This window comes from Carcharhinus amblyrhynchos, chromosome 1 (genome assembly GCF_965287045.1).
Source record: "Carcharhinus amblyrhynchos chromosome 1, sCarAmb.v2.hapA, whole genome shotgun sequence".
Classification (NCBI taxonomy): Eukaryota; Metazoa; Chordata; class Chondrichthyes; order Carcharhiniformes; family Carcharhinidae; genus Carcharhinus; species Carcharhinus amblyrhynchos.
The window spans coordinates 104417784-104489872 of NC_137324.1; the positions used below are offsets into that span (position 1 = coordinate 104417784).

Here is a 72089-nt window from a genome sequence, read left to right on the forward strand (position 1 = left end):
ATACTTCCACTGCCGCCCAGGCTTCCAAAAATGCAATGAAGTTCACCTCGTAATTCCATCGAAAGGTGTAATTTAACAACAACGTGCCAGATACCAAGTTTTTAACTTTTGACTGAAACAGTGGGGTTGCTCTCACACTGCAGGGAGACGGCAGAGTGGGGAGGACGGGGGGCATTGCCAAGTATTCAAACTTACAGCATAAAGCAGAAAAATATCCAACAAAAATAATCCTATTCACTTTAACAAGTCTACTGTAAAGATTCAGCAATCTGGTCAACCGTCAAGAGAAGCAGAGCCACAGTTTTAGCGCTTACATTTGTAAGTTATAAAAAGTTCAATACTTTTAATCATTGTGGGGTTGGTTAGCTCAGGTGGCTGGAGTGTTGCAGAATGATGGCAATGGCAGGTTCAATCCCCATACGAGCTGTAGTAGTTCATGGAACCCTGCCTTTCCATCTTGTATAACTTAGAAATGTGTATATAACACTAATTGTCTCTCTCTAACAGAGATGTCTATGGTCTTTATGGATTATGGCTAATCACCTTACTTCTAACCATTGGCACAGTGATTAGCACTGTTGCCTCACAGTGCCAGGGACCCAGGTTCGATTCCCGCTTGGGTCATTATCTATGTGGAGTTTGCACATTCTCGTCAAGTCTGCATGGTTTTCCTTTGGGTGCTCTGATTTCCTTCCACACTCCAAAGATGTGCAGGCTCAGTGAATTGGCCATCATAAATCACCCCTTAGTGTCAGGAGGACTAGCTAGGATAAATGCATGGGGTTGTGGGGATAGGGCCTGGGTGGAATTGTGTTGGTACAGGCTCGATGAGCTAAATGTCCTCCTTCTGCACTGTAGGATTCCATGATTCTATGATTATCAGTATTACTTGGTTGCTCCAAATTTCTTATTTCTTAGTTAGTTTCTTTTACTTCTTCTTCTTGCCTTTCTTTCGTCTTATCATTTGTCTGATTTAAAACTCCGTGGATTTAACTTAGATAAACAAATTTTTTTTTGAATAAGCATAGGAAGAAATATCTGAGACATTTTGATTAACGCTGAGTGTAAACCAATCTGTAATTACAGTACTGCTCTTTACTTAGCAAATATTTAAAAAGGCCAATGTCTTACTAGCATTTTTCAAATAGTCCTGTCCTTGAGTTATGTGAATTAATTTGAGCCAAACTTGGCTGCTATGCTAAATTACAGCTCATTTACTCAGCAGCGATCCAATAATCCGAAATAGTTGGACAGAAGGTGACTTTACACCGCGTGGAATGCAATAACATGTAAAACTAAATTTCACACAAGCTCTGTCATTTGAATGAGAACCAATTACTTCTACGTTTTAAAACCTGAGTTTGGAGTTGTTGCGGTAAAATGACTCTGAAACCTGTAGTCCACTATAAAAAAAAAATTAAATGTACAATGCCTTACAGATGCTCTTAAAGGAATATCACCTATTGGTTAGTTTATGGCTTTATTTATGTAATATCTGTGCATATGGAATTCTTCTATGGAGTCCTCAGTGTCTTTCATCTTGTTCAATAGACTTGCAGGGAATTTGTACAGTGGGGTGATAAGTATATTTCTTTCAGGAACACCTACAATGGCAGGAACTGTGGCTTGTCAAATGTCTTTTTATGTCTCCTGTAGTAGAAGGATCTAGCATATTAAGAGTTAATCTGCCCCTGACTATAGTACCATCTACCAGTAATGTAAGAAGGCACCTGACCTAGAGCTCAGGACAGCAGTGTACTGCAAGGTAGCAACATGCAATGACATGTCATGTAGTCCTCACCATATCTGTGCCCTCTGCTGTAAATATGTACATAGTTCAGTAATGTCAGTCAAGACTTCTTGGAAACTTGTACAAGGCTGCTTAATGGTATCTAAACATTACACAGCATAGGTAATGACAACCCAACCAAACATCTCCCATGAGTATTTGTGGAACTATTTCAACCATTTTCTCAAGCTGCCACGCTACCAACAAAGTTTGGTGCACACATATCCCCAGGTCCCTCTGTTCCTGCAACTCTATTAGAATTATATCTTTTAGGTTACATGATCTCTCATTCTTTCTACCAAAATATATCTGTATTAATTTATCTGCCACATGCTTTTGAATAAGGGTGCAACACTGGTGACTCTCCAATGTTCTGGTACCAAGCACTTGTATGCAAGGAGTTTTGGAAGATTACGACGAGTGCATCCATAACATCTAGTCTGACTTCCTTCAATGGTCCTTGGATGTATCTCAATCAGTCCCAGTCACCTATCAACTTTTAATTGCAAACAACCTTTCTAATCACTCCTCTTTGTCAATTTTTAGCCCATCCAAAGTCACATCTACCTTGTCTTAGACTACAATATTGGCAGCATCCTTGTGTTATGGCCAGGTCAACAAGGGTTAAATAATTCCCTTCTTTTCCCTCTCCTCATTTAACCAAAACAAGTTCTTTTTTCTTTGAAGAGAACATATTTTGCCAATTCAGTGAGTACTTAACTGGTTATATGCTGTGATCACAAAATAACCAACAGGACAGTTTCCTTCTGGTACATTGTTAGTTGCATAAATGTTCAAAATGTGTGTACAAAAAAATACTTAATCCTTCCTCGCTATTCCAACAATGTGTGAAAGCAATCTCAGAAGGATAATTATGCAAGTTTTAGTTTAAGCTTCACCCTTAAGGCAGACCTGTGGGCTAAGTTCCAGTTCTGCTTGGATCCATCCACATTGCAGACCTAAGCCCATGTATTTAAGTGCAGTGAACCACAATGAATCTGAAGAAGAAAATCGCTTATGTAATTTCAGCGCAAGATACTGTAACGGTCAAATACTTGTAGAAATTTTGGAAGTTTAGTTTTTTAAAGAAAACCATAAAGCCAGTTATGTATACTTTGAATGTACTTTACTTTGAGTTGACTAAAAGGATACATATACCTCTACAGGATTACTCCTCCTCTATCTTATATCAGGCTGGAAAGCCCAAGTGTTTCCTGTAGTATCTCCTAATTGAACAACTGACACTAGAGGCTCAGTAATTCCCTGGAAGAAAGCAGAGTGGAGGAGGATTGAAAAACATTAAAAATTGGAGGAGTCAGCTATATGGTCCCTCCAGCCTGCCTCATTGTTTAAGATCATGGCTGGTCCTCCATACTAACTCCACTTGCCCATCTATGGGTAGCCCAATGGCACAGTGGTTAGTACTGCTGCCTCACAGCACCAGGGAACCGGGTTCAATTCTGGCCTTGAGTGACTGCCTGTATGGAGTTTGCACATTCTCCCATTGTCCGCGTGCATTTCCTCTGGCTGCTCCTGTTTCCTCCCACAGTCTAAAGATGTGTAGGTTAGGTGGATTAGGTGTCCCTTTGTGACAGGGAGATTAGCAGGGTAAATAAGTGGGGATACGGGGATAGGGCTTGGGTGGGATTGTTGTCAGTGCAGACTGGATGGGCCAAATGGCCTCCTTCTGCACTGTAGGAATTCTATAAAAATGGAGGCATGTAACTTCTTTAAAATATTTTGGTGATGGACCCGACACTGCGAGCAGACTGATCACACCCGACTGATCAACCTCTGCATAACTGGAAGGGGGAGGATTGGAGGCTGGTTGGGAATGGCTGTACTCCCGGAATCAGGCTCAAGGCTCTTCTCTATATTACCTTCAGCATTTGAATATCCCCTTTGTTTTCCAGTGATCAGAACCAAGTGCAGTTACACCGATAGGGGAAGGTTGTTGAGTTTCTTGTTCCGAATTCACCATTCAATTTGATCATTGATGACTGTTGCTTCATCTCCATTTGTCCTTCATTGCTCTATAGCTTTATTCTTATGTGGCTGTAACAAATGTAAATTATCCCTCCTTATCCTTCTTTACCGACCTGCAGCGTTTAACAAAGAACAAAGAACAATACAGCACAGGAAACAGGTCCTTCGGCCCTCCAAGCCTGCGCCGCTCATGCTTCCAAGTAGACCATTCGTTTGTACCCCTCCATTCCCAGTCTGTTCATGTGGCTATCCAGATAAGTCTTAAACGATCCCTGCATGTCTGCCTCTACCACCTTGCTTGGCAGTGCATTCCAGGCCCCCACCACCCTCTGTGTAAAATACATCCCTCTGACATCTGTGTTAAACCTTGCCCCCCTCACCTTGAACCTGTGCCCCCTTGTGTTCGTCACCTCCGACCTGGGAAAAAGTTTCCCACTGTTCACCCTATCTATGCCCTTCATAATTTTATATGCCTCTATTAGGTCGCCCCTCATCCTCTGTCTTTCCAGGGAGAACAAACCCAGTTTACCCAATCTCTCCTCATAGCTAAGACCCTCCATATCAGGCAACATCCTGGTAAACCTTTTCTGTACTCTCTCTAAAGCCTCTACGTCCTTCTGGTAGTGTGGCGACCAGAACTGGACGCAGTATTCCAAATGTGGCCTAACCAACGTTCTATGTAGCTGCAACATTATATGCCAACTTTTATACTCTATGCCCCGTCCTATAAAGGCAAGCATGCCATATGCCTTCTTCACCACCTTCTCCACCTGTGCTGCCACCTTTAAGGATCTGTGGACCTGCACGCCCAGGTCCTTCTGTGTGTCTATACTCCTGATAGTTCTGCCATTTATTGTATAGCTCCCCACTACATTAGTCCTACCAAAATGCATCACTTTGCATTTATCTGGATTAACTTCCATCTGCCATTTCTCTGCCCAATTTTCCAGCCTATCGATATCCTGCTGTATTCTCCGACAATGTTCATTGCTATCCGCAAGTCCAGCCATCTTGTGTCCTCCGCAAACTTACTGATCACACTAGTTACACCTTCTTCCAAATCATTTATATATATCACAAACAACAGAGGTCCCTGTACAGAGCCCTGCAGAACACCACTAGTCACAGACCTCCAGCCAGAAAAAGACCCTTCCACTGTTACCTTCTGTCTTCTACAGCCAAGCCAGTTCTCCACCCATCTAGCTAGCTCTCCTTTTATCCTGTGAGATTTAACCTTTTGCACCAACCTGCCATGAGGGACTTTGTCAAACACTTTACTAAAATTTGACACAGTTGATCACATTATCCTCTTCCAATGCCTCTCCACTGTTATTTGGCCGGATGGGACTGCACATACTTGTTTCTATTCTTACCTATCGAATCATAGCATGAGAATTACCATCAATGACTTCTTTTCCAGGGTCCCACACAGTTTCATATGGCATCCCCCAAGAATTTATTCATAGCCCACTTCTATTTCTCATCCATATGCTGCTTCTCAGCAACATCATCTAAATATACATCAATTTCTACATGTAAGATGATGACGTGCAGCTTAACATCACCAGCACCTCTCTCAACTTCTCCTCTGTCACTAAATTATCAGACTGATTGTTTGGATAAGCATATACTCCTTCCAGTTAAATATTGGAAACATTTGAAGCCATTATAGTCAGCCCTATCACAAACTCCTTTCCCTAGCCACTAACTCTATCCCACTCATTGACAACATGTTTGAGACTGAACAAACTCAGTTGGGGCAATTTTCCCAAAGAATTCTAAGTGTGGAATTCAGGTAAAAACTCGAGTAAATCCCACTGTTTTTTCAGCAGGAATTTCAAAATGAATCTCCCACACTCTGTGCACTGCAGAGTGCCTCAGCGTGAATCACACTGAATATCAGTGGGTGGGGCCTACTCTTGTTGAAGAGACTGGCAACATAGAGCTGAGCGGGCACTGTGCATGCGCCGATCTGTCAGCACCAAGATTGGCGTGTGCACAGTGGCCTCGCACTGCCAGCCTCTCGATCGCTGGCCAGCCCTGTGATCCTGCATTGTCAGTCATGCAATACCCCCCCCGCCCCCCATGGCCCGATGGCTGGCCCGCTGAAATGCCTGGGTCAGCCTCAACCCCTGCCCCCAGCCCGATCTTCTGACACTGCACACTTCCCATTTGCCCCCCCCTCCACACCCCACACCAGAAGTGCCAACCCCCCCTCCACCTCCAGCAGCCCCGATCCCCTCAGCTGGCTGACCCCTTCTCTGCACCCCTAGATCAATGGCCTTCCTCCCTCTGTCACTCAGCTCAAATGCTCTCGTATGTAGGGAAGTTTGGAAAATCATAGCCAGTGCATTTTGTTAAGAACATAAATGCTGAATTGTTCCAAACCCAGAGGGGAATTAGAAACACTTGCCCTCAACTGTATTTTTGTAATTTGGTATAATGTGAGAAAAGGTTTGGAATGCAGAGAATAATGCCCCAGGTATTTTGTGACGATTTGAAATAAACTAAATGTTTATTAGCAGTAAAATAAACAACAGTAACGTAAACTAGAAGTACACTTAAATAAGACCATGGTATCACGAATTTAAAAAAGTTTCAAACAACCTTCCTTTAGCTACGTTCAAAGCTAACTCTCTCCATATGGTTCCACATAACCTTATAGATCTTAAAATATGCTGGCTTCGAAAACATTCCTAATCTGCAGGTCTTCTGATTTTCTTTGCCACATAAGTTTTTTTAAAATCTAATATTATCTTTAACTTCCTTACTCAGCCAGAGATATACTATGTTTTTGATTTTTAAAGGGATGCATTCTTGGTGAACATATTGAATTGACATAAGGAGGCATGGTGGTTAGCCTCACAGCACCAGAGACCCATGTTCGATTCCCAGCTTGGGTGACTGTCTGTGTGTTCTCCCCATGTCTGTGTGGTTCTGCTCCGGGTGCTCCACTTTCCTCCCACAGTCCAAAAGACATGCTGGTTAGATGCATTGGTCATGTTAAATTCTCCCTCAGTGTGCCTGAACAGGTGCTGAAGTGTAACTTCATTGCAGTTGTATAACTTGGCACTAAGAAGACATGGGGCTAATAAGAGCCACGGGTTGGTGGATTGATATGGACTTGGCCTGGAGGGGGTAAAGGAAGTGTGAAGTGGAGTTAGGGCTGTTTTTTGTTTCTTTTCCAAAGCTGTGACAACGTTCCACAGCAGTGAAATGGCCTTTCTGCCAAGCCAACCTCCACAACCCACAACTCCTGAGCTGCTTCTGCACCGGCTCCAGGGTCACTGCCACAACTCCCATTACACACTGCCACCCCCAGAATGTAAATCTGAAGCTTCAGGGCACTTTTATCTGGCGTGGGTTTGTGGGGACTAGAACTGTCTCATCTCTTTGCTCCTGATCCTGCAGCACAAATTCAGGCCAAACAGTCTGCAAAGGGATATAGATAGAATCATAGAATCCCTACAGTGTAGAAGGAGGCCATTCAGCCCATCGAGACTGCATCGGCCCTATTCCCGTAACCCACCTGCTAATCCCCCTGACCCTGGGATCAATTTAGCATGGCCAATCAACCTAACCTGCACATCCTTGGGCTGTGGGAGGAAACTGGAGCAGCCAATAGAAACCCATGTAGACACAGGAAGAACATGCAAACTCCATATAGATAGTGACCCAGGGTTGGAATTGAACCCGGGTCCCTGGTGCTGCAAGGCAGCAGTGATAACCATTGTGCCTCCATGCCATCCAAGACAGTGAGTGAGTGGTTAAGTGAGTCGGCAAAAATTTGACAGATTGAGCATAATGTGGGAAAATGTGTGCTTGTTCACTTTGGCTGGAAGAATAAAAGAGCAGAACACTATTTAAATGGAGAGAGACTGCAGAAATCTGTGGAACAGAGAGATCTGGGTGTCCTGGCACATTAATCACAAATAGCTCCCATGTAGGTACAGCAAGTGATTGCAAAGACAAATGGAATGTTAGGCCTAACTGCAAAGGAAATGGAGTATGAATTGGGGAAGTGTTACTATAGCTAGATCTTAGTGAAAATACATCAGGAGTACTGTGTGCATGTGTGCATCCTTACTTAAGGAGGGATATAATTGCATTGCAAGCAGTATATAGAAGATGTACTTGACCGATTTCTGAGGTGAAGTAATTGTATTATGAAGGTTGAGTAGTTCACACCAACACTCATTAGAGTTGCGAAGAATGAGAGGTGATCATATTGAAACATATAAGGTTCGGAGGAGATGTGACAAGATGGATGCTGGGAAAATGTTTCCCCTTGTGGGGAAGTCCAGAAATAGAAGGCATAATTTAAAAATAAAAAGTTTCCCATTTAGGATGGTGATGTATATTGTTGAGAAGTGACTTCTTTTCAAAGTTTTACATCTTGCACTCAACAGGACAGTCACAAGAGTATCGATGTCAGGGAAAACAACAACTTTGTACTGTATGAGAAGGGAGTGCTGATTGGTTGGCAGGGGGAATGTAATTGGTAAATCGAATGACATATTCCTGCTCCTTTATCTTATAATCGTATGACTATCAACACACCATTGTCAACGTGTTAGAAGATAAGAAATAGGAGCAGGAGTAGGCTATTTGGCCCTTAGTATCTGCTCAACCAGTCATTAAGAACATGGCTGTTTCACAATATCCCCATTTCCTTAATTCCTTTCCACTCCAAAAAACTAAGTCTTGAATATACTCAATTGAACATTTATAGCTCTCTTAGAAAGAGAATTCCAAAGGGAATTTCCTCTTTGTCTATATCTTCACTTACCATTCTGCTACCTTCCTTTCCTGTTGTTCCTCACCTCTGATGTGTATCTCTCGGCACTTAGCATAGCCGTTTCTCCCCATCCTTTCTCTTTTGCCCACCTTTCTTGAAATCCAAAGAAGAAAATTAGCTCTTTGTTTCTTAGAGTGCATCTATCAGCCTAATCACAAATTTGTAGATACAGCTCTACATGTTCTGAGGTCTGGGTTCCTGAGGATGTCAGGTGATAGAGGACAGATTTCAGGCTGGGATCAGCTGAAAATAGGCAAAAGATCTTGTACCGAGAGCAGGGAGAGGCTACAGACTGGTCAAAGCAGAGAATGGGCTGATACTGACAGACAAGATACCAAAGTCCACCCTGGAGTTAGGGAGCAGGTAGATGACTGCGGAGTCCATTTAGGACTGGATCTGTCACAATGTGCAGTACATTTAGGAGATCGCATAGGTTACTCTGTAGCAAAAGGTCAAAGGAACTACCAAACAGAACTGAAGGAGAGGGAGCGAGCCATGAACAGTCACAGTTTGGACTGTCAGTGGACTGAGTAAACAACAGGAGCGGAGGAAAAGTGGCAATCCATGGAGTGAAGTCAGAGATGATGAGTGGATACTGAAGAAAGAAGATGAATCAATAGTCCAGGCAGGTACGATTTTGTCATTTAAAAAGCATTTAGACAGTTAAATAGCCAAGATGGGTATAGAGCAATGTGGGCCAAATGCGGACTAGCTTAGTGGTCAAAAAAGGGATAGCATGGACATATTGGGCCTAAGGGCCTGTTTCCATGCTGTAAATCTCTATGACTCTATTTTCTGAGGGGCAGCAATAGCTGTTGGATTGCTGCTCCACTCAAACATTCCCCTGTCTTGATGCTGCTCCAGATGTCTTCCAGGATATTCCAAGCCCACCTTTCACAGGAATGTAGAGCGTAGTGCCATGAGGGTTCTCTGTTGCAGCACAGTAAAGTTGGGGGGGAAGACAGAACACACCCCCTTTCTATAGCACTCGCCATCGCATGCAAAGTTTAAAGGTTGAGTGTGAATGTTAGTGTTTCGATGAATGGTGTCATTGGATGAATAGGTAGCATGGTAGGGTGGGTGGTTGACTGAGGTATGTGGGTAGGCTGGGTAGTGTGGATAGGTGGGTGAGGCAGTAGTTGGTTCTGAGGATAACCAGTTTGTGTTTAGGGTGTTAGTCAGATGGTCAGGGTTAGTAAGGTGGTCATAAGGGTGGTCAGGTCTGGTCAGGTGGATAGTTAGGTGGTCAGGGGGTTAGTCAGTTCATCAGTGTATTAGTTCAATTTGGGTCAAGGGGTTGTCATATGGTCAGGGCATATGATGCAGTTACCAGGAATAGGTTTTAATCAGTCTAACATTGCCTGGCTAATTGTTCAAGTGTGTACTGTGGAACTGTCCAAAATCGCTGACTAACTCAGATTCTAATGTGGAGCAAAGGAATTGCTGCTGTGGAGGACCAAACTTTCCAGGCAGTTCCCACATAGGGCAGCACCTCAGGACTTCCAAAGGCCCCAATGCGTATATCAATCACATGACCAGTCCTCAACAGTCCGAAGACAGGGGGATCGGGGCAATATTTTGGTCTGTAGATCCTGAAGAGCAAAAATATATTAAAATGTTTTAATTAGATAGAAATACAAATACAAATTCAAAACCCACTTGGAAAAAAAATCACCAACAGATGATTGAGCATTGAGGCCTAAAATGCCAGCACTGGTGATATAGCAGGAAAGTAGCAGACAGAGGTGCTACACAGCATCACCAATGGTGGGAAGCCTGTAACTACATTGTAAATAAAAGCATTGTGGTTTGGGACATTACAGGCAGTTGCCTAGTGCTTGTCTAGTGCCAGGACAAGGGCTAACTTAATGTAGTTGAAAAGGATTGGGAAGGGGGAAGATCCAGCTGTTGTTGTCTATATCATGACTCAGGGAAGAAATGGAAGGAGGTTGTACTGAGGGAGTTTTATGAGTTAAGTACTAAATTGAAATGCAATTAAACCACTGTGCCACTGGCACGGTGGCACAATAGTTAGCACTGCTGCCTCAGCACCAGGGACCAGGTTCAATTCTGGCCTTGGAGGCCACTGTCTGTGTGGAGTTTGCACATTCTCCCCTTGTCTGCATGGGTTTCCTCCGGGTGCTCCGGTTTCCTCCCACAGTCCAAAAGATGCGCTGATTAGGTTGATTGGCCATGCTAAATTGACCCTAGTGTCAAGGGAATTAGCAAGGTAAGTGTTGCGGGACCAGGGCCTGGGTGGGATTGTGGTTGGTGCAGACTCAATGGGCTGTAGGACCTTCTTCTGCACTGTACAGATTCTATCTCAATGGCAGTAATATCAGAAATATTGTCTGAGCCACAGGCTAATTAGCAGTGGAACTACATATCAGAAAGATAAATACGTGAGCTAAAGGACTGGCATGAGGATGAAGAGTTCCATTTTACGGGAGTTTGATAGCTGCAGTTGGGTAGGTGGGAGCTGTACCATTGGGACCAGCTGCATGTGCACTGGGTTGGAACCAAGGTGTGAGCAAAAGGGACCAACAGATTGATAAAAACGACTTTAAGCTAAGAAATTGGACAGAGTTTGGTTGGAAGCAATGGTTAAAATTATAATTTATAGATTTGGAAAAGGGGATAAAACAAGTTTCGGTCACAAACAATAATACAGAAGTTCCAGGTGAAGGGACTACTAAAATAATGAAGATAGTTATGGTAGGAGTGACAAATAAGTTACATATTAGGTTAAATGATGTCAGAAAGACAGCATCAGGGCAGAAGGTTCAATGTGAGTCTCTGACCCAAAAAATAATTTTATATATACTAACACATGGAATATAGGCAGCACGATGGCACAATGGTTAGCACTGCTGCCTCACAGCACCAAGGACACAGGTTCAATTCTGGCCTTGGGTGACTGTGTGGAGTTTGCACATTCTCTCTGTTCTGCATGGGTTTCCTCTGGGTGCTCTGGTTTCTTCCCACAGTCTAAAGATGTGCAGGTTAGATTGATTGGTCATGCTAAATTGTCCCTTAGATGTGTAGGTTAGGGGAATTAGCTGGGTGAATATGTGGGTTACAGGCACTGGGCCTGGGTAGGACACACTGTCAGAGAGTCGGCTAGATAGGCTAAATGACCTCCTTCTGCATTGTAGGGAGTGAATGACTCTACGATAAGAAATAAACTAAGTAACTAAAAGGCTCAAATGCAGTTAGAAAGCATGTCATGGTGGCCATTGCAAAGACAAGGCTGCAAAGTTATCATGACTGGGTGTTAAATATTCCATATTATAAGGGCTTAAGAAAAAAATAAGGAAACTGGAAAATGAAAAGGGTAGCCTTAGTGGGGAAAGGTGTCATTACAACATTAGTGAAGGACACAAGCAATAGAAAGCAAGCAGCAGAAGCTCCATAAATAGAATTGAGGAATCAGGGGGAATAAAACTGTAATGTAATTATCTACAGGTCTCCTGATAGCAGCAACAAGATGGTAGCATGTATTAATTTAAAGATTATAGAGAAGTGCAGCAAAAGCAAGGCTGCTTTAATGGAAGTTGTTAATTTTCATAAAGATTCAGAAGAGCAGATTGGCTCTACTCAGAAAGGTAGTGAATTGGTCGACTGGATTCAAGGTCATTTTCATGAACAATGTATTCTAGAAAGGGGGCTGATTAGCTCAGTTGGCTTAATGAGTAGTACATGGTTCAGAATAATGCCAACAGCAATAGTTCGATTCCCATTCTGGCTGAGGTAGATTTTGGACTTGCCTTCTGTCCCTACTCAGGAGTGTGGAATGGCAAACCACCACTGAGGAAAGTTGCCAGGAAAATGGCCCAGGATGAAGACTCCACAGACAATGATCCAATAACCTGCCTTTGAACAGAGTACATGACATGTTCTAGAACTGATAAGGGAATAGACCATTCCAGATTAATAATGAGTAGCAAGCCAGACTTCATTAAGGGGATAGGGTGGGGAAAAGGGCCTGGGTCAGGCCCTCTGTCATGGAGAGTTCGTCAATGCTGAGTCGGTTAAATAGCCTCCTTCTGCACTTTAGACATTAAACAAAAATTAGCAGTAAGGAAACATTTATCCAACAATAACCAAATGTTTTGTGAAAGCATATGATTAATATTAGAAATATTAATTTAAGTGAATGGATGAACTTTTTACAGATGAATTTTAAGCAGGTAATTATAGGGCCATCTGCTTTAATCAGTTTACTATTTATATGTTGAAAGACTAGGAACAATGACGGTCCAAAGTGATTTAGGAGCCCATTTATGTACATCACAATATGGGTTATTCAAGTAAACAAAAGTTAATGAGATGGTAGCTTCTCTAACCGGAGAGATAGAACATAAAGGAGGAAGTTTTTCTACAGTTATACAAAGCCCCGGAGTACTGTTTATAATGTGGCCACCACACCTTAGAAAGGATATATTAATCTCGAAAGGAAAGTAATGCCAATTAGCAAAATGTTACCAGGGATCCAGGATCTAGGTGATGAGGCAAAATTACAATAAACTAGATTTATACTCTCTGGAACATGGAAAGTTAAGGGGTGATTTGATTTAAATGTTCAGGATTTTAAAGAAATTGATAAGGTAGATAGAGGAAAAACTTATTCAGCTGACGTGAGAGTCTAGAACAAAGGGACATGATCTTAAAGTCAAAGTGAAGTCATTCAGGAGAGAAGTTAGGAAATACTTCTTCATGGGAAGACTGGTAACAGTGTGAAACTCTCTCCCACAATATCAGCCAATGCCAGTTTAATAATTTTAAATCTGAGATAAAAAAGTTAGGGAAAATCTATGTGGAGCCAAAGAGATGGATGAAAGTAAGGTACAAATCAGTCATGATCTTACTGAAGAGTAGAACAGGCTTGATGGCTTACTTCTATTCTTGTATTCCAATTTCGGTGAGTGTTCAGATTAACATTGGAAATTTTGCTACAATGACACCTACTGGTATTACAAGGAACATCTGGGAAACCATCGCCAATACTTAGCATGAAAAACCCTACAGGAATGTTTACGTTACATTTATCAACAGAGTACACAATATATGCATCAATATCAGTATGTTATAGTTTATATACATGTTATCAGAATATAAACGTTTTGAAATGTGGCCTGTGTGCCTTCTCTTGAAATATAATTTTGAAAACCAGCCAGACAGATTTAGTTAGAGACTGAGAGAAGTATTCAATCACTTGGCTAGGTTAAAACATTGCTACTGTATCCTGGGAAATTGTGCACACACTGCATATGCTCAAGACGACAGGAGCCGCCTTCAGCTCACAAGCAAAAATATCAAATCCAAGCTGTGGCTTTGGGGAGAGGCAGAAGCCTCCAGATAGAAACTTTAACGAAAGTAGTACACACAAAAAACTAATAAGTTAAATAATGTTGTAAAGAAGTATTTTTGTTTAAAACTGAATATTAAAAATGACAGTTGAAAACTTTAAATAATTCAATTGATTCGACAAATTACGATGGCAAAATGTTTACATTGTGTCCCAATCATAAAATATTTGTACACAAAATTCTGTTGTGGTTATATTTTAAATCTTAACATGAAGCGTGACAAAGTATCACTTTTGGGCAGGAAATGTATGCGCTGGACAAGATTGTTAACATTAGAGGTACAATTTAGTTCTCCGTATTAATCAAGAACAAACTTTAATTCCTATAGCTCTCCGACCTTTCTCAGAACACCCTGAAGTATTAAAATAGAACACCATCTTGGTTACTGGTCTGCCCTCAAACGATTGTACCTGAGCGCCGCACTACTTTAAGGTTGGGATGTGTTAGCTTAACGCTGGTATATTCAGACTTCCCAAAGTGAGAAAAATGAGGTAAGAGATGTCTATCATTTTATATAAAGCTTGAGGGGAGGAAATGTTTCAAAGCACTTCGCAGAGGGGTGGTTTAAAAAAAATGAAATCGGTCATGGATATAGAAACTTTTAGCCCCAAATCATCATTGATGCAGTTTTATTCAAAATGTGTGGGTAAAGTACGAGTTGGGAGTACATGTAGAGGCAGACGCAGTGTAGCTAAAAAATCTGAATTAAAAGGGGGGGGGGGTGCAACACACCACATAGTTATTACATCTCATAAAAATTCAGAGTGAGCAGTGGCAGGACCGGAGTGCACATTTGGCAGAGAAAGTCATAATAATTTGATACGTTTCCATTTTATGCTGATTTGGATGGGAACTAATTCTGCCCCCTGGTCATGGTAATGCTGATGACACGGGGACAACCTAGTATCTCCTTCAATGCAAAGAAACATAACATTCCTGACAAGTCAGTGTCCTTAGGATTACTTAAAAAAAGGCTTGTTAGAGATCATGTGCAAATGTGATTTTTCTTCTTGATGACACTGTTTTTATGAGATACCTCACCTTGTCAGTCTGAGATTTAGCAGTTCCTGTGTGAGATTTGCTGCAAGTGTCTCTAGTGGTGATTTTCCTCCTCGCTCTATTTCAAGTCCCCCTCCCACCTTTGCTCACGTGATATTTAAAAAAAAATCCTAATCTTAACCTGCTGCTGCTTCTAGGCGTTCAGAGGTTGCTAAGTGGAAGTCTGGCCGCGGAGATGGAAGGTTGTCTGTCGCTGCTGCTCTTGGTTCTCCAATTTCAGCTCGCTGTTGGGCAGCGCTCGGATGTGAGTGAGCCGCTGGGGGAGAGGCAGTCCAGTGGCGGCAGCGGCGGAGGCAGCAGCAGCAGCAGCAGCAGCAGCGGCGGCGCTGCTGCACAGGGGAAGGTGCGAGGGTACACGCAGCGTGCAGGTGAGCTCCTGGACAGGCGCAGCTGGAGGAGGAGGGTGGGCGAGGGGCTGGGGGTGGGGAGGGGGGAGACTAGAGTGTGACAGAAAACTGAGGACGTTGGAGAAAGTGGGTAAGGGTGCGGGAGAGAGGACTTGAGAGCTGAGTTGGATAAATCTGCTCCACCACTTTTCTGTTTAACACTCCAGTGTTCCTGCAGGTTGAGGAAAAGCCGAGGTGACTTCTTGTCCCGTATCGCCTTCTGTCCTTTCCACTTCTGCCCGCCCTTCGTTTTCCAATCTGGCTTTTAGTATCGCGTCGTCCTAATTAGTGTGCGCCTCCTTTAACTTAAATAAACTCTCTGCCTTCAATTCCATTTTAAAATGAAATGTATGAACAGAGACTTGTTGCATACAATGGCGTGGTAATCACATTCCCGTACCCGCATGATGAGCGTTATCTGATCTGAGGTTGAATCGACCTGATCAGTATCACTCGTTTATGGCGTAAAATAGTTCTGTATCTTCAATTCCTATGTTTACATGTTTCTGTATGCGCTACTTATGATGTTGCTGATGTCCAAGTCCTAATGCTTCCTGTTCGTGTGACCCAATAAAATGACATTATAGATATCTAGGATTTTGTAGCACAGTGTGTGTGTGTGTGTGTGTCTCTCTCTCCCTCCTCTTCCACCATATTGTGGAATAAATTCAAATCTTTCTTTGTGAGAGATAATGTAAAATTCTCTGATTAAAAGATAACATAGTAATAACATTGCTACAGTTCAGGTCATTGTATAGTTGAGAGCTTTTCACTGTACCATAATGCCAATCCTACCCTTTGAGAATTGTCCTTGGGTTATGTTTGCTGCTCAAGTATAGTGAGATACTATGGAAACTTATTGTCTGTTACTTTCTATTTCCAACAGTTGAAATCAATAACTGTTTGCAAAATGCTCCAGATGTGGGGTGTGATGTTTTTGAATGTTTGGAAAACAGCACATGTGAACTAGATAATCTGTACGATATCTGCAGACTTCTCCTCCAGAATGCAGGAAGTTTTAACACACAGGTAATAGCTCCTTTTCTTAAACAAAACTTTGTTCCAGTTTCAAAGTGGTGGACGTTTCCTTAAGGAGGAGGTAGCAGAGAGCATGGTTGAAGTTTCCGTTTGCATTTTCTCTTGTTGGGACAGGGTCAAATGGAATGAAATCATTCCCAATAGTTTGAATTTGGGAGTTCAGGAGGACCACTCCACCCAGCTGTTTCTTGACGTGCTTGCTCCTGTATTTGGATTAATGGAGCAAAAACAATAATGTTAATGGGTTTGATGTAATAAAATGTCCCAAGGTATTTGACATGAGTATTATAAAAGAAAGTGACACCAAGTTGCATGAGTACGTTTTTGGTCAGATGACCAAAATCCTGGTCAAAGAAATAGGTTTTAAGGAGTGTTTTAAAGGAGTAAAGATGGACAGAGCAGTGTGAGGATTCCCAGAGTTTAAGATTGAGTACATGACCACCAATCGTAGAATGATTTCAATCAATGATGCTCAAAAGGGGAGAAATAGATGAGTGCTGATATCAAGAAGGGTTGTGGAATGGGGGAGATTAAAGAATGGAGAGGTGAAGCCATGGGGAGGTTTGAGAGCAAAGATTGGAATTTTTAAATTGAGGTGTTGCTTGATCATAAGCCAATGTAGGTATAGGTCAGTGAGCACCTGGTTGGCAGATGAATGGGACTTGGTATAAGTTGTAACATGAACAGTAGAGTTTTGTAAGACCTCAAGTTTACTGAGGGTAGGATGTTTGAGACAAGTAGAAATGCATTGGAATAATGTTATGATCTGGCACCAGACCAAGTGTTTGGTACTTTCAGTTAGGAACCAAAAACATTTTATTTAAAGTAGACAAAGATTGATATTCAGGATAGTTGCTAAGTGAATAAAACAACAAGATTCCATAAATTTTGAACACGCAAAAATAAACTTTACTACACAAGGTCAGAAAGATAAAACAATTAACTACATCTCTTTTGGACACTCTAACACGCCGTGTTAATATAAGATATATGTGAATTAACAGGCAAAAGTGTCGTCAAACACACGATGCTGCACAATAAATGGGAGATGCAACCAAGATACATACCACAGATTTCTCAACAATCCACCCAGATATCAGTAATACTGAAAGCCAACCAATCTCACTGGAACTCTATCTTTCTCATGAGGGAGTCCAGTCTTCACCTTCGGCAATATGATCTTGGAGTGACTTTTGGAGAGAATTCCAACTCATAGCTTCAATAACGGCCTACTTTGCAGGATGTTAATTTTATCTCCTGAGGCTTGGTTGTCTGGATTCCCAAATATGCACTGAGCAGAGTACTTCTGCTTCATCCCGATGACACAACTTTTCATTGTCCTCTGAGATCTTCAGTGCTTCTTCTGAGCCCTATTTGATTGACAGGGCTTCCCCTGAGCCCCCATAAAGTTTGCCAACATGAGCCCTTTTTCTCGGCTCCTCTTTCTTCTTAACTGGGACCTCTCCCTGTCTCCTGCCCGGGACTCTTCTCTGCTCCCAGTCACATGATACAGGTTTTCATGGCATTTTCCCTTTTATGCAGGCACACTACGTCCGAGCCCTTTAACATCCAGAGGAGAAGCCCAGAACAGAACATGCATGGCCAGACACACAGCTACATACTGTGGATGTGATGAAACTCATAGCCTGCTGAGGATCAGAGTGTCCTTGGCCCAAGAACTTAAAATGTTGAATTGTATAAGTGTGGAAACTCTGAGGCCTGTTTGGAACTTGGAGTTCCTGACCTCTTGCTTTCGACGAGAAGGTAAGCTGGCTTTTGTAACAATAGCTAGTCTAGAGGTAACAAAGGCATAAATGGGAGTTTCAACGGTTGGTGAACTGAGATGACGTGAACTCAAATAATGTTAGAGGTGGAAATAGGTGGCGTTTGTGATGGTGTAAATTTGTGGCCAGAAGCACATTTCAGGGCTGGATATGATGCTGAGGATGCAAAGAGGCAGGCTTAGTTGTAGACCATTACCAGGGAGGAGGATGGGGTTGGTAGCATGGGAATGGAATTTGGAGGGAGGATTGAAGACAATGTTTTCGACCTTCAAAGCATATATTTGGGGGAAATTTCTGCTCATCCAGTAATGGATGTCGGGTAAGCAGTCCAATAAGGCAGTTATAGTGCTGGAGTTGAGGGAGGTTGTGGATATCATAGAGCTGGGTGACTTCAGCTTATGTTGGGAAACTAATGCTGTGCGTTTAGATGAGGGCAGCATGTTAATAAGAAATAGGAAGGGGCTGAGACTGTATCTATAGGGCACATCCGAGCTAATGCTTTGGGAGCAGGAACAGCAATGGTTTCAATGGTCATGCAAGTTTCTGAGAGAGTATCTGGGAAATTAATAATGGAAAATAATGAAATGGCAGATAACTTGAACAGATATTTTCCACCTGCCTTTACTGTACAGGGTATAAATACATTTCAAAAATAATTATAAATTGAAAGGTGAAAGGCTAGGAGGAACATTAAACGATTACAGTCAGCAGGAAAACATGATGAGAAAATTATTAGAACTGAAAGCTGAAAAGTGCCAGGGTTCTGATGGACTTTATCCTAGGGCCTTAGAATAAGTATTTGATCAGAGAGAAGTTGCATTGTTTTTAATTTTCTAAAGTTCCCTAGATTCTGGAAAGCTCCCGTCAGATTGATGTGACTCTTCAATTCAAGAGAGGAGGGAGACAGAAAGCAGGAAACTATAAGCTAGTTAACATAACATCTCTCATAAGGAAGATGCTGGAGTATGTTATTAAATAGGTTATAGCAGGTCGCTTAAATCCCAGTGCAAATAGGTAAAGTCAACACGATTTTGTGAAAGCGAAATCATGTTTAACTAATTTATTAGAGTTCTTTGAGAGCATGACAAGCAACATATATAAAAGGTAACCTGCAGACGTGTACTTAGATTTCCAGAAGGCATCTGACAAGATGCCACATCAAAGATTACTATGCAAAATAAGAGCTTGTGGTGCAGGAATTAACATATTAACATAGGTAGGGGATTGACTAGCTAATAGGAAACAGAAAGTATGTGTAAGTGGGTCATTTTCAGGTTGGCTAGATACGTAATGAGTGAAGCGCCATAGACATCAGTGCTGGGGATTCGAATATTAACTAAGCCAAAGACTTGGATGATGAGACCATATGAATGGTTGTTAAATTTACTGCAAGGATACATAGAAAAGTAAGTTATCAAGTTATCAAGTTTTCATGTCCAATTTTTATCTCTTTGCAGATTCTTTAAGTGAGTGGGCAAAAATTTAGTGGATGGATTACGTGGGAAAATGTGAACTTTTCCACATTGATAGGAAGAACAGAAAAGTAGCACAATATCTGAATGGACAGAGATTGCAGAACTCTGTGGTACTGAGGGACCTAGGTGTACAGGCTCATGAATCAGAGGAAGTTAATTCCAGGTACAACAAGTGATTAGGAAGGCAAATGGAATGTTGCCATTTATTGCAATGACAATGGAGTAGGATGTTATTATGCGTTTGTACAGGGTATTGGTAAGCCACATCTGGAGTACTATGTACATTTGTGGCCTCGGTTGAGAAATGACATAGTTGCTTCAGAAGCAGTTCAGATAAAGTTGACTCGACTAAATCCAGGATTGAGGGCATTATTCTAATAAGGAAAGACTGGACAAGTTGGGAGTGTATCCATTGGTTTTCGAAGATTGAGAGGCGATCTTATTGATATGTAAGATCCTGAGGGGACTTGACAGAATGGATGCTGAAAGGATGTTCCCTCTTATGGAAAAGATAAGAGCTAGGGAATACAAATTAAAAATAACGAGTCTCCCGTTTAAATTTATTTATTAGTATCACAAGTAGGTTACACTAATACTGCAATGAAGTTACTGTGAAAATCCCCTGGTTACCACACTGCTGCGCCTGCTCGCTACACTGAGGGGGAATTAAGAACTGCCAAGGCACCTAATCAGCAGAACTTTTGGACTGTGGGAGCACTGGGAGGAAACTCACACAGACACGGGAAGAACGTGCAGACTCCACACAGACAGTGACCCAAGCCAGGAATCGAGCCTGGGTCCCTGGTGCTGTGAGGCAGCAGTGGTGAGAGTTCTCTGAGGGTCGTCAGTCTGTGGAGCTCTCTTTATTTTTTCACCAAGAGTGACAGAAGCAGGGTCATTGAATATTTTTTAAGGTTGCAGTAGATGGATGTTTGACTAAAAAGGGAGTCAAAGGTTCTCAGGGGGGCTAGGCAAGAATGTGGAGTTGAGACTACAATTAGCTAAGCCGTGATCTTATCAAAATGGTGGAGCAAGTTTGAGGGCCCAAATGGCCTACGCCTAATTTGTATGGTCATATGTAACTAGGTCCACCTTCTTATCAATGGAAATATTTCTTTTTAATTAGGTGAAGATTTGAATATTGTAAGTTGGTCATGCATAGACTATTAGGAGTTATGTGTCTAAAACAGAAAAATGAGCACTTATTATGCATTTTAATGTTAAAGTTTCCATTAAATGTAATGAGTGCTTTTCCTGAGAAAACATTTTTTTAAATGTGATTTTTTTTCAGGTAAAACATGAGGCTACGCTAAACAGGTGATTGGCTGCAAAATTAAGTTTAACAGTTTGTTTATTAGTGTCATAAATAGGCTTACATTAACACTGCAATGAAGTTACTGTGAAAATCCCCTAGTTGCCACACTCCAGCACCATGTTGCACTGAGGGGAAAAATTAGCATGGACAATGCACCCAACCAGCACATCTTTGGGCTGTGGGAGGAAAGTGGCGCATCTGGAGAAAACCCACGGAGACAAGGGGAGAAGGCACAGACTCCGCACATAGTGACTGAAGCCGGGAATCGAACCCGGGTCCCTGGTGCTGAGTGCTATTGTTTGTGGGAAACACTTCAAATTCCCTGAAAGAGGCTACAGCAGATAACTAACTATCCCTGTTCTTTTCCAGAACTTGAATTTTTCAGATAGTATTGCAAGATAAACTTGGGGAATTTTCTCCGAGTTCATTCCACCTTTGTGACTTAGCCAGGTGGTAGATTTCCCTCTGGGGATTGAATGGTATAACTTTGAAGGATATATCTGGCTGCAGTTAGATCAATCATGATATTATTGAATGGCGGTGCAGACTCTGAAGTGCCAAGTGACAACGACCTCTTATTTCTTGTGTTCAAATACTAGAAATTGTAAATACTTGAATAATTTAAAAATAAATTGATTGAACCTATGCATTTGAGAGCTGTGCTACATCAAGGTGAACAGTTTATGCTGGGGATGGATATTTTACAATTCTGTGCGCTGTAAAGCTGGAAGTGCATGTTAATATGAAAAAGCGTAGATTCGTCAAATGAGGTTTAATTCAAGGTGCAGATATTACTTTTGTTTCTTTTTTTATTTTAAATTTTAGGTTCTTTTTTTAATTCCTGCTCATAGGGAGTTAAGATTAGAGTATACTGCCTTTTTTATTTATTCCTGCACCTTTCCAATGATTCCCTTTTAATTGAAAGGAGAAAGCATGGTCTTGTGTATTACTTCTCAGGTGTCCACTAAACATGCAGACTTGATTATTCACCAATTACTGCAGATTCTAGAAATCAAAATAAAAACAGTAGGACAGGTGGAGAGAAAAACTGAGTTAATGTTTCAGGTCGATAAGACTTGTGAGAACGTGACTTGATTTTTGAACCTTGGGACTTTGCAGCTACATGGGATAGGTTAGATAGACCAGTAGGCCTGTCTTTGCTACCACTCTTTTTCTGGTGTTTAAATCCAGCATCGTGTCAACAGTTGGATGTACTTTGTACAGTTTAATTAAGCACTTTGTAGCACCGCAGAAACTGCACCAAATTAATGCATATGAAGGTGGGTCAAAAATAGCAGGATTAATTTTTCTCCTCGTGTTATCTGTGCAAAAGGATTCTACTTTTGGAATTTGTTTCTTAAACCCTTCTCCAATAACTGACAAGCAGTGAAGTTTCCCACTGCCTTGTAAATGTTTATGATCCCTCTCTACCTTGTCCTCTTTGGATTATTGTAGCTCTGTATCTGATGTAAATCATCATGTTGCATAAACTTTGGCTATTAGCTGCCTCTTGAAGCTTGTTTATATGGATTTATCTGTGCTTCTACTGCAATGAGGAGGTCCAGCTGCAACATTTGACACAGTGCCATCACAGCCAAAGCTTGAATATTGAACTTTTCAGCTAGATGTTAATATAAACTAAAGCCATAATCCACATCTTTAATTAAACTTCAAAGAATCCAGCTACTTAGACTTAATGCAAATAGTTTGTTACATTGTGCACAGAATTGTAAATTACCTGTTCCCTACGTGAGCGGCTGTTGATGTCTCTTTAATGCATAGATTTTTTTTAAATGATTCAGTACACTTCCTTGCATTTGGAAATAGGAACAGGACTAAGCCATTTGGCCCCTCGAGCTTGTTCCATAATTAGTAATATCCTGGCTGATCTGATCTGTTTTAATTCTACTTTCCATTCTGCCCTATGTAATCTTTGACTCTCTTGTAATCAAAAATCTGTCTGACTTGACCTTGAATATACTTAATGATCCAACTTCCACTGTTCTTTGTCCTAGGCAATTGCAAAAATTAATAACGCTTGGGGAAAAAAAAAAATTCCACCTCATCTCCATCTTAAATGGGAGGCCCTTTGTTTCGAAACTGTGCTCCCTGATTCTAGATTTCCCCATGATGGGAAATATCCTCTCAGCATGTAACCTTTCAAGCCTCCTTCAGAATCTTGCATGTTTAAATGTGAACACCTCTTTCATTCTTCTAAACTCCAATGAGTATAGGTCCAACCTGCTCAGCATTTCCTCATAAGACAAACTCTTTTAACCTTTGAATCAACTTAGTGAACCATCTCTGAACTGCCTCCAATTCAAGTATATCCTTTGTTAAATAAGGAAACTAAAACTGTACACACTACTCCAGATGTAGTCTCAGCAATGCCCTGTACAGTAAGAAATATAGGAAATAGGGGCAGGTGTAACCATTCAGCCCCTTGAGCCTATTCTAGCAGTAATGGGACTCTGTTACAGGAATTTCATGCTCCATCCCCTTGTAACTGAAACCATATTCCATTTGCCTTCCTAATTACTACTTGTACCTGCATACTGACATTTGTGATTCACATACAAGGACACCCAGTTCCTGCTGTACCACAGCATTCTGCAGTCTCTCTCCATTTGAATGATATTCTGCTATCTATACTTCCCAACAAAGTGAGCAAGTTCACGTTTTCCCACATTTACTCCACCTGTCAAATCTTTACCCACCCTCTTAGCCTATCTATTTCCCTTTGCAGACTCAATTGTATCCTCCTCTGAAACTCCCACCTATCTTTGAAACATCAACAAACTTGGCTACAATATGCTCAGTCCTTTCATCCAAGTGATCGAGTATAGATTTGCAATCGAGGCTGTATAATGAGGTTAATTCTAGGTTTTTGTGTATGTCTTTACCAGGTTTTTATCACTTCTCACACTCTTAATATCTTTTTCTAAAATACTCATTCATTATAAATCTTTACATGGAGCAAAGATTGGCAGCGAGTAAACAAATATTTGAGGAGATCAATGCCATTTTTAGGTCAGGACGGTGATGGTGAAGTGAATGTTTGGACAGATGGAATGTGCCTTTGACGCGGGTAAATTAGGGCATGAAAGGAATTGTCACATTGTTTGTCTGACATCTAGTACTGGATGAACAGGAATTGCTTTGAACTAAAGATGAGAAAGAGCAAAGCAATGGTTTTCAGTTCCTGTTTGGGAGAGCAATTACATCCTTCCCCGGCTACTGTATGAAGCTGAACCAGACAGTTTGCAACCTTGGTGTTATTTTGACCCGACATGCATTATCATCCACATCCCTCTGTTGCCAAGACTGCAGACTTTTATCTCCATAGTATTGCCCAACTCCACTGTTGCCTCAGATTATATGCTGCTACGGTCACCTTTCATGCTTTTGTTTCCTCTAGACTTGACTATTGCAACGCTGTCTTGGCTGGCCTCCATCACTCGTCCTAATCAATATAAACTTGAGTTCATCCAAGATGCTCACCCTTAAACCTAATTCACCTCTGACCTTGCATTGCCTCCCAGTCTAGCAACACCTGTATTTTAAAGTTCTTATGTATTCAAATCCCTGTGTGGTTTTGCCTCACCTCAAATCTCCACTCTCCCCAAATAGTTTCAAGTATTCCACCATTGGTAGCTGGACCTTCAGTTGCCTGGCATCTAAACATAAATTCTAATCCTAAACTATTTTTACCCTATCTTTTAGACTTTCCTTAGAACCTAACTCTATGACCAAACATTCGGTCATGTGTTTTAATACCTCCTAGTGCGGTTCAGTATCAAATTTTGTTAATGCTCTGATGAAATATTTGGCTACTATAGTAATTGTGAAAAGTCATGGACTTGAAATGTTAACTCTGTTTCTCTCTCCACAGATGCTGCCGGACCTGCTGAGTATTTCCCACACTTTGTATTTATTTTTCTTTTTGGATTTCTATCATCTGCAGTATTTGCTATTCTACGTGTTAGTGTTGTGGATCTAGATGTTTGACCTTGCAGAGATTCAGCACAGACGTGGTAGGGTAAATAGTCTGCTTCTGTCCTGCAACCATTCTATGATCCTTGCAATGATGAGTGAGTGACCTGTTACTAGGAGATGACTAGCTGAGAGAACTCAAGGTTGACTATATGAAAGAAGAATTGATCCACAATACAGGGGAGCTGAGTACAACTGCAAAGTGAATTCTGTTTGTGTAATTGGAGCAGTGGAATAACCTTCAAGGAGATTTTTGCATTTCCTATCTTTTCACCTGATCTCAACCCATGGCAACATTGGCAGAGGAACTGAGCATGGGTTGCAGGAACATCTTTGGTGCCTTCTTTCAAATTCTTCCCATATGGGGAGGTGATTAGAGCTGGAGGGTCTGGTCATCTGTGGTGATTTGGCTGGAATCCACAGTTTGCTGCCAGGAGAGTCATGAGTGTGAGCTTGTCATCCTGTATTAATTCATCTCGCTACATATGAATCAGAATACACTTGCCCTTTTCTCCTCTTTCCCTCATTTAGCATGACAACTGGTCCTCAAACGTGAGATTTGCTCTTCCTAAGAAGGAATAATTATAAGTGGTCCACGTGTTTTTTTTTATGCTTGCTGTCTTTTTAAAAAAAGTTAAAAACATCTGAATTTTTTTATTTTGGCAAATTGTGTTGCTTTTTGAGAATTTTTGTTCCTTCATGTTCTGCTCAAAAGCACTTGTACACCAACAGCGTTTAAAAACCTTCGTGAACCAGTGCAATGAGACTGGGCGCGATCTTAAGGGCTGTTTATGTTTCACACCCGCTGCAGTGAAGTCGGAGAATTTGGTGCCGTTCACTGCAGCAGGTTGGGAAAACCCTGCCGGCATGAATGTCCGTAACATTCCAGCCCATGTACTTATAAACAGTCTCTTTTAAACAAGATTCAACAAAATAGCCAGTTTGTAATTATTAATACAGCTGAAAATGGGTTACATGAACTAAGCATGGCCTCTCCACTGTCGGCCAACTGGGTGGGACTTCAGTCAGCTGGTTGATTCTTGCCTACCTCATGTGGCCTGAGAATCACTTGCAATGGCTTCTCTTCCTGTTCCCACACTGTTGTCTCTGATATCTATTATGGATCAATCCCTGACCCCCCTCCCCTGTGGCATCACCTAAAGAAGTGCAGCATTGGTTTCCACAAATTCATTGACAGCCCCCAGCTCGTTTGGCCCACTTCCACATCTGCTGCTAAACCATCAGACTGCTTACCTGAAAGCCAGTGATAAAACTGCAGAAATTTCGTCCGGTTAAATGTTGGGAAACCTGTGAAGCCATGTTGATAATCCCCGCTCCAACTTTGGCTCCCTTTCTAACAGTCCCATCCCTCTTGCAAAATACTGTGGATGCTGAAGATCTGAAATAAAAGCAGAATGTGCTGGCAAAAACTCAGCAGGCCTAGCAGCATCTGTGGAGACAGAAACAGGTTCGGGTTTTGAGTCCAATGTGACTTTATTTTGCTTCTAAAGAAGAGTCATTTTGAACTTAAAACTTTAATCTGTCTTTCTCTCTCCACAGATGCTGCCAGACTGATTGAGATTAAGCCAGTCTGTTTGCAACCTTGGTGTAACATTGATCCTGAGATGAGCTTCCAACCTCGTGTTTGTCATCATTTTCACCTCCTAACACTTCCTGACTTTGCAGTCGCAGCTCTTTAGTTGAAACCTTCATTTCTGCTTTTGTTCCCTCTTGATTTATTTCAACAAATCTGGGGCTGGTGTCTCACATTCTACCATCTGTAAACTTGAAGTCATCCCAAATTCTGTTGCCTGTATCTTAAATCCCAGCAGATCTCATTCCCCTATCACCTTTATCTGTGCTCACTGACCCACATCAGTCCTTGTGAAGTAACAATGTGATTTTAAAATTCTCACTTATTTTCAATTATCTCCATGGGCTTTCCTCTCCCTGTCTCAATCTCCTCCAGCCCCACAACCCTCTACAAGGGAGACGGTGGCATAGTGGTAATGTTACTGGATTAGTAATCCAGAAGCCAGACTGAAACTCCAGAGACAAGGGTTCGAATCCACAATGGCAGCTGGAGTAATTTAAATTTGATTAATAAATCTGGAATTAAAAGTGCACCTCTGTCACGGTGACCATTAAGCCATTGTCATAAAAACCCATCTGGTTGACTAATACCCTCTCGGAAAAGGAATCTGTCATCCTTACTGTGTGATGTGGTTGACTTTTAATTCCCCTCTGAGTGGCCTAATAAGCCACTCAGTCAAAGGGCAATCGGAAATGGGCAACAAATGCTGACCTTCCCAGTGATGCCCACATGAACGAATAGTTACCTGCTTTTCAATAATCAAACTTAATATCTCCTCAGTGTCTACTTTGTTTTCTAATGCTCCTGTGAAATACCTTGGGATGTTTCATTATGTTAAAGGTGCTATTTAAATGTAAGTTACTTAGTTCACCGACTCGGATAACTGAATAACTAAAATTGAACTGATGAACTATAGAATTATTCACTTGTTATAATGATGTATAGTAGTCAGTTTCTTAAGAGATGCTTATTAATGTCCTTGTGCCAAAGCAATTTCCTCGGGGAATCAAGGGATATGGATAAAGAAGGGATAAAGGGCTATGGGGAAAAGGCAGGGAAGTGGAGTTAGAATAAGATGAAGATCAGCCATGATTATATAGCATGGCGAAACTGGGCTCGAAGGGCTGAGTTGCTTACTCTCGGTCCTATGAAAGCGGGTGGGGAAACAGAGTTGAAGCACAAAATGTTATGATTGTGTTGAACGCGGAGCAGATTTGATGGTCTATGTGGCTTCTTCTTGCCCCTATTTTTTATGTTCAAAAAAATCTGCTTAAGAAGCAAATTTGAAATGGTGGTTAATTCAATATGGGGTGTGGTCTCTTTGGGAAAGACCAGCTTTCTGCACTGTTTCTAAATAATTACAAAGGTTGCAGAAATGCAGTTTGCATTTGAAATTCCTCTCGAGCTGTTTTAGCTGTTCTTAGGTGAATTTCACTGAAGAAAGAGTACAGTCGAGCAGAAACTCTCTCTTATTTTGGCGAGACAGTGGTTAGCACTGCTGCTTTACAGTGCCAGGGACCAGGGTTCAATTCTGCTCTCCGGTGATTGAGTGAACTCCACTCATTCTCCCCGTGTCTGCACCCCGTAGTTTCCTCCGGGTGCTCTGGTTTCCACCCACAGTCCAAAGATGTGTAGGTTAGGTGGATTGGCCATGCTAAATTGACCCTAGTATCAGGGATTAGCAGGGTAAAAAGGTGGGGTTACGGGGTTAGGGCCTGGGTGGGATTGTGGTCGGTGCAAACTTGATGGGCTGAACAGCCTCCTTCTGCACTGTTGGGATTCTATGATTATGAAGCAATGAAAGATGCATTAATTTCTTTTGATGTTTATGACCTAGTGCACTTGTTTTTATCTGTTTTTTCTGTTCCCTTCCAGGGAAAGCAATTTATCAAAGATTTCCTGAGGTGTAATGCTATTGGGATTAAATCCAGATTCAGCTGTAGTATTCGAAGATGTCCTGCCATACAGGAGATCCTTTCTGAACTGCAGGAGACCTGTTACCAGAAGCATGACATCTGTGCTGTAGCAAACAATAATGTTAATGCTTTTGCTGAAATGATTGATCTACACAATATGCTATTAAATGGGTAAGTTATATTGGGTTGTCTGGCCTGTTTTTGTTGCACCTATGTGGATAAGGTAGGTAATAAAATTGTAAACATTACCAGGACACGCTGCTTTTCCTTCATGGATTATCTAAGATTATGTTGGCTTATCTTGTCATTACTTTCTCACCTGGCATTTTTCAAGTTGCTTGCATTTCGAGATTTTCTTTTTTTTAAAAAAAAAGCATTGCTTGTTGAATTTTTTTGTATCATGTTATTCAGTATTTTTCAGCCATTGGTTTTAACAGGCTTATTTTATATTTGCAAGAAATATTTTGCTAGTCTGGCAACTATCTGAAAGCATTGACAAGAGTGGAAACTGAAAAAGTGAAATCTGCACTTCCCCCTCCAACTGAGATTTTAGATATTGGTATAAAAAAAGCCGTTATCATAGAATCTCTATAGTATAGAAGGAGGCCATCCAGCCCATCGAGTCTCTACTGACCGCAATACCATCCAGATCCTATTCCTGTAACCCCACACATTTACCGTGCTAACGTCCCTGACACTAGGGCCAATTTAGCATGGCCAATCATCCTAACCTGCATATCTTTGGAGTGTGGGACGAAACCGAAGCGCCCAGAGGAAACCCACGCAGATGCGGGGAGAAAATACAATTCCACACAGAAACTCGAGGCTGGAATTGAACCTGGGTCCCTGGTGCTGTGAGGCAGCAGTACTAACTGCTGAATCAGCATGCCACCACTCATTAAAATGATTCATCTGACTTCATCTCTCCATTGTCCCCCACTTCCAACAAGTCAATTCCGTAAAGTGATTTACACAGAATACTCTCCTCATTGTCGCTGGAACAGGAGTAGGCCTTTAAAAGCTATTTTGCTTCTCAGTGTGATCATATGTGTAGGCCAGTCAATTTAATTTCAGAGGTGGGGAAACTTCTAGAAACAATAATCAATTATTAATCATATGTTCAAATGTGGGTCAATTAGAAAAGGCAGCATGGATTTCTTGAGGCAATATAGTGTTTAACTTGCTGGAGTGTTTTTGTTTGAAGAGATACAGGGAGGGTTGATAAGGGCAATGCTGTGGATGTACTTCTAAAAGGCATTTGAAATAATGTCACAAAACTGACCTGTGATTTTTTTTTTTATGGCCCGTGGATTAAAAGGGGCAATAGAAACATAGATATGTCCCGTCACTCAACCAGAGTAGTAGTAAATGGTTGGAGGACGGTTTATAGTGGAGTTCACCAGGAATAAATGTTCCTTTTTCCTGATATGCGTTAATGACCTAGACTCTGGTGCACAGGGCAAAAATTTAAAATTTGCAGATGATAAGCTTAGAAGTATTGTGAACTGTGAGGAGGATTGTATAGAACTTCTAAAGGCCATAGACAATTTGGTGGAAGGGGTGGACAAATTGCAGATGAAGTTCAATGTGGCAAAGTGTGAAGTGATTCATTTTGATAGGAGGAACCATGGGAGAGACAATATTAAGTAAAGGGTACCAATCTAAAGGATGTGCAGGAGCATCGGGACCTGGGGTATATGTGTTAACTCATTGAAGGTGGCAGAATGGGTTGAGAAAGAAGTTAATAAAATATATGCCATTCTAGGCTTTATTTATAGGGAAATAGAATACAAGAGCAAGATGCTTGTGTTGAATTTTTATCGGATATTAGTTCGTCCTCAGCTGGAATATTGTATCCCGTTCTGGGCACCATGCTTTAAGAAAGATGTGAAGGCATGCGAAATAGTGCAGTAAAAATTTGCAAGAATCATTCCAGGCTGAGGAACTTCAGTTATGAAACTAGATTGGAGAAGTTTGGACTGTTTTCCTTGTGGAAAGGAAAACTGAGGAGATTTGATTGAGGTATTTAAAAGCATGAGGGGTCTGGACTGAATACATGGGAAGAAGCTGCTCCCACTTGTGAAAGGAATGAGAGGGCACAGATTGAAAATACTTAGCAAAGAAAGCAAAATGAGGGAGAACTTTTTCAGTCACCGACTGGCTAAAGTCGGGATTGCTCTGCCCGAGAGTGTGATGGCGATGGGATCAGCTGAAGCATTCAAAAGGGAATTGGACTGGGAAAAGGAAAAATGTGCAGGACTACGGGGAGAATGAATTGCACTAAGTGAATTACTCATTTAGAGTCAATGCAGATGCAATGGACTGAATGGCCTCCTATGTTGTAACATGTTTGTCTTCTAACTCTATCTACTTTTGGTCTGTACTCATTGACTCCTTTGGATGGCAATCTGAGTTCAACTGACCAAGCACCAACTGTCATTTTCAGGAAGAGTTCCAATTTCTTCTTGTGCATGTAGTTGTGATTCTAGCTTTACTCCTGAAAGATCTGCCTCTAATTTTTACATTATGTACTCAATTCTAAAGTCCAACCCATCAAAAACAGTGTCACTCTTTTACCCGCAGTTACCTAGGAATATGTCTCTAGTTGCTGTGAAGTTCTTGGGAAGAAACAATAAGATATTACATAAGCATTCAGAATCTGAACTGTATATGCTGTTATAACATGGAATCCTTTTGATTTCTCTAAACTTCCTCTGCTGGTATATTTGTGCATGGTAGCCTTAAGTGGACAAAATACAGACATTTTCATTACGCTACAATTGTGTAATTGCTCATAATTTAACCCTTTGAGTTCAGGAATTATTCTGGTAAATCTACATGGCAACCCTTCCATGGCTAATATAGCCTTCCTAGGGTGTGGTCTAATGAGGGCTTTGTAAAGCTGTAGCATGACCTCTACCCCCTTGCAGTCTAATTCTAGATATAAAAAATAGAGTTTCACGAGCCTTTACAATTATTTTCATATACCTGTCCATGACAATTAAACTTTTAAAGGAATAGGAAACTCCTCCAAAGCATTTGCTTGCCAAGTCTGTGCAGATATCTTTTTTATTAACTTTGTTAAAATTGTGATAAAAGCCATTTGCCAATTTTTGAATGAAAATCGAAGTCCAGCTAAACTATATATGTCGATCCTGGAAGACAAAGAATGCTGCATACAAAAGATTGGATTATTACTCTGGTTCACCCTCTTATCCTGTAATGATCTGGAGGAAGTTTGACATGTTTTAATGGTGCCCTTCATGTATTGGCAACTTGAAAATGTAATTTCCATGTTGCTCATGCAAATAGAGCAATTTTAGTATAATCATTAACTTTGCAACTATAATTTTTTTCTCTAGCCACTTCTGACAAATACAAACAAATACTGAAAGAAGTGTTAAGGCCCAGGCCAGAAACTCCAAGGTGTTTTGTGAAGTAAGCCTAGACTCTAAGTTTTGCATTTGATTTTGGCAATGGTGACCATTAGCTGTTTTACTCCAGGTATGATTCAAGAGACTGATGAGGAAGCTTTTATACAACAAAGTTTACTTAAGAACACAGTTAAAATATAACAAAAAGAATTAGCTTTTCTTTTACTAATTATAAGACTTACACATGATACAGTACCATTCTTCACAGCTAGCTTTCTCTGTTGTTCCAATTTAAAAGCAATACCCCATAGGCATATACCCTTCTTCAGGATTAGTTAGCACTAAAACAAGTATGGTCACGTGATACCAGATTTTCAGCTTTTAACGCCTATAGACAGAAATCCAAACTGTAGTTTTTAAAGGAGGATGTATCCTCAAAACAGAACTAAACTTAGTGTCTAGTAAAGTCTTAATTCTTCAGACTTTAGAGATAGGAAAGGATACCTCCCTCTCTCTGCAGCTTCCAAAACATCAAAACTTAGACAGCAGGATCTCTAATTCCAGAGAGGGGAAATGAGACACTGCTCTCTTTCTCAACTCCAAACAGCATCTGAAAACAACTAAGCTGGAATCCTTTGTGAAAGCCTAGCCATCCCCAGTCATATGACCTGACCTGTCCATCATCCCAATCAAATCTACTTTGCACTAAGTATAATTTTGAGATTTCATGTATTGTCAATGGAAATATTTTACATTCTTTGGCAAGGGTGGGAATAAACTTTATCCTTTCAAAAATATTGTATTCTGCAATGTGGAAGAAAACTGGTAAGACTTGTAATTCTTACGCCAATGAGCCAGAAATCACATCAGAGAGACAACCTGTTATTACAACTTTTTTAAGCTGTCATTCATTTTCAGATGAATGGAACACCTAATGTGCTGAAACTTATTGCACTTGAAACTCATCCAAGCATTGATAATTGCCATAACCTTTCAAGCAAAAGACTACCCTCTGGGAAGATAAGAACAGAAAGTGCTCATTTCAGTTTCAAAGCAGATCTCCCCTCAATCAGTGTAAGGGAGTAGGTATTTCTTTCAAATATCAAAACCAGTTTTTTTTATATCAGCCAGAACCACTTTTATTCAAAATAGGAAAAATGACTTTACAGGTTGACAGAGCAATTTGAAACATTGTCCGTTGCATTATGGTGCGTTCTTCATTGGAAAAGCACCGTGATGCATGTGAACAAATAAAGAAAGTTGGTCAATGCAAGTGTCAACTTACTTTGAAAAGCCATATGTCAATGATGAATCATTGTATTAACAACACAGCTACATTACAAAACAGCACCTGATAGTGACAGTTGAGGAATGAACATCATTTACACTTCTTTTACAGAATCTCCTAGATTCCTCAGCAGACTTTCCATTTTCTTCACAAACTGGCACGCTTCTAATCAGTTTGTAAAATACCACAGCACCAGATAAAAACGGTGTGTGGGAGGCAATTCAACTTTCATTCACAATTTACAATGGGGAAACCAATCTCAGCAGGAGCAACTCAGCATTTGTAACCTGCTAAAGCCAGAGGGAAATTGGGCTGGCAAACGCTGAGGAAAATTAGATTTCCTCCAAAAGAAAACATGGGTGTTAAGAAGCCTTGGAAACATTTCAGAGGAGAAGCATTAGGTTGATGAATAAGCTCCATGCCAGATATACTAGGTAGGACTAGAACACAACATAACTTGCATAAAACTAGTTTAGATGCTGGAGGATAGATCTCTTTTTAGAACTGCTAGCCTCTAGAGCAAGTTAACCAACATATGTGAATGTGTACTTCCAGCCGATAGGGCGATGATCAAGAACAGGTGGTTTATTAGGATTGCTATCCAGTGGCTGGAATTTGGTCAAGTTTGGAGTTAGAGGATTTGACTAGTTTTTCTTTCCCTAAATTTGGTTGACGTATTGTTTATTCCAATTGATTTTTATGAGTTGAAGAGGCTGGGTGATATACTGAAATTACATAATACCTGTATGGGACAACCATTACCTGTTAGTTTACTGTAGAGCAGCAAACTACGGAGCAATATTTAGTGCTCATTCAACATTTCAAAAAAGACATTCTAATAATCAATGTATAAGAGTCGGGACCCCTCTACCTTTGATGAATAAAAGCTCAAATAGAAGTTGGGGAAACTTGATTTCTAAAATAAAAGAACTATCAGAATTAAGTACTATCAGAATTAAGCTGTTTGGCATTGAAGAGAAAGAAAATCAGATTTTAATCCTGAGACTTGCCTAAATTTGAAGACCAACAGCTGTTTTAGTTTTCCAGGTCAGCTGAGGGACAAATATTTGAAAGCAGTGCTGACTGCAAAAAAGGAAAAAGCTGTAATGCTCAGATTTAATATGACAATAGTTTGAGTTTTATGAGCTAATGAATTCAGCTTAACACTGAGTTTGAGCCTGAAAGATTGAAAGTTGGCAGTACTGTAGTATACTCCACTGTTAACATTTGAAAAGCTAGTGTGCATTCTACATCAATCTGAAGAAAATAAAAATCTCTTTGTCCTATGGTTAGCATTCCAGTTTTTGAAGAACGGTTTGGCATCTTATCCTTTCAATTTTAGCATATTCTTGGTAATCTGAAATTCTGTTCACTTTGAACTTTTCTTTAGAGTGAAAACTCGCCAGTGCAATTATTGAAATTGCTTAATTCTGTCCATTGTATGATTCACTTTTTTAATCAAAATGACTGTTATCAGTAGAATTAAACAGTACAACTGCACCCTGTCTGCAATGTTGCTAATGCTCCTTAAGTTATGACCTCTCTTTTTGCAGTGAATCTTGATAAATAGCTTGAATGTTGGCTGGACATGTGGCTGAAGTTCAAATGTAGAATTGTTTTAAGTAACGATCCATATGCCGTTTGTTAGGGATGTGTTGGCTCTGCTTTCGGAGCTGAATAACTATTGCCAATTCCATGAAAGGTTCTAGTTTCCAATATTAGCACTTGCCATAATATGTTGCACTCTGCCTTGTTAACACAATGCTCATAATCCACTAGTTTATCTTGGGACAGCAACGTGCAATTAATTTAGAAACCATTATTTTGTTCTCCAGATTTTTTGCCAACAACTTGATGTAATAAATTATGAACTGCAGTTGGTGATTTCTGTATCAATTATATTGATTTGTAGCCAATTTGATTTTTTTTTTTCTGTAGTAAATGGAGGGAAGAGAATCTGTTTACAACGAAAATGTCACAGTAAATGTGAAGATGATCCAGGATTGTTCCAAGTATGATGTGTAATTTTGATTTTGTCGGTTCTTTTACTGATCAATAGGGAAGAATGCTGGTGCTTGCTTTACTCCCCACTCCCCATTTCTCACCCAGTGCCATCGTTGATCTTTTGGTTCAAGCATAAACTGATTTAAAAGGATTAGTTCTTTCAATCTTGGAAAGAACAATTCTTGCAGAAGTGTGGATTTTTGTATCTCCTGCACCTACTAGCTTTAGAGTGAAATACCCAGCACCCATGGGCAGTTTGGGCTGAAATTAAAGTAATCCCAGAAGTGAGAGATCAGTATATTATGGGTTTCTTCATCCATTCACTTTGTATGTTGGACTTCAGTCTCTACAACCTTGGAAGTGGACTGAGTGTACAGAACCAAATGGACTAAAACAAAAATTGTCCTTTCACTTCAAATTAGCTCAAACTGGGCTAACTGTCAAGCTTCCTTGTGAAACTTAAATTTGTGTGATGTTGACTCCTGGATTTTGAGTAGGGGGAGTAGAAATTCTGAGGCAAAACTGTTCATAATGAGGCGGAAATGAGCAATTCAAATCAAGGCAGGCTAGCGCAGAAATAAAAATTACAGTTTTCCCAAGATTGGATAAAGTATAATGATGCACACTAGAAGGAACTTTACAAAAATTAAGTAGTCTGAACATACCATATCAGCAGTAAATGAGAGTCTATTGCAGAGGTTTTTATACTTAGCCAACTCAAATGGTGAGGGGGATATCTTGCCAATGGTATGTGGAGTATGTTGTCATTTTACCAAATTGTGGCTTTACGTTTTCTTAAAATAAGTTTGCAGTTCCTAACATGACATGATTGTGCTCCTGTCCTTAGCAACTCAATTGCAGTACAATAAATGTGTCATAGCTTAAACTACAGCACAAAAACTTGTGATGGTCTTTATAATTACATTTTCTGTGTGGATACTGCAACTAAAGCTTGCTGGATTCTTGAATGTTTGTGGTTTTCTTAGTGCGCTAGTAAAATATTTTGGCCTGCTTTATAATCTTTGGTTTGGATCATTGGCCCAGGAACAACCAATCTTTAAACTGTTATGTGTAGGAAAGACCATTTTGGCTTTAAATTTTAGTTCCTTAAGGGGGAAGAAAAAGCTAGGCTGTCTTGCTTTCAGTATGTTTAAAAGTACAGGAATGAGTTACCTAGTAATAGTTTTTAAGTCGATGGTGGCCAAAGTATACAAAACTAATAGATTAGTCCCCCATTAGATCCAATGTTCTGACAATGAACAGCACTGTAACCTTGACTTGTAGAATGGAAAGTAATTGATTTTTAATCATCTAATCTGCATAGGTGGATTTTGCTGTTGGATTAAAGCCAGTTGTATTTGGAGTTGGGGCCATTGTAAATAATCAAAAAGAAATGGGATTTAAATTGCTTTGTTGTCTGAAATTGTTATCTCACATGCCATTGCCCATAACTTGCCAGTTTAGCAAATTTGTATTTGCTTTAGTTGAATGGACAGGCATATCCCAATGCTGGGCTGCGAGTATTGGCCAATTGATATTAGCTGAACAGATTAGAAAAAGTTAGCATGTGAAGAATGCAAAGAATTATGATTGAATTTGTTTCATCCTATCTGAATGGAGTAAAGAGAAATTATGCATGCTCAAGTATGACAGTCCAGGCTGATTTTTGGGCACTCCTCCTCCTTTAGATACCATGCCCTAAGAGGACATTGGCCACCAAAGACTTCCATTGGATCAGTCCATGATTTTGCTTGCGGGAAAATATTGCTGAGGATTGCTGTTGCCTTCTGCAGTGTGGCTGACCAGGAAACTCTCCTGCTGTTAGTACCAGTCATCATTTGCAGGCTCATAATCCACCTATCTGGTAACTTTCTGAACACACCTCTGTGACCATCAAGTCCTGAAGTGGGCCTTGAAGCTAGGGCTTCTGACCAAAGATAGGGATGCTACCCACTGCACCACGTGACCTTCAACTATGCATTCCTATTGTATTTTTATCATTAAACATCTGCCTTTTTGTGGCCTTGCTGTTCCTTTCTGTGGGGCTGTTCTGCCCTAGAATAAGAGTTTACAAATGTCAGTGTATGATATTAAGCTCTGAAGAAAGTGAGAAAAGTATTAAGCTGTTGTGAGTGATTTCAGATATAACTGGGTAAATGTGGTCTGCTTTGGAAGAACAGGCGATTTTACAGCTATGGTTTCAAAAGATCTGAATCAATTTATAGTTAGTCAACAGTCCAATCGTTGTATCATGCAACTAGCAGGACAGTAGAAGACAAGCTAAATGGAACTTGCACTTTTGTCATCTGGCAATTTGTAAGTTCCTGTATTTCCAATTAGGAAAGTATGTTGATTGGTAAGATGAAATGAGGATAGAGCGGGTTCCTGTGGGGTGTAAACACACCAATCGGACAAATAGCCTATGTTTGTGACCTGGAAGGGAAATTGGAGCTGACCATGTTTCTATGACATTGCTATACTTAGACGTCATGTCAATGATGGAAGGGGTGAATATTAAGCTCAGTGGCCTCACCATTGTTCAGGATGGTGTTGAGCTGCAGTCCATCTCAGTGAGATGTGTGTGTTTCATCACATTGAACTTTGTAAATAATGGCTTAAACTACCTGTGGCAAACTATCCATGTTCTTGCAACCATGATCAGGCTGATCCAGTTCCGCTTCAATGGTCAATGGTGAATGGTGGCACCTGTCTTAAGGATATTGATGGTAGTGATTTAATGATAATAGTGCAATTGGAATTCAGGGAAGATTATTTGGCTATTTTCTCATTGTCCTTTTTATACAAGAGTTCAAATGTTATTTTTGTCAGTCCAAGCCTAGATATTATTTAGGTCCCAGTGGAGGCTGGTATGGGCACTTTATTGGCAGAGTTGTGAGTGGAGCCAATACTAGCATCAATGAGCAGCTCCACTGCTGACCTTATGGCTGAGGGAAGATGGTGAGGAAGCAAGTAAAGGTGGCTGTGCCAAAGTATCATCAGGTGAAAATCCAAGAATGATTTGGATTGCTGGTCTCTAGCAACTGCTGCCACCTGAGGATTTTTCCATTGACATCAATTTTGCTGTGGTTCCTTTCACACTGTACTGTGTATATGTGCTGCCATGATGTTGAAGGCAGATACTCCCCTGTACTCCCATTCCGAATAATGTTTGGGTGCAGACTTTCTAGAAAGCCCTATGGCGTATGTTTGAAAGTTAATGTGCAAAAGTATTTTGAATCAATCAGAATTAGGTTCCAATACAATTAAAGGCTGCTGCCACACCTTTAGAAGTGAATCAAGACATTTCTTTTTAAATGTTAAGAAGGAGGTCCATCTATTGAAATAACTAACATACAGCTATGTAATTTTCTTTGCTGATACCATTAGAACATGATTAAAAGATTTGATATACATATATTATTGGAAAAAGTTGGATAACCCAAATAAGCTGTGTTGTGATGCAGACACCATTCTAGAAGTTTCTATGTTCAGTGTTTTCCAGGACATTCTGTCATCCCTTAAAAATGGCAGCACTGGTGGAAAGGAAGACTCATTGGGTGGAATTTAATGACCTCCCCCCTGGTGAGTTTGGTTGCATTTAATAGGGTAAGAGAATGACAGGTGGGGACCAGTCTGTGGCAGGAAGGCCCAGGGTCGGCCAACCTGCCCTGCCATTGATTGAGACTCTTCCCACTACCACTGCTATTTTTCCAGGGACACAAAGCATAAAATTATAGACTGCTTATAGCACAGAAGAAGGCCGTTTGGCCCATTGAGCCTGCACATACAGCAATCCCACCCAGGCCCTCTCTCTGTAACCCCAAAAATTTGCCCTGCTGGTTCTCTCAACACTAATGGACACCATTGTTGGAGTGGGGGAGGAAACTGGAGCACCCAGAGGAAACTCATGGGTGGGGAGAAAGTAACCTGAGGCTGGATTTGAATCCAGGTCCCTGGCGCTGTGAGGCAGCTGTGCTGTCCTTAAGCACAAGACATTAACCCCTATCAGGGTTCCTTGCGGGCTTCCAAGGAGGGTGGCAGGGTTCCTTGCTCAAAGACGAGTGCCTGATTGATGTGCCTAGCAATGGGAAGGGGAGAGGGCTCATTTGAGAGCCTATCTCTTGCAGCTAACCCACCTTCTACCCCAACTCTCCTTCCCTCCTATGATCACCACCTGCCCTTGGGTCCATTGGTGGCAGCAGCAGCTGCCAGCACTGCTGAGCAACGAAGAGCTGTCAGCCTCTGGATGGTTAGAACCCCCTCCCCCTGGGGTCCTTGATCCTGAGAAAAGCCTGTCACTGCCCATTGAGTGCCTGATTAGCACTCAAATGGCCAGCCTTCCTGAGAAATGGCAACTCAGGGTTTCTGCCACTCTTCAGTGAATAAGACGCCCATCCTCTCCATTAAATACCATTGCAAATGACTGAGTGAGTATTTTGGTAGGGCCAAGTTCAAATTCCAACCACTGCGTTGTACCTTCCAGAAGATAGCTGTGTGTTTTGTGAGCTTACAATTAAATGCAGTGTAAAGAAATTAACATTTATTCTTCGAAGAGATGTAATTACATATTAATGTAAAACTGTGGATGTCCTTTGTTTAAACAGGGCATACTTGGAATTTGTAAAGATATTATTTGACTGTGATACTGCCATTGCTGATACCATAAGGAGAAGTATACAATCTCGAATTGGTTCAAAACTTGGTGTTTTGAGGAGAATGGTACAAGATGACTCCTGCAGACTAGCTGAGAAAGCAGCATTAGTCGGTGAAAATCAAACACCAGGATCTACTATGAAACCCAAGAAGGTCAGTAGAAAAGGAAGAAGCATTGGATTAGACAACATTACATCTAGAGATGAATATTGGAACCAGAAAACTGAAAAGCCTATATATAGATTTCCATAATTGTGCACAGATTTCTGTATTTAGCAGTTGAATGTGCAGTTTGGTAAATACACTAGTTTTATCAAGCTACTAGTAGTACAGCACCTTTTTATCTATTTTCCCCAAGTCGGGCATTAACTGTTACTGTTGAATGCAATAGTTCTACTACTAGTGAAAATTCAACCTCTTAAAAAGGAAGCTATAAAGTTATAATGCACGATATTTTAAAGGCAATTTCATAACTGGATGATCGGAATATTCCTGTGTAGTTAAGTAATTATTTAGTGTAAAGTATCAATCTTCCTTGGATTGGAAGAGGAATTTAAAAATGAAGTCTCAATCACTGTCAAATTCATTTGCTTACTGTAAAATATCTATCTGTAAACATCCAATGGCTTTGATTGTTCAGTACTAATCAACTTGTGTATATAGAGTTGGAAAAGATGTAAATAGTTGTACAATGATTTTTTTGCTCATGCACCTTTTTACTAATTAAACCTACTTAATTATATCTGTTTTTTTTCCCTTGTTGCAGGCCAGGTTTATGTTGCACTGAGATATATGGCCTTCATTGAATCCATTTACCTGCACAATTAGTTAATTGTGGCCAAAATGAACCCCTAAATATTATTTAATAAAATAAAAAAAAAGGGAGGGGTGTTTGCACGAGCATGTGAGTATTTGCTAAGATTTTGCCAAGTTATGTGTGTTGAGTTTCACGGCTGTTCTTTTGACCAATTTAGAGGCAGGTAATCAATTTAGTTCCCACTTAGTTTGAAGAGAATTTCGATAGGTTTCATACATATTTCCTTTTTTCCCCTGGCTCTGGTCCGTAACTTGATGCTGTAACTGTTCCTTGACCCTAGGAGATGTGAAAACAATGACCTGACGTACGCTTAAGTATTTGGTCTCAGCTTTACATTATCTTAATCATGTACCAAAGTTAAGCCTTTGCATTCCTCCACACTTGTAACCTATTGTTCATATATACCTGTGTATATGATTTTTCTTCCTAAATAAGTCATTACTTCATTGCTGGCCGACCAACTAAGGAGGCTATGGCAAAAATGCAGTATGTTGGGAGAAATCATGTCCTGTGGATCAGTTGGTGTTGTGCTGTTCTTTATTTACTAGACGTTGACTCACTTATTCCAATCTGATTAGCTGAATGTCTGACTTTGAAATCTTTCTTATTGATCTTACTTTTTATTCAACGATTATTGTCATTTGCTTCTGCCTACAACAAATACTGGCTTCTTTAGGCACTGGTCAAGATACCATTCTTTATGCAATAAAAAGAGAAAATGCTGGAAAAACTCAACAAATCTGGCAGCATCTGCAGAGAGAACAGAGTTTACGATTAAAGTCCATGTGACTCCTCTTCAGAGACCGTTCTTTATATACCTGTTTTGACAAGCGATTGGGTTGTAGACAGGGATGAGTGGTGTGATCTTAATGTGCACTAAGATGTACTTTCAGTAGGTATCATTATATAATGAGCAATGGGAAGCCTGGCATTAAATTTCTGCCTTTTTTTCTGGTCTGGGGTTGTGGAGGCCAAATATTGTTTTCTGACTGGGGAAAGATAAATGGTTCAAACAGGTGATCTTATTGGCCTGTTTTCCTCTCAAGCTGAGCGATGATGTGCAGTTTAGCCATCAAGAGATTAGATGATTTAGTTGCTGGATTACTCAATGCCTCTCACAAGCAAAGAAACCTTTTTGATTGTGCCTATCTTCCATACACCTTTTTCCATCCGAGATCTTCCAACGAAGAGCTGCTGCTATTATGAGCTCCCACTAGCCATCGTATGTATAGGATTCCAGCAACTTGGCATCTTTCTTGATCCTCGATGCCAATTAACATTTGTCTGGGACAGGAACGTTCAGTACCCAGCTGGTATTAAATGCTCGAGTCTCGCATGCCTCAATCTGAGATGAAGGACTAGGAACTATGCCAAGTGTTCATTGATGGGGACTCTGCTATCCACTGAGTGAGTGAGTCTATTGTGCTGGACATACATAACAGCTTTTCTCCAGGAGGTTTTCGGCAGGAGGTTGCAAAATGTTGCAACATCTCAAAAGTCAAAGCAGTGCTAGTTACCAAATGTGAAGCTTGTAGAATTCCCTCAAGACGTTTTATGTAAATGCTGGTGGCATGCTAAATGTGGGAAATGTTGAACTGGCTTGTGTTTGATTGCATTCCTTTATGCCAGCTATTTAATATTTCTTGTCTGAAAGTGAAAACAGAGTTCTTGTATGCAAAATATGCCAGCAGTGCTTTTAAACCCAATTTCCCCTGTGTCCAACTTCTTTACCTCCTTATGTTTGACAATAATGTATGTTAACTATTTTTAAAATATAATGGGTGCTATCCTCCATGTAATGGGTTAACCACATAACTTGAAAGGTAGCTAAACTGACATTGAAATGGATCCAATTTAAGTATTGATAGCCAGATGCAGTAACCTATTAGAACAGTTTTTGGTGATAAAATGTGCCATCTACGCTACATTGTATTTCGACTTTTGGGATTCCATTAGTGGGTTCTTAAGCTGTGTTCGGCCAGAATATGCTGCTTCTTCACAAAACTGAATTAAAATTCAACTGTAGTATGGAAGGTGTGTTGTGCTCCAGATACAACTATGCCTCTAATGAAACACTTACATCTTACAGGATATTTGCACATAGTTTGGTAGGTCTCGTGAAGAGTTTGAGTCTTGTATACTTTAACAGCGTTAATGATTTCTAACTATGTATGTATATATGTGTGTGAGGTCTAAACTGAGAGCTGTCTTCATGCTTGTCTTGATACACATCTCTGTCTAATACAAGATTGGCATTGAGACTTGGGTCATGTGTTCCTTTGCATTAAATTGTGGGTAGTACTGTACCCAATCCAATGTTAACTCGTTCTGTGCCAGACTCCAATATTACCACCCCCACCTAGACTTTATCCAACTTGTTCACAATGTATTCCCATTTACCCAACAGATTTGTTCCTTTATTACTTCTACCCTTTCTCCCTTCAACACCACCCCCTCTCCCAACCATCTGGTGAATTGCTGCCTTGTATCTTGTGGATAATACACACTGTTGCTACTGAGCATCAGTGGTGGAGGGAATGGATGTTTGTAGATGTGGTGTCAATCAAGCGGGCTGCTTTGGCCTGGATGGCGTCAAGCTTCTTTTGTTGGAGCTGCACCGATCCAGGCAAGTGGGGAGTATTCCGTCACACTTCTGACTTGTGCCTTGTAGTTGGTGGACGGGCTTTACAGGTTCAAGCAGTCTGGGGGCTTTATAATTCTTCCAGATCTTGTCTCCACAACAATTGGAGAGGTGACAAACTCTGTTGTACTGGGTAAATGTTTTTGAATCAAAGTTGCTTTGAATGTGTTAATTTAGGCATTTGGTTGATCTTAATTCTCTCTTCATTCTTAAGTTGAACCACTCCTCAATTTTCCATCTGGTGTTGGAGATGGTCATTGGCTTATCCTATTCCTTATGGTGAGAATGAATGTGTAGCTGGTTATAGTGCTCATATTGTTTTTCTTCCTATGTGTACTATTCCATGATGCATATTGTGATGGAGGATATCTCTTCCAGATGTGTGGGTGTGATTTATCAATGGGCTCGCCTTGCATTTTGGCTTTCTGTGCAATGATGCTGCCATTGGTTAGTTTCCTTGCCTTGTTGAGCTGTGCTGCTGTTGGTAATTTTTCTCAGTTCCAGCATCATCTGGGTAACAGTTATAGCTGACCAGAGGCTGCAGCGTCTGTGTTGTGGTCTCTTGAGATGTACTACCAACAAATCTGAGCTGGAGATTGAAGCTGTTTTTGCTGCTGGTTTATTCCTTGGCTGCCTTCCACTCGAGGCGCCATGGTAACCAGCTGAGAGCTTGGCTGGCCTAACCAACAATGAGCTTCTGGCACCTGTGAACAAAATGGGCAAACCCACTCTTCAAACAATTCAGAGATGAAGTCAAGGTTGAGAGTATCATTTCTGTTGGTGCTTTCAGAAGCTTGCAGCCAATTTAATTGATGACACAGGCTGTTTTGCCATCTTTGCCATTTTAAGATGGTTTAGAACGACGGAGGCACCTCTGAAAGAAGAGAAAAAGACTGATTGCAGATGATGTATGTGGCTTCAAATATTTGTTTGCTGCTATAACTTAATTGTTCCAGAATGATTTCTATAACTGTGGCCTAGAATGTTACTGCTTCTCTGCTGTTTTACTAACTGTCATGTGGAGATGCTGGCGTTGGACTGGGGTGGGCACAGTAAGAAATTTTACAACACCAGATTAAAGTCCAACAGGCTTATTTGCAATCATGAGCTTTCAGAGCGCTGCTCCTTCATCAGGCCATGGTTATAGCCATTATTATAGCCATTGTAAATAATGGTGGCAAACAAATATTGAAGTTTTATATATACCATCTGCAAGCAGTCTTTTTCTCTTCCTTCAGAGCTGCCTCTTTTGCCCTGAACTATCTTAAAATGGCAAAGCTTGTGATTACAAATAAATCTATTGGACTTTAACCTGGTGTTATGAGACTTACTGTTAGCTGGACAGTGGGGGTTGCTACATACCATGGCTTGCTTAAGGTGGCTCTGTGCTGAGGGAGGAACTTAAAAACAATTACAATCACCAGGGAAAGCTAACTGAGAAAATTATTAGAATTAAAAGCTGACAAGTCATAGAATCCCTACAGTGCAGAAAGAGGGGATTTGGCCTATCAAATCTGCACCGACCACAATCCCACCCAGGCTCTATTCCTGAAATCCCACATATTTACCCTGCTAATTCCCATACACTAGAGTCAATTTAGCATTGCAAATCAACCTAACACACACATTTTTGGATTGTGGGAGGAAACTGGAACAGCTGGAGGAAACCCACACAGACACGGGGAGAATGTGCAAACTCCACACAGGTCAGAATTGAACCTGATCCTCTGGCGCTGTAAGGCAGCAGTGCTAACCACTGTGTCACCATGCCATCCCAAAAATTCTCTTCATCTCCCCTCCAGTTACAATCATAGAATCGCTACCGTACAGAAGGAGCCTACACTGACAATAATTCCACCCAGGCCATAACCCCACATATTTACTCTGCCAATCCCCCAGGGTTCTAATGACTTCATCCTATTGTCTTGAAAGAAGTAGCTGCTGAGATAGTAGATGCATTGGTTTTAACTTTCCAAAGCTCCCCAGATTCTGGAAAGGTCCTATCAGGTTGGAAAATAGCAAATGTCATTCCTTGTCAAGAAAGGAGGGGAGGAGACAAAAGAGCAGGAAACTCCAAGCCTGTTATTTTAACATCTATTGTAGGGAAATTGCAGGGAACTATTATTAAAAGAGATTATAGCAGGGGACTCGGAAGATATTAATGCAATCAAGCAGAGTCAGCATGGATCTGTCAAAAAGAAATCAAGTTTCACTAATTTATTTGATTTCTTTGCGGAAGTAACAAGCCATGTGGATAAAGGGGAACCTGTGGTGTAGCTGGATTTCTAGAAGTCATCTGACATGGTGCCACGTGAAAGGTTATTGTGCAAAATAATAGTTCATGGTATAGGGGGTAACATATTAGCACAGATAGAGGATTGCTTAGCTGTCAGGAAACAGAATAGGCATTAATGAGTTATTTTTGAGTTGGTAGGGTGTGATAAGTGGAGTTCCATAGGGGTCTATGCTGTGGCCTCAACAATTATTAAAACAACACCTTGGGATGAAGGGACTGAATGTATGATTGCTAAATTTGCTGGTGACACAAAGATAGGAAAGTAAGCTGTGAAGAGGACATGAGGACTATGGGGATACCAATTGGTTAGGGAAGTGGGCAAACATTCGTCAACTGGAGCATAACACAGAAATGCGAACTTGTTCACTTTGGCAGGAAGAATAGAAATGCAATTATTTTAATTGAGAGATTGCAGAACACCACCTGATTCATAACTAGTTCTGGGATTGAAGACAAACAAAATATTTGTTCAATTCCACTGCCATACTCCCCAGTTTATCCTTGGCAAGGGTCTATAAGGAGTCAGCATTATGGCCATTGCACTTTTATTTAGTTTAATGAGGTAGACACAGTAAGAAGTCTCACAACACCAGGTTAAAGTCCAACAGGTTTATTTGGTAGCACAAGCCGCTAGCTTTCAGAGTGCTGCCCCTTCATCGGGTGAGTGGGAGTTCTGTTCACAAACAGGGCTTATAAAGACACAAACTCAATCTAATGAAGTAGACATTGGTATTCAGGCCATCACAGAGGCAAGGAATTAATATTGGCAGGATCAAAATTCAGCAGGGTAACAGGAGGCAAACCAATAGATTAAAAAGTCCTGGAAGCAAACTAACGAAATGAAGAAATAGTTTACTGTTTCTGGGCCCTCTTTTCAGCCATTCTTCTAGGTGGTGGCTACTGTCCCCTGGTCCTCTGTTCAGCTGTTCATCTGGGCGCTGCTGATCCAGGTCTGTTTTTCCAATAATTTTGAATAGCTTAGTGTGAGTATTACCTTGGGCTATTATTTGCCTGGAGTGAACTACCTAGCTGGTTAACTTAGTAAATTTATTTCTTTCGCTTTTTTTTTAAAATGCGTGAGGTATGTTGAGAACTGTAACCTTTAAGAGCAGTCAACAGCCACTTCAAAAACTGCCTCATAGATTTACAATGGTAAAGCATCTAAGCTGCCTCAACAATGTGCCAAGGCCCCAACCTTGGAATAACTGCAATAACAGGGCTGCACTGGTATATTTTACAGTTTTCCTTTCACAGCAATCCTGTGGTTTGTGTTTGTGCCAATTTGTGCAACAAGTAATGAGTATACAGATTTTCATGCTGAAGTGTTCTGTTTGTGTGCAAGTCCCTTGGTGAATGTTGCAGAATTCATGAATGTTTATCACGTTCTATGTGAAAGAAAATACATTTGAGATGACTTTGCACAATCAGTAATTAGTATGATAGGTTTGAACCATTTTAATGAATTTCCAAATGATCAGAAGATGTTATCAAGGATAACTAAAATAACTTGCCAAGGACACTTGGTTAAATTAAACCTAGTCTTGTTGCTCCACTTTGAATATAAGGAAGGAGTCTTTCTTTATGAGGTATCTCTTTTGCATCACCACATCATGTAAAGGAGATGGAGGAAACAATATTGTATATGGATCAATGCTGGAGCAAGATTATAATGGGCAGCCATGCTGGATTAGTAATACACATTAAGTTTTTATAATTCATTCAGTCTTGCTGTTTAAATGTGTGATTTTGTTTAATTTGTGGTGGATAGATGCAGTACTGACTCACAATTCCAGTGAATTGTGAAGCTAATTAATAAAACAGCAATAATTATTATTCCTTAATTACTGAAATAGTCATTGTTACTACATTACAGTCCACTTCAAAAGTACTTTGGCAATAAAGCGCCTCAAGACATCTGTGATCATGCAAGATAGATACATGTTTCAAGACTTCCTTTCTTTCTTTAAATCCAAATGGACTGTTCATTTCATTATTATTTGAGGTATATTGCTATACACAAGAATAGTCCAAAGCTTAACAACAGTGAATTTCAAAGTAATGATATGTGAAAATCTTTGAGATGGTTCTATGACATGATCTGGCTTTGTATGAATGCAAGTTGTTTTTATTCTGTCTGTTTTGGACCTACGTTTTCCCCCCCTTCCTCCTTTTGAGTCCAAGATCTCTGGAGTTCTTCTGAAGGATCTTGAGTTTTTTGGGAGTTTATGTTTGCTGCAACAGTCTTCAGAATATATGTTGTCTTAATTTTGAGTACTGTAATGATCAAGCCCAAATTTTATGATCATTGGGAGAACTCATAGTTCTAATGTTCCCCTATCTTCATTTTGTTATTTTGCCTCCAGTGTAATATAGAACTTTTTTTTATCTATTGGTTTGCCTCCCATTTCCTGCTGAATTTAGAAAGACTTGCCAATATTCATTCCAGGGTACTTGCCTCTGTGATGGCCTGTATACCATTGCCTGCCTAATTAGGGCCATTGTACTTTAATTTATATTAATGTTGACTCCTTACCAATTTATCATAGGCAAGGGTCAACAAGTATTTATTACAGAAAAATGAAGTGGAAATAAAAATTGAAGGGAAGCAAGACATTCTGAAGGCTGGAGGAATATGAAAGAACACTTTTAGGCAACAGAAAAAGAAATAGTAAAGAATTTTATAAATGTAAAGCAAAAGGGTAGTGCTGCTTTGGACCTGAAGAAGGAATGCTAGCAATACAATGACTACACAAGACTGCAGTGGTAGGAATGAAAGGAATTAAATATGTTGGCATGGTACAGAAAAAGTGTTTAAATTCTCAAAGGCATGTGGCATTTGCATCATGCATCTTAGACAATACTGAGTACAGGAAGGTTATGGGTTGTGTTGGAGTAATGAAAGTTGTTGCTCCAGAATTAGCCACACCTCAAGTCGAGCTGATCCTGTGCAGCTACAATACTGGCATCTACATGACAGTCGGGAAAATTGCCCAGCTATGTGCTGTCCACAACAAGTAAGACAAATCCAATCTGAGCAATTAGCACCCATCAGCTTACCCTGAATCATCAAAGTGGTAGGTGTCAGTGACAGTTGTATCAAATGGCACTTCTACCGCAAAAACTTGCTCGCCAATGCCCAGTTTACGTTCCGCCAGGGCTACTCAGCTCTGGTCCAACCGTGGACAAAATAGGTTAGGTGAGAGTGACTGCCCTTGATGCCAAGGCAGCATTTGACTGATTGCTGGTGCTATTTGATGCTACAATGTAGAAGTCAATCAGAATTATAAGGGAAACCACTCCTTTGGTTGAAGTCATAGCCAGCACAAAGGATAGTGGTTGTGTGAAATAATGGATGCCAGCCATCAGGGTAGTGTCCTTTGCCCAACCATCTTCAGCTGCTTCATCAATAAGCTTCTCTTCAGTGTAAGGTCCATAATGGACATTTTACCAGTAATTGTATTGTGCCCTGTTCCATTTGCAACTCCTCAGATACTGAAGCAGCCCATGTTTACATGCAGCAAGACCTGGACAATATTCAGGCTTGGGTTGATGAATGCCAAGTAACCTCTGTGCCACACAAACAATGGACACTGACTGTCCAGTCTAACCATTTTCCCTTGACATCCAATTACTAGTTCCCTAACCATCAACATCCTAGAGGCAATATCAGAAACTTAATGTAGTTACACAAGCAATCAGAGGCTGACAATTCTGCAGTGACTAATTCACCTTCTGACTCCCCAAAACATATCCACTATATAAAGAACAAAGAACAGTACAGCACAGGAAACAGGCCCTTCGGCCCACCAAGCCTGTGCTGCTCATTGGTCCAACTAGACCATTCGTTTTTATCCCTCCAGTTCCAGGCTGCTCATGTGACTATCCAGGTAATTAAACGATGCCAGCGTGTCTGCCTCCACCACCCTACTTAGCAGTGCATTCCAGGCCCCCATCCCCTCTGCGTTTTTAAAAAAAAAAGTCCCTCTGATGTCAGAGTTATACCTTGCCCCGCTCTCCTTGAGCCTGTGATCCCTCGTGATCGTCACTTCCGACCTGGGAAAAAGCTTCCCTCTGTTCACCCTATCTATACCCTTCATAATTTTGTGCACCTCTTAGGTCTTCCCTCATTCTCCGTCATTCCAGGGACAACAACCCCAGTCTACCCAATCTCTCCTCATAGCTAAGACCCTCCATACCAGGCAACATCCTGGTAAACCTTCTCTGCACTCTCTGTAAAGCCTCCACATCCTTCTGATAGTGCTGTGACCAAAATTGGACACAGTACTCCAAATATGGCCTAAAAGAGAGACTAAATAGACTAGGCCTGTACTCGGAGTTTAGAAGGACGAGGGGGGATCTTACAGAGACATATAAGATAATGAAAGGGATGGATAGGGTAGAAGTAGAGAGATTCTTCCCGCTTAGAAAGAATAGCAGGACTAGAGGACACAGCCTCAAGATAAGGGGAGGCAGTTTAGATCAGAGTTGAGGAGGAACTTCTTCACTCAAAGGGTGGTGAATCTCTGGAATTCTCTGCCCGTTGAAGTGGTGGAGGCTACCTAGCTAAATATATTTAAGTCACGGGTAGATAGGTTTTTGATAGACAGGGGAATTAAGGGTTATGGGGAGAGAGCGGGAAAGTGGAACTGATCCACTTCAGATCAGCCATGATCTTATTGAATGGCGGGGCAGGCTCGAAGGGCTAGATGGCCTACTCCTGCTCCTATTTCTTATGTTCCAACCAGTGTTCTATACAGGTGCAACATCAGACTCCATACTCTATACCCTGTCCTATAAAGGCAAGCATACCATATGCCTCCTTCACCACCTTCTCCACCTCTGCTGCCACCTTCAGGGATTTGTGGACTTGCACACCTAGGTCCCTCTGTGTTTCTATACTCTTGATGGCCCTGCCATTTATTGTACAACTCCCCCCTACATTAGTTCTTCCAAAATGCATCACTTTGCATTTATCTGGATTAAATTCCATCTGCCATTTCTCAGCCCAATTTTCCAGCCTATCTATATCCTGCTGTGTTCTCCGACAATGTTCATAGCTATCTGCAAGTCCAGCCATCTTCATGTCATCCGCAAACTTGCTGATAACACCAGTTACACTTTCTTCCAGATCATTTAATATATATTACAAATAGCAGAGATCCTAGTACAGAGCCCTGCAGAACACCACTGGTCACAGACCTCCAGCCGGAAAAAGACCCTTCGACTGCCACCCTCTGTCTCCTGTGACCAAGCCAGTTCTCTACCCATCTAGCCACCTCTCCTTGTATCCCATGAGCCTTAACCAACCTGCCATGAGGGAATTTGTCAAACGCCTTACTGAAATCCAAATAGATGACATCCACGGCCCGCCCTTCAACTGTTTTTGTCATCTCCTCAAAAAAACTCTACCAAATTTTGTAAGGCACGACCTCCCTCTTACAAAACCATGCTGTCTGTCACCTAATGAGATTGTTCCGATTTAAATGCACATACATCCTATCTCTAAGAATCCTTTCCAACAACTTCCCTACCATGGATGTCAAGCTCTCCAGCCTATAATTACCCGGGTTATCCCTGCTACCCTTCTTAAATAACGGTACCATGTTCATTATCCTCCAATCCTCAGGGATCTCCCCTGTGTCCAGTGAAGAGACAAAGATTTCCATCAGAAGCCCTGCAATTTCATCTCTTTGTCTCCCTGAGCAGTCTAGGGTAGATGCCATCAGGCCCTGGAGATTTATCAGTCTTAATGTTCCCTAAAAAACCTAACACTTCCTCCCTTGTAATGGAGATTTTCTCTATTGGGTCAACACTCCCCTCTGAGACACTTCCAGTCAACACGTCCCTCTCCCTTGTGAATACTGATGCAAAGTATTCATTTAGGATCTCCCCTATTCCCCTGGGTTCTAAGCATAATTCCCCTCCTGTGTCCCTGAGAGGTCCAACAACTGGGGAAAAAGCAGGAATATGATGAAATGCTCTTCACTTGTTTGATGAGTGCAACTCTAACAATAAAGAGATTGACGTCACCCGTGACAAAGTAATCCCCTTGACCAGTACCCCCTCCCACCACTTTTAATATTCCCCTACCTCTACCATCCATGCATAGTGGCAGAAATCTGTCTGGCAGGGACTCTCCAAACCTCCTTTGACAGCATCTTTCAAACCAACAAACTTTATCCCCAGAGTATGGAGGGGGACAGAGGCAAGGAAACACTACCACCTGCAGGTCCCCCTCCAAGCCACCCACCATCTGGACTTGGAACTATATTGTCATTCCTTCACTGCCACTGGGTCAAAATCCCTGAACTCCCTCCCTACTAGCACTGGGGGCTCACCTACATCGTAGGACTTCAACGGTTAAAGAGTTTTGTGGATGGGTGAGTTCAGAGCTGACTGACCCCATTCGAAACAGGAAAGCAGGTAAGTGATTAGTAAGTAGTTCTCTTTTTCTCTCAAAATTAGGGCATTCCTTTAGTTTCGAAATTGAGAAATTAGAATCTATAACAAGGGTAAGTACAACAGTGAATTAATAAGAGCATAAATACTGAATAAGTCTAAAGGAATTAGTTAAAATTAATAGTTTAATCAAGATATTAAGATTTTTTTAAAAAGGGGTGTGTTTTTAGATCATGGATCAGTATCTTAAGACCTGTTGCTAACACTCCCTACACCACAGAGGAACCTCAGGACATTTCCACATGTTTTGGATGACCATGTAAGTAAGTGATGTCTCCAGTTGCTTCAGTTCAAGCTCAGAATTTCAGAGCTTCAGGGGCAGATATAGTCATGCAGATCTTCAGGTCAGATGAGTGTTTCCTAGTGCATTCATTTCAAGAAGCGGTTACCCCGCATGCTGCGAGAGTTCTGGATAGGAAGGTGAGTGGCCATCGGAAAAAGTAGGAAAAATATAGTGCAGGAGTTTCAAACGGGTACTCCATATTAGATGACTGGGAGTGACAGAATCCTGAGAAGTGCAGCCCACACCACAGTGCCAGTAGACTGTGTGCATCAATTAGTAGAAATTGCAGCATTACAGGCAATCCTGTGGTCGGGTGCAAACAGGCATTTCTGTAGTCATCAAAGTGAATGCCACATGATGTATTGTCCCCCCACTGGTCCAAGAATAAAGGACATCACCGAGTGGGTGCAGAATATTCAGGAGACTGGGAGTGAGCCAGAAGTTGTATATGTCAGTATCAGCAATATGAATAATGAGGTGGGTTTTGAGGTTCTACAGTCAGATTTTCAGGAGTTAAGAGGAAGTTTTAAAAAATTGGACCTCAAAAATTAGTGATTTCTGGATTGCTCCTGGTATCATACACTAACCAGTGTGGCTTGAGGGAGGAAGAAAGTTGTTAGATTCTTGGGATATTGGAACAAGTGCTGGGGTAGGAGGTACCTATTTGAAAGGGAAGGGTTACACCCCAACAGGATTGGGACCAAGATTGTCATGGGAAGGCTAACTAGTGTGGTTGGGGATGGTTTAAGTTAAATAGTGGGTTGGGCACCAGCAAAAAGTAGTGAAAGGAGGAATAAAGTACATGAAGTGAGTGTTGGACAATGCTAGAGAAGTAATACCGTAGTGAATAGGAGTAGGCCATTTGACCCTTCAAGCCTGCTCCACCATTATGATCTTGGCTGATCATCTATCTCAACAGCCTGATCCTGCCTCCCCCAATTATTTGATCCCTTTTGCCTCAAGAGTTATATCTAACTCCTCCTTGAAAACGTAAACTATTCTGGCCTCAACTGTTTTCTGTATTAACAAATTCCACAGGCTTGCCACTGAAGACATTTCTCTTCATCTCTGCCCTAAAAGGGTTACCACGTATCCTTAGAATATGACCCCCAATTCTGGACACACCCACCATCAGGAACATCCTTCATGCATCTACCCCTGTTTAGTCCTGTTCGAATTTTATAGGTTTCTACAAGATCCCCCTCATGCTTCTAAACTCCAGTGAATATAAACCTAACCAATGCAATTTCTCCTCACATGTAGTCCCACCATCCTAGAAATCAGTCTACTAAACCTTTGTTGCACTCCGAATATCAGGAACATCTTTTCTCAGATAAGGAAACCAAAACTTCTCACAATATTCCAAGTGTGGCCTTACCAAGGCTTATTCACTGCACTGTATTTGGGTGTGGGAAGATGATTTAGTGGCAGTGACAGAAATGTATTTTTTAAAACTGATGAGGACTGAGCACTAAATATTCAAGGATATAAAGTATTCAGAAAAAACATGGGAAAGAGAACAAGAGAGATGGGGCAGCAGTATTCATTAGTGAAGACATTATAGTGTTGGGAAGAGATGCTGGAGAGGGCAATGTTATAATCAATTTGATCAAAGTTGAGAGGGAATAAAGCATTTGATCTGGCTACCAGGGTATTCTATAAGCCTCCAAATGGTGAGAGATAGAAATAGAATTGGAAGATTAAATCTGCAAGGAAGTTGCAGAGATCTGCAAGAAATATAGAATGGTGACATTGGAGGACTTGGGGAATTAGTGTTAGAGTAAAGGGCAGAGAGGGGAGAGGAATTTTTGAAATGTGTTCAGGAGAATTTCCTTGACAAGTTTGTTCTCAGTCGAACTGGAAATGAGGCATTGCTGGACCTGGTGCTGGATGAATAACATAGGCTAAATGAACTAAGTGTTAGTGGATAAGGATGATCGTACCATAAGGTTTAGACGAGTAATGCAAAAGAGCAAGGAACAAGCTAAAGCAGAGCATCTAAATTGTCAGAAGGCTAATTTCAGTGGGATGAAAAGGAATCTAGCCAGGGTAAGATGGAGCCAAAGACTGACAGGGAAAGCTGTACCAGAACACTGCGTGATTGTTACAGAAGAGAGAATTCAGGAACGGACTGGTACATTCAAAAAATGGAAAGATTGGGGGAATCAAAGCCAGAGATCCTTGGATGACAAAGGAGATAGAAAAGATGATGAAACAAAAACGAGAATGTGGAATGCATATCAGGTGAATTTTTCAAGTGATAACCTGGTCAAATACAATAGGTTGACATGGCAAGTGAAGAGGAACTGAAGACTGGCAAAGAGAGAATATAAGAAAGAATGGCACGTAACATAAAAGAGAATCCAAAGATCGTCTATCGACATGTAAATAGCTAGTGGGTAAATAGCTAGTGGGTAATGGTGAAGTGTGTGCTATTTGGAACAAAGATTGTGGTAACTATTTGGAAGCAGCTGGGAAGACTAGGTTACTTGTACCGGTATTTACCAAGGAAGAGGAAGCTGACAAGATATCTGTAAAAGCAGAAATGGTAGAGGTAATGGATGGGGTGAAAGTTGAGAGGCAGGAAGTACTCGAATGGCTGGTGTTGCTTTGAATAGATATGTCACCTGCTGCTCACCTGTTCCAAATGACTAGTGTCCAAGGTTACTAAATGAAGTGGGGTGGAGACAGCAGAAAGGCTTGCCATAATCTACTAACCTTTCCCAGATACAGAGAAAATGTCAGTGGATTGGAAGGTGGCAAAGTTCAAGAAAGGGTGTAAGGACAGTTTGAATACCTACAGGCCAGATAGTTTAATATCATTGGTGGGTAATATTATAGAAACAGTAATCAGGAGGGTAAAATCTGACCTGATTAAGGACAACCAGCACAGACTTGTAAAAGATGGATCATGTTTGCATCTAATTTAATTATTTAATGATATAACAGAGGAGGTTGATGAAGGAAATGCGGTGGGTGTTGTCTGTATGGATTTGAATGTTGTTTGTCAAAGTCCCACATCAAAATTGTGGCTCATGGAATAGAATGACGAAGGCTAGCTTGTTTTGTTTTAAAATGGCTTAAGGATAGAAACAGCAAGTTGTGGTAAATTAAAAGCTGAAGTAAATCATGGTAAATTGTTATTTTTGAATCTGAAGGGCAGTAGACAGTTGTTCCCCAAGGAGCTGTGCTAGAACCACTTTTTTTATATATAAATGATTTAGATATTAGAATATAGAGTAAAGTTACTGATGATTCCAAACTTAACTAAATGGCAACTAGGGAGGATGATACAAATTAACTGCAACAGGACATTGGCTTGCAGAAAAGGCAGGCAAGCGGCAGACATAATTTAATACTGAGAAGTGGGGGGATGCATTTTGCAGAAAGGGTAGGAAGGGAATAGATTGGTACAATTCTAAAACCTGCAGGGCCAAAGGGACCTAGCGGTGTATGTGCTTAGATCTTTGAAGATGGCAGGTGGTATTCAGAGTGTGGTTAACAAAGCATATGAGATCGCAGGCTTAGTAAAACACTTACATTTAAAGAGCACGGTGGTTAGCACTGCTGCCTCAGCAACAGGGTCCAGATGCAATTCCGGCCTCAGGTCACTGTGTGGGGTTTGCACATTCTGTGTCATGCCTCGGAGCATCCTTTCCTGCAACGTATCAGGTAGACAGTGTTGGCCGAGTCACGAGTATGTACCATGTACCTGGTGGATGGTGCTCTCACGTGAGATGATGGCATTAATGTTGATGATCTTGCATGTCTTGCAGAGGTTGCTGTGGCAGGGTTGTGTGATGTCGTAGTCACAGTAATCCTGAAGACTAGGTAGTTTGAGTACAATGGTCTGCTTGAGGTTATGTGGTTGTTTGAAGGCAAATAGTGGAGGATTGGGGATGGCCTTGGCGAGATGTTCATCATCTTCGATGACATGTTACATTGGCATGGTACACTGGGGAGACCATGCAGACACTACAACAGTGGATGAATGGACACCTCTCAACAATCACCAGGTAGGAGTGTTCCCTTCCTGTCAGGAAACACTTCAGCAGTCACGGGCATTCAGCATTTGATCTTCGGGTAAGCGTTCTCCAAGGCGGTCTTCACGACACTTGACAACACAGAATCACTGAGCAGAAACTGATAGCTAAGTTCCGCACATATGAGGATGGCTTCAATCGGGATCTTGGGTTCATGTCACGCTAACCGTAACTTCCACAACTTGCCTGGGTTTGCAAAATCTCACTAACTGTCCTGGCTGGAGACAATACACGTCTCTTTAACCCGTGCTTAACCCTCTCTTCATTCACATTTGTCTGCATCTGTAAAGACTTGATTACCTCTTAGACTCAATTACAAGATAATGGTTGAAATGCGAGTCTTGTGTCTATATATGCCCTGTTTGTGAACTGAACTCTTCACTCATCTGAGAAAGGGACAGCGCTCCGAAAGCTCGCGCTACCAAATAAACTTATTGGACTTTAACCTGGTGTTGTGAGACTACTTACTGTGCCTACCCCAGTCCAATGCCAGCAACTCCACATCTGTAATAATGGCCAGTGAATGCAAAAGCGAAAAGGCAAATCTATACCTTTTAGAAGTAATTGGTTTGGCTGAAGTTAGGATATTGGCTGTTTTTTTTTAAAAAAAAAACCCTACAGCTTCTTCCTGTCAGAATGTAGCTTAAAATGGGCCCCAGTTGTTAAAGTTTCCAGAAAACTTTGCAGCAGCAAGGCATCCACTTATTCTTTGCATAACCATTGATGTTGAACTGATTGTGGTATCTTTCTATGTAAAGATGTCAGATGTGTCTCAGTTGGTAACACTCTGTCTCTGAGTTAGAAGGTTGTGGGTTAAAGTCGTATTTTGGAAACTTGAATGGAAAATCTAGATTGATATTTCAGTACAGGATTGAGGAAGTGCTGCACTGTCAGAGGTACTGAGTTTGTGTCTTTATATGTTATATTTGTGAACAGAGCTCCCACTCACTTGATGAAGGGGAAGCGCTCTGAAAGCTTGTGCCTTGTGCTACCAAATAAAGCTGTTGGACTTTAACCTGGTATTGTGAGACTTCTTACTGTGCTTTCCCCAGTCCAACGCCGGCATCTCCACGTCAAGGCTGTCAGAGGTGCCATCTTTCGTGTGAGATGCTACTCTGAGGTGTTATTTGCTCAAGGTAGATGGTTTTAAAAAAAAAACTCATACTATTTCAAAATAAAGCATGGAGGCTATCTCCAGTGACTTGGTCAATATTTTTATCTCTCAATCAACAGTCCAAAAACAGACTGGTCCTTACAACATTGCTGTTTATGGGAGCTTGCTGTGTTTTTATTTATTCTTTCACAGGATGTGACATTGCTGGCTCAGCAACATTTGCTGCTTGTCCCTACTTGGCGTTGAGTGGTGGTGAGCTACCTTGAGTTGCTGGAGTCCGTGTGTTGTAGAAACATCGATAATGCTGTTAGGAAGTGAGATGTAGGATTTTGACTCCGTGACATTGAAGGAACAGCTTCACATCAGAATGATATGTGGCTTGGAGAAGAACTTGTAGATGGTAGTGTTGCCAAACCTTTGCTGCCCTTGTCCTTCTAGGTGGTAGAGGTCATGGGTTGGAAGGTGTTGTCTTTACAGCCTTGGTGAGTTTCTGCAGTGCATCTTGTGGTGGTGCATATTGCTGTCACTGTGCATAGATGGAGGGAGAGTGTGTTTAAAATGGTGGATGGGGTGCCAATCAAGCGAGCTGCTTTGTCCTTGGTAGGGTTGAGCTTCTTGAGTGTTTTTGAGCTGTACCCATCCAGGCAAGTGGAGGATATTCCATCACACTCCTGACTTGTGCCTTGTAGATGGTCAACATGCTGTGGGGAATCAGAAGTTGAATTACCCACTTCTGAATTTCCAGACCTGACCCGCTCTTCTAACCACAGTATTTTAAAGAACAAGAAGTACAGCACAGGAACAGGCCCTTCGGCCCTCCAAGCATAAACTGATCATGATACCCGAACTAAACTTGAGAAATCTTGTGCCCTTACTCGTCCGTATCCCTCTATTTCCTCCCTATTCAGTACCCATCCAGATACCTCTTAAATGTTGCTAATGTGCCTGCTTCCACCACCACCTCTGCCAGTGTGTTCCAGGCACTCACTGCTCTCTGCTTAGAAAATCTTCCCAGCACACCTCCCTTAAACTTATCCCTTTTCACCTGAACCCTTTGTAATAGACACTTCCACCCTAGAAAAAAGCCTCTGACTATCCATCCTGTCTCTGCCTCACACAATTTTGTAGACCTCTATCAGGTCTCCCCTCAGCCTCCACACTTCCGGTGAAAACAGGCCTAGTTTATTCAACCTCTCCTCGTAATCAACACCCTTGAGACCAGGCAACATCCCGGTGAAGCTTCTTTGCACTCTCTCCAAAGCTTTCACATCGTTCTGGTGGTGTGGTGACTAGAACTGCATGCAATACTCCAAATGTGGCCTAAGCAAAGTTTTATATAGCTGCAACATGAATTCTCAATTCCCTGGCTAATGAGTGATCAATGCCCAGCACAGTCGTTAACATTGCTGCTTCACAGCACCAGGGACCCCAGTTCAATTCCAGTTTCAGGTCACTGTTTGTGTGGAGTTTGCACATTCTCCCCATGTCTGTGTGGGTTTCCACCAGGTGCTCCGGTTTCCTCCCACAGTCCAAAGATGTACGGGTTAGGTTGATTGGTGATGATAAATTGACCCCTGTGTCAGGGGATTAGCAAGGGTAAATAGATGGGGCTATGGGAATAGGACCTGGGTGGGATTATGGTTGGTGTGGACTCGATGGGCTGAATGGACTGTTTTTGCACCGTAGGGATTCTATTATTCTATGACGAAGGCAAGCATGCCATATGCCGCCTTAATCATCTTGGCCACCTATGTTGCCATGTTTAGGGAATGGTGGACCTGGACACCTGGATCCCTCTGTACGTTAATGTCCCCAAGCGAACTGCCATTTACAATATAATTCATACTTAAATTTAATCCTCCGAAATGCATCACCTTGTATTTATTCAGGTTAAACTCCATTGGCTATTTCTGTGCCCAGATTTCCAATCTATCCAAATCCTGTTGTATCCTGCACTGTCGGCAACTCCATCGATCTTTGTGACATCTTCAAACTTACGAATCAGACCAACCACGTTTTCCTCCAGATCATTTATATGTACTTCAAACAACAGAGGTCCCAGGATTGATCCCTGTGGAACACCACTAATTCAGATTTCCATTCTGAAACAAAAAACACCCTTCCATCACTACTCTCTATCTTCTATAACCAATGTACACGCGTTGGACTGGGGTAAACACAGTAAGAAGTCTCTCAACACCAGGTTAAAGCCTAACAGATTTATTTGGTAGCAAAAGCCACTAGCTTTCGGAGCGCCGCCTCTTCATCAGGTAAATGGGAGTTCTGTTCACAAACAGGGCATATAAAGACACACACTCAATTTACAAAATAATAGTTGGAATGCTAGTCTTTATGGGTAATCAAATCTTAAAGGTACAGACAGACAATGTGAGTGGAGAGAAGGTTAAGCACAGGTTAAAGAGATGTGTATTGTCTCCAGCCAGGACAGTTAGTGAGATTTTGCAAGCCCAGGCAAGTCGTGGGGGTTACAGATAGTGTGACATGAACCCAAGATCCCGGTTGAGGCCGTTCTCGCATGTGGAACTTGGCTATTAGTCTGCTCAGCGACTCTGCGCTGTCATGTGTCGTGAAGGCCACTGAATGAATGCCCGTGATCGCTGAGGTGTTCTCCAACAGGAAGAGAACGCTTTTGCCTGATGATTGTCGAGCGGTGTTCATTTATCAGTTGTTGTAGCGTCTGCAGGGTCTTCCCAGTGTACCATGCCTCAGGACATCCTTTCCTGCAACATATCAGGTAGACAACGTTGGCCGAATTGCAAGAGTGTGTACTGTGTACCTGGTGGATGGTGTTCTCACGTGAGATGATAGCATCTGTGTCAATGATCCAGCATGTCTTGCAAAGGTTGCTGTGGCGGGGTTGTGTGGTGTCATGTTCACTGTCCTCCTGAAGGCTGGATAGTTTGCTGTGGGCAATGGTCTGTTTGAGGTTGTGCGGTTGTTTGAAGGTAAGAAGTGGGGGTGTGGTAATGGCCTTGGCAAGATGTTCATCTTCATCAATGACATGTTGAAGGCTCCAGAGAAGATGTCGTAGCTTCTTTGCTCCGGGGAAGTACTGGATGACAAAGGATACCCTGTCTGCTGTGTCCCATGTTTCTCTTCTGAGGTGGTTGGTGTGGTTTTTCACTGTGGCCTGTCAGAACCGTTCCACACACATGAGGACGGCCTCAACCAGGATCTGGGGTTCATGTCACACTATCTGTAACCCCCATAACTTGCCTGGGCTTGTGAAATCTCACTAACAATCCTGGCTAGAGAAATACACATCTCTTTAACTTGTGCTTAACCCTCTCTCTACTTACATTGTCTGTACCTTTTAAGACTTGATTATTTGTAAAGACTCACATTCCAACCATTATATTGTAAATTGAATTTGTCTTTATGTCCTCTTTGTGAACAGAATTCCTGCTTGCCTGACAAAGGAGCAGTGTTCCGAAAGCTAGTGGCTTTTGCTACCAAATAAACCTGTTGGACTTTAACCTGGTGTTGAGACTTCTTATTCTATAACCAAGCCAGTTCTGTATCCAGCCAGCCAGCACAGCCCAAATCCTGTGTGATTTTAGTCTTTCTTAGAATCTCTACAGTGCAGGAGGAGACCATTTGGCCCATCGAGTCTGCACCAAGCACAAACCCACCCAGGCCCTATCCCCATAACCCCCATTTATTTATACTAGCTAGCTCCCCTGATACCAAGAAGTAATTTTGCATGGTCAATCAACCCAATACATGACACGGTGGCACTGTGGTTAGTACTCTGCCTCATGCCACCAGGAGCCCAGGTTTGATTCCTGGCTTGGGTCACTGTGTGGTGTTTGCACGTTCTCCTTGTGTCTGCATTCGTTTTCTCCCACTGTCCAAAAGACGTGCTGGTTAGGTGCATTGGCCATGCTAAATTCTCCCTCAGTGTACCCAAACAGGATGGTGACTTGGGGATTGTCATAGTAACTTCATTGTAGTGTTAACATTAGCCTACTTGTGACACCAATGAACATTTTTTTTAACTCACACATCTTTGAACTGTGGGAGGAAACCAGAGCACCCAGAGGAAACCCACATAGATACAAGGAGAATGTGTAAACTCCACACAGTCACCCAAGGCTGGAATTGAACCCGGGTCCCTGGCACTGGGAGGTAGCAGTGCTAACCACTGTACTGGTCTACGATGTGAGACACTGTCAAATGCCTTACTAAAGTCCATATAAACTACATCTACAGCCATTCCTCATCAATTATCACCTGTTCAAAAAACTAAATTAAGTTGGTGAGACATGACCTTCCCCATACAAAACTGTGCTGTCTGTCACTAACTAGTCCATTTACTTCCAAGTGTGCATATATCCTCCCCTCCAATATTTTCTCCAAAAACTTCCCCAGCACTGACATCAGGCTCACCAGCTCATAATTTCCTCGATTATCTCTACTTCCTTTCTTAAACAAAAGAACAACACTGGCTAATCTCCAGTCCTCTGCCCGTGTTCAAAGAGAATGTGAAGATATCTGTTAAGGCCCCCTTGCCTCCCACAATAACCCATTGGGCCCTGGGGACTTGTCTACCTTTAATGCAATTTAGGATACTCAACACTTCCACCTTTGATATATTCAGGAAAGTCTCTCTCCAGCACCGCAATATTCTCCTTAATCATTATGACGACCCCTCCTCCTTTTTCCCCTTTCCTACCTTTCCTGATCACCTTATATCCAGGAATATTTAAATCCAGTCCGGTCTCTCCTTTGAGCCATGTGTCTGTTTTCGTCGCAGTATCATATTTCCACATGGCAGTGTAATTCCCCAGTCTTATTTACCACATTCAGCACATTCACATACATGCACAGTAACCCTGATTTAGATGTCATTGCTTTCTCCCTTCTCTGAATCTCTAACTTACCATTTTCTACTCTATTTCTCTCAAGGTCCTGGGCATCTTGGTCTGCCTCTCTGATATTACCTCCTGATTCTCACAACCCTGCCAATTAGTTTAAACCCTCTCCAATAGCACGAGCAAATCATTGCACAGGATCCAGTTCTGATTGTGTTCACCACCACCTTGCACCCAGTGCCAGTCCCAGGATCCCAGCAATCTGAAAGTTCTATCTCCAGCACCATCTTTCCAGCTATGCATTCATCTGCTTTATCCTCCTCACTCGCACGTGGTACTGGGAATAATCTGGAGATGACAACTTTTGAGATCCTGCTTGCAAATGTCCTGCCTAGCTCCCTAAATTCTGACTGCAGAACCACATCCCCATCTCTTTGCTGATGTTGTTGGTATCGATGTGGATAAAGATGATTGACTGTTCGCACCCACCGCCCCCCCATCAGAATGCACAGCTGCCATTTAGTGCCATTCTGGCAGCAGGGCGACGACACACCATCCAAGATTCACACCTGTCCATTCCCCTAATTATCAAATATCCTCTCGCTATTTTTCTTCGGTCTTTGTGCCCCCAGTACAGCTGGAACACTCATGAATCCAATGCCCTGGATTTGGCTCTGTCTGCACTTCCCATGCGAATCATCACTTTGGGGGTGGACTCCTGCACCATCTACCTGTTTCTTTTTGATGGCCTGGTAGTCATCCATTCTCTTCTCTTTTTCGTTCCCTTTAATATAGATGTGGGGTGACCACATCTATAAACATGACCTTCACAAAGCTCTCAACCTCATGAATGCACCTCAGTGACTCCAGCTGCTGCTCAAGACTTGAAGCCCAAGTTGCTGCCAATTATATTTATTTAGTAATAAAGCATCTCAGTGTGTTTCACAATAATTGTACAATGGGATTGTCTCGCAGATTGTAGTAGTTTTCTTCACCTCTTGGAACCTGGATTCCTTTTCAGCCCAGACTTATAGGGCAAGATCAGAGCTCTCCTTTGTCTGGCTGCATTTGAGTTTTATGTGAACTGTTCCAGTCTCAGCTTCATTGATTGTGAAGGGATTAATTACAAATCAGAGCTCCAGTATTGTAAGTTAACCGGGTAAAAGTGCAAAATCTAGGACAAATCTGTTGAACTTTCTTCTTTCTTTTGTGTAGTTACAAAGGTAAGGAGAAGGTTAAGAGTATTAGGTTGTCTTGGAGAATTTTAAAAATACCTTTCAGGATTCATTTTAGAAGTGTAATAGTGTGTTGTGGGTTGTAAAGTCAAGTTACTGCATTCTCCCCTCACCCACTCTGCATGATAAAATAGGGCACTTTAAGCTACCACACGTCTCTCTTTTATTGCTAACTGCCAGACCGACTCTGTCTTCCTCTTTTAGATGCATCACAAATAACAGCCCCAGTTGGAGCAGGAAAGGAAGGACTGCCCTCCTGAAGGCATGCCATCTGTCAACCTTACCCTTGCAAATACCAGCTCAGAAGTTGGCATCCTGCATAATTCAGAGGGGTTAGTGGGAAGGCTGAGGGAATTCACAAAGCACAAGCATATAGGAGTAACTAGGGGGTTGGGAGAGCTAGGATGGCTGAGAAGCCAGCTTACTCCAGGGAGAACCTACATTCTAATCCTGCAGCAGTGGCCATAGACATTCTCTTCAAAAGTCAAACCTGTAGAAGAAGATGAGCTGTGCACCATCAACTTCTCCGTGAAACGACTGGCACCCAGAGAGTCTGCTTAGCTTCTGGGAGATTATGGCTGAACCCACTTCAAACATGCAGAGTCACAATGCAACAAATCATTGAGTATATGTCACCTCTGCACACTGCAGCAGGGTCCTTAGTAATGAAGTCTTTGGTGATGACTGCTATTCTTGCTTTGGATTCCAATATCCCCTCCATGAACAAATGCAAGGATAGCATGAAAACACCATGCCAAGCCGCTCTCAGTTTTCATGTAGAACAGTGGAAGTGTTTGAGGTGTAGACCCTTGTGAATGGTGCCATGGGAGAGGGATCTGATGCCATCTCTCAAGTTAACAGCATACCTGCTCACTCTCCAATGCGCACATTACCAAACTGAGGGCTCTGCCAGATGACCTGGCAGAGGATGACAGGGATCCCACAGTCTGTAAGTGAATTCTTTCAAGCCAAAGCTCTTTGACCTTGCTGTCCATAGCCATCAGAATTGTTCTATCTGGATGAGCAACAGCCTTACACCTTCCATGTTGCAGCTATTGTAGCAACACCAGAGCTAAAAGAAGAGTATTTAAGACCAGCACTAGACCTTTGCATGGGAATGACATTTAGTTTTACAAATAGCTTAGTTTTTCAAGCAACTTGCCAAGGCTGCATTGACAGCACCTTCCAAGCCCACAACTTCAACTACCTAGAAGATAAAGGGCAACAGGCCACCACTTGTAAGTTCCCCTGCAAACTGCACAGCACTCTGACCTTGGGAGTTATACACCTGTTCCTTCACTGTCACTGGGTCAAAAACCTGAAACTTCCTTCCTAACAGCACTATGGGAATACCTCTATCAAATGGACTTCAGTAATTCAAGAGAACAGCTCATCATCTTAAAGGGCAATTGGGGATGGATAACAAATGGTGTTGCCAACAAGGTTCACATCTAAACAAATAAAAACATTGTTCAATCACAATTGAAACCAGTTTATTGATGTGCACAGTTTCTTTGGATTAGCATTTCACTATGCCTAATGAAATAATGACTATGCCCATCCTGGTGTTGACATAAAGGCTATGTCTGATGAATTGATTTGATTTATTATTGTCACATATTGACATGTAGTTAAAAGTATTGTTTGTTGCAAGCTATACAGATGAAGCATACCATTCATAGAGTACATGGGGAGATGGAAAGGAAAAAGTGCAGAATATAGTGTTACAGTCATAGCTAGCATAGAGAATGATCAGCTTAATCTGAAACCAAAAAAGAAAATGCTGGAAAATCTCTGCAGGGTCTGGCAGCATCTGTAAGGAGAGAAAAGAGTTGACAGCATTTTCTCTTTCGGTTTCCGATTCCAGCATCCACAGTAATTTGCTTTTATCAACTTAGCGTGAGGTAGGTCTATTCAAAAGTCTGATGACAACAGGAAAGAAGCTGTTCTTGAGTCGGTTGGTATGTGACCTCAGACTTTTGATGCTAGAAATGACTTTTGGTGTGGAATGGGATGGGAGATAATTCAAAGTATTTCTCAATGTTTAATGAGTATAATTGTCGAGTGGCTGTACCTTGTAATTTATTATTATTCTGCTATTCTTCCTGCTCCTGCATTTCCTCCTTCTCCTCAACTGCTTATAATAGTTGTGCCCCATTGCAGAGCAAAGTACTGGAGCAGACAGTAAATGATGACAAATCCCAAGGCTTTCTCAGGGTTATTTTGCAGGATGCCTCAGGACCTACTCAGGCAAGGACACTGCCAAAGGTCCGTTCAGTCAGAGTTCTAGTAGAGCTGTGGCTCTGATCATATTTTCTCCTCCGCCTGTGATCGAGTTCCTGACCAATACCATGAGCCATGCACTCGGAGGATGCCACTAATCTTTAAGTAATTCTGTCTAATATCCAGTGACCTAGTGGAAGAGTGGGGATTGAAAACATCTGCAGGATAGAGGCATCATGACAACTTCAGTACTGGTAAACAAGACGAGATACACTCCCTGTAGCAAACACCAGTGTAAAGTGAATGCATTCCTTATCTTTTGATATGGAACATACTAGAATATGTGGTTTTGGCCAATTATGTCCAGCAATTTGGGCAACGGATTGTCCTGAAGGCTGTCTTCTTGATTCATTACTGGGAAAAGTGATGAAAATATTTTGCTTAGGAAAGGATGCAATTGAGTGATTTGATGCAGCTGCAAATTGACCCATCTTCCTAATGTCAACCATTGCCCTCTGGAATGACCAGGAAGTGAAAGAATTTCAGGACCAGGGTCATCTTTGGAGCTATCAGCATTGACGTGTGCGATCAGTGCAGTGTCGCAGTTGGTGTTTCAACAGGACAGTCACCCTGTTACTGCCTGTCCCAGTGAAACAGAACTGTCAGAAGCATTGCTGCTCACTTAGCTGCAGGTAAGATGTTTTGTTTCTGTGCACTCGTGTGGTTTAAGGCCTGATACAGCCCTCTCTTCCCCACTCCACCCCATTCTAAAAACACACACACACGCCCCACGATCCTTTCTTCTTCCAGCTGATGTAATTCTCTGCAATCTGATTTCTGCTCGTCTTCTTTCTCATCAGGCAAACCAGGATGCACATCCATGTTCATAGAATCCCTACAGTGCAGAAGGAGGCCATTTGCCCCATTGAGTCTGCATTGACTTTCTGACAGAGCATCTTACTCAGGCTCTGTATTTACCTCCAACCTGCACATCCTGGGACACTAGGGGACAAAATACTATGGCGAATCCCCCAAACCGGCCCATCTTTGGTAGATAAAACTTGCATGCAAGATTGTCCTTTTCTTCTAAAAACAATTTCTAAACTTACTGTATCCAAGCAAGCTTTCGTCCGTGAAGATGCTCCTTAAAACCTTCCTCTTTGAGCAAGCTTTTTGTTATTTGCCCTAACATCTGCTTGCGTGGCTCAGTGAAGTATTTTATAATGGATCTGTGAAGCAGCTTTGCGTATTTTATGTTTGAGGTGCTATTATAAAAGTAAGTAGTTGCTGTAGGCCTAAAAGCGCACATGTTCTAAAGTGACTAACCAGTGATTACTGAATGAGTTTTCCTTCAACTACCATTGGTACAGCCTCCTTTCCAAATGTTCCCACCAAGGATTTGTGGGCAAAATGAACAAATATGTCCAAAGTTCAATTTGGATATATTACAGGGCCTTAACTTGCATCAATTTCCTGGGCCTACCTGATTTCAGGCTGTAGACTGGATGACTAAAGGTCATTCGAGTCAGTATTGCCTCAGCACAATTCCAGCCGAGTGTTTGAGTGGGCAGCTCATGGCATGAACATTTGAGATTTGCTACTATTTTTATAGGCCAGAGGAATGGACAGTCACGAGCTGAATTTCTCCCCTTTTGTATCTAACTAAGTGGAGTGTAGATCCTGAACAGAATTTGCCAGTGAATATCCTAATAGAATTGTTCATGATGACTTCATAACAATATTGATGTTGTAAGTTTGGATTTGGCGGCCTACTTGTGGATGCATTACTTACTCTAGTTGAATTCACAAATTGTGCCAAGGATGTTTTTGGAGCTGCAGGAAATTCATCTACCTGGCCAGGGACTACCTGTGCAAAGTTACTCTGCTAATATGAGTGTGCTGCTCAGTCTACCTTAGGATGTTGTAAGTTATAATCTCCGTGATGGCATGGTGGCATGGTGGTTAGCACTGCTGCCTCACAGTGCTAGAGACCCAGGCTCAATTTCCAGCTTTGATCACTGCCTGGACAGAGTCTGCATGTTCTCCCTGTGTCTGCATGAGTTTCTTCTGGGTACTCCAGCTTCCTCTCACAGTCAGAAAGATGTGTGGCAACTAGGGGATTTTCACAGTAACTTCATTGCAATGATGATGTAAGCCTACTGGTGACATTAATAAATAAACTTTTAAACTTACATTACCAGGCTAATTCACTTATTGTATCAGAGCTGGATTTTCCTCAGACAAGAATTGAAGGGAGTTTAGTGACTCAAATTGTGGAGGTTGAAACTGGAAAACCAGCTGTTTGTGTTTATTTCATTCCCTGCTGCTTGCCTCAATAATCACCAGGGACAGAACACACTGGGGCAACAGAGTAATCCAACTCATGTTGGAGGCACAGAGCTGAGTAGGTAGGCACCTCTCCTTTCTGCATCCCATATCCATGTATCTGAATGGCCTGCACAGCCAAGTAAGGACTTCTTTTTTTGGGACTCTTACCTCATCTAACTATTTGAGATTTCCGGAAATGTTTAAAATTGACAGAACAACTGGCCATTTAAGAGGATGTTGGTGCCAAGCCCTGCCTGCTCTCAACCACTTTCCAAGCGACATTAAAAATTCCTTGCTGAATTTAGCATCCATAAATATTTACCATTCCAGTGAAGCAAAGACAGGGAGTGGAATCTGTATATTTACTTATGCAGCGGTGATATTTATTTATTTAAGGAAAATCTTTTTTTCCAGTCACAGAACAATTCATTCATTGATTACATGGATTTTCTAGAAGCTTGCCAACCAGGGCTATCAGGCCAAGTCAATGCTGCTAAATGCAAGATTCCTGGTTTAATGCTGCCAAGTCTCGGGATGACTCTTCAGCCCATCCATGTGACCGCAGTCCAGGCAGAGCTCAATTTCTACTATATCCCTGGACACATCTTTGCTTCTTTTTGCAGCTGAATACCAAAGACTTAACCCTCACTTGGTCAAACTTGTATACCTTCTTGGCTGTGCAGTTGGCATTCAGAGGTAAAAGTTAAATGCAATGTGAGGAAAGATGTAAAATTTGAAAGATGCTAATTTAGTTTTCGCAGAAAACAGACATCGAAAAACTGTATTTTGGGATTTTTTTTAAAGCAATGACGTTAAAGAAAGGGTTTGATTAAATTAATCCTGGTAAATAGCCACCCCGATGAAAAAGTCGGCACTACATTAAACTAATATTGTACTAAATTCTACTGAATCCTCCAACTCCAAAAACCTTCCAGCTTATTCTATGCAACACTTTGGGTGGGTGGGTATGTGGGTAGGGAAGGGAAAGTGTGTTCAAAAGTCACTTATCAGGATAAAACTTGATAGTCTCCTCAAAGGTTGAACAGAGTAGGTACTAGGGTTGGGAAAGTAGAAGTTGGGGTTAAGGAAGTTGAAGTTCAGAGTCAGTAACGTGGCAAGGATATACAAGATATTTGAGAATAAGGTCAATGGAATTATTGCTTTTCCTGCACCTTGAAGCAAATGGCTATCAATTAATTCCTCAAAGTTGTCCATCGCGTGCAAAGCAGTAGCATGTCACTGGCTTTGAAATAATTTTGTATATTAAGCAATTGTTTAGATTTGTATAACAGAAATAGTGCCAGTGAACTAAACTTGGAGCCTGTCTTACAACAGCTTTGTTCAATTTATAAGTACCCTATTTTTAAATGACAGGGAGTTTAGAATGTGTCGGACTGAAATGTAGCTACTTGCCAGAGTTTTGTGGCTTCTCTTGGTCTAAATGGCTATTGTGTACTCTGTAGGTGTGTCACTATAAGATATGATTTCCAACATCAGTGGGCACTGCCCAAGGGGCAGTATCCAGGGGCCCTGGCTGGCATTGCCAAGGTAGCAACGCCTGGGGCAACCCCTGGCTCCTGACCTTCGAGGCAGCCTCACTGGCACCTCTTCCCTCCAGCAGGGTTGGTCAGCCATAAGCCCTGCTGGAGTGAACCATTCTTGACGGGACAGGGGGAGATGCGAGTGGGCCCAAAGATTTCAGTCACGGCCTGCTAATGGAATTTAAATTGTATTTAAATTTAAAATCTGCATATATCATGCAGCTCTGCGCCGATTTGTGGTGTGGAGCTGATGGCGCTGGAAATCTGGCGGTTGGAGACCCGCAGAGACCATGACGCCCAGCGGGAAGCGCACAAAACAGACTGTGTTCGAGTCTCCCAGCCCATTGCACTGGGAAAATCACACCCCCCCCCCCGCCACATGTTTCTTCTTACGGGGTAATCTAGAACAGGAGGTCGCAGGTATAGGTTAAAAGACGGTAGATTTAAAACTGAGGAGGAGGAACTACTCACAGAGGGTGATGAACTTGTGGAACTCACTGCCCCATAGCACGGTGGAGTCTGAATCGGTGAATTGTTTCAAGGGGGAGATTGATATCTCTCTAATTTAAAAAAGGGATATGGGGAGGTGGATTTGAGACTAAGGTGAGATTGAATGACAAGGCAGGCTCGAAGGGCTGAATTTGCCTACTTTTGCTTCTAATTCCTATGTCTTCCTTTAAGCTGCTGCCTAATTGTCCAAACATCTGATTATTGGCCCACCATCTCCTCATGTGGCTCAGTGTCATTTCTTGTCTTTTAATATTCCTGTAAATCACCTTGAGGTATTTTACTGTGTTAGAGGCTTCAATATTGCTTTTCATTTGATGAGAAATTACTCGCAATAATTCTTGTTAGTGCGCCACCTTGTGGTTTTGCAAATGTATTCAAGCGCTTGGTTGTCCAGAGAAGAAATTTGGTTAAATTTGAACTATTGGTCTAGATTGTGTAATTTCTTCTGCTTTTAGTCAGATTACATTTAGACATTGACACTAAAATTGAATGATTATGTTTGTAAGAACAACATAACCTCTAGAATTGTGCAATTTCCTATATTGGTGGCTGGGATTATAAAACATATTTAGAGTTTTTAAAAATATATTGCATAAAAGACACCTTTTCAAATTAAGTGGTTGACACCCACTATAATGATTTTGTGCTAATTCCTTCTATTAACTATTCCCAATTTTATTTTCAGACATGAATGGTCTTGTTAGCATAGTATCACACATTGTATTTAGATAAAAGGGATTATGCAGGTCATACCTTGGGGAATGCTAAATTTTGAAAATACCATATCACACTATAGGAGAGGAATGTTAGACCTCAAAAATAGAGGGCCAGTGATTGAAAATCAGAGGTAGGCAGATGAGGAGTAGTCTGCTGATGACTTAGAATCATAGAATTCCTACAATTCAGAAAAATGTCAATTGGCCCATTGAGTCTGCACTGATTCTGTGAAGGATCGTCCCACTCAGACCTTCTCCTCAGCCCTATTTCCATAATCCTACACATTTATCATGGCCAATCCATCTAACCCGCACATCTTTGAAATGTGGGAGGAAATCAGAGCACCCAGAGGAAACCCACATAGACGTGGGGAGAACGTGCAAACTCCACACAGACAGTCACCCAAGGTCAGAATTGAACCTGTGTTCCTGGTGCAATAAGGTAGCAGTGCTAGCCACCGCCATCGTGCTCCCTTGTGGCTATGTGATATAGGACAGAATAGGCGGGCACCTGGTGATGCAGGTCAAATGGTCAGGGCTGTATATTGAGCCATAGGTCATGGCAGCGAAAATAATCTGGACCACACTCAGCCTTTTCTGATGAGTGCAGGTGATGAGCAGGGTAGGATCACTCAGGTGTGGAAAGTGATGAGGGTGGTCAGTGGTGGGAGGCAAAGGTAGGGTTAATAGCAGGAAGGAGCAGCCACTCAGGTGGAGGAACATTCTCAGGAAGAACATTTAATTACTCTTCCAAGTCACAAATTTTGTAAGGGCCTGTTGTTTAGCGTCTTTTGTTACAATCTCCATAGAGATTGATAACATTTAAAAAGAGATGTCAATTGCCAATGATCAACTTAAAGGAATTGCACAACTAGATTTCAAATTTTAAAACTTTTACAATAACAGCAAAACTAAAATCAACATCAACTAAACATTTCTTAGTAGCCAACTAACACTCTAAACTACTAACACTCTAAATTTTTAAAACAACCAATAACCATATGACACATTTATACATTATGCCACTCTTTGCAGAATTGTAATCATTATAGGAATCCTTCCAAAGTTACTTTCAGTGCACTTGCTTCTCTCCATTTCACTGAGTTGTAATATTCCGTGTCCATTTGAAGTCATTTCCCTCAGTTTTCTGAGAATTCCCAAACCAAATTCTAGCAGTAAGGCCCATTCCAATGATTCCTTCACCTAGCCTCACCAGGGTGAATCTTC

At 41.5% G+C, this 72089-nt stretch overlaps 1 protein-coding gene across 1 annotated transcript; it reads left to right on the top strand.

Annotated features, from left to right (window-relative positions):
* Nucleotides 1-14374: 14374 nt before the first annotated feature.
* Nucleotides 14375-40554, top strand: LOC145349986 (stanniocalcin-like). Its single transcript, XM_080198771.1, has 5 exons — nt 14375-14433; nt 15139-15369; nt 16274-16416; nt 28462-28673; nt 39773-40554. Exons 2-5 carry the CDS (start codon nt 15177-15179, stop codon nt 40071-40073), a joined length of 849 nt encoding a protein of 282 aa, XP_080054897.1. The 5' UTR covers nt 14375-14433; nt 15139-15176; the 3' UTR covers nt 40074-40554.
* Nucleotides 40555-72089: the final 31535 nt, after the last annotated feature.

What these genes read in the sequence shown, in the direction of transcription:
- LOC145349986 (XM_080198771.1), top strand. Translation starts at nt 15,177, where the DNA reads ATGGAAGGTTGTCTGTCGCTGCTGCTCTTGGTTCTCCAATTTCAGCTC. An exon ending in CAGGAAGTTTTAACACACAG is followed by an intron (nt 16,417 to 28,461) that starts GTAATAGCTCCT and finishes GTTCCCTTCCAG; the next exon opens with GGAAAGCAATTTATCAAAGA. An exon ending in CACAATATGCTATTAAATGG is followed by an intron (nt 28,674 to 39,772) that starts GTAAGTTATATT and finishes TTGTTTAAACAG; the next exon opens with GGCATACTTGGAATTTGTAA.